General features: G+C 33.8%; 4 protein-coding genes and 1 long non-coding RNA gene across 11 annotated transcripts in view; 1 reads left to right on the top strand and 4 right to left on the bottom strand.

Moving 5' to 3' along the window:
- The window catches only part of LOC134681043 (DNA replication ATP-dependent helicase/nuclease DNA2-like), a 194,399-nt gene extending 184,780 nt beyond the window's left edge, over nucleotides 1-9,619 (bottom strand). For 2 of the 7 annotated variants that reach the window (XM_063540433.1, XM_063540427.1), the window contains exons 1-2: nucleotides 9,529-9,613; nucleotides 2,013-2,146 (exon numbers count right to left, since the gene is read on the bottom strand). In XM_063540433.1, coding sequence (XP_063396503.1) covers nucleotides 2,013-2,081 — 69 coding nt within the window. In that variant the 5' untranslated portion in view covers nucleotides 2,082-2,146; nucleotides 9,529-9,613. Of the gene's footprint in view, nucleotides 1-2,012; nucleotides 2,150-9,343; nucleotides 9,491-9,528 lie in introns of those variants that run through there. The other 5 variants (XM_063540428.1, XM_063540430.1, XM_063540429.1 and 2 more) reach the window with 5 other exon arrangements.
- Nucleotides 9,620-12,315: 2,696 nt separating this feature from the next.
- LOC134727719 (uncharacterized) lies at nucleotides 12,316-14,877 on the bottom strand. The gene has a single exon (XM_063592102.1). It carries the CDS (start codon nucleotides 14,875-14,877, stop codon nucleotides 12,316-12,318), a length of 2,562 nt encoding a protein of 853 aa, XP_063448172.1.
- Nucleotides 14,878-16,087: 1,210 nt separating this feature from the next.
- Nucleotides 16,088-18,622, bottom strand: LOC134727717 (uncharacterized). Its single transcript, XM_063592101.1, has one exon. It carries the CDS (start codon nucleotides 18,620-18,622, stop codon nucleotides 16,088-16,090), a length of 2,535 nt encoding a protein of 844 aa, XP_063448171.1.
- A 22,477-nt stretch (nucleotides 18,623-41,099) lies between these two features.
- On the bottom strand, nucleotides 41,100-43,054 carry LOC134681949 (uncharacterized). The gene is made up of 3 exons (XR_010100728.1): nucleotides 42,976-43,054; nucleotides 41,647-41,809; nucleotides 41,100-41,296 (listed from the first exon to the last, which is right to left on the bottom strand). It is a non-coding gene; the product is annotated as an uncharacterized LOC134681949 (long non-coding RNA).
- Nucleotides 43,055-55,565: 12,511 nt separating this feature from the next.
- LOC134727716 (myosin-11-like) lies at nucleotides 55,566-71,218 on the top strand. The gene is made up of 11 exons (XM_063592100.1): nucleotides 55,566-55,595; nucleotides 57,154-57,212; nucleotides 62,262-62,349; nucleotides 67,617-67,712; nucleotides 67,987-68,070; nucleotides 68,653-68,844; nucleotides 69,211-69,306; nucleotides 69,780-69,924; nucleotides 70,265-70,425; nucleotides 70,746-70,862; nucleotides 71,120-71,218. The coding sequence occupies exons 1-11, from the start codon at nucleotides 55,566-55,568 to the stop codon at nucleotides 71,216-71,218; spliced, it is 1,167 nt and encodes a 388-aa protein (XP_063448170.1).
- Nucleotides 71,219-72,089: the final 871 nt, after the last annotated feature.

Below are 72,089 nucleotides of genomic sequence, written 5' to 3'. Positions count from 1 at the left end.
AACTACCAAATATCCGAAAAAATGTCACTGTTCAGATGGTTTCTGTCAAAAACGAAAGTGGCCACATCCATGTTCATCCTCAATCTTTACATATGTTATGTTTTATCATCAAATACAACTTACATTTCAATATTTTGGATGAACACGAATGCGGCCACTTTCGTTTTACCCAGAAACGGTCTAAAATTTAACTAAAATGCTGGACTTGTGAAGATTTTAGTAATTAAGCACGACTTCATGGTGCTAGTACCCAATATATGTGCATTGTATTGTCAAAAACAGCCCATATTTATGTAGCAGAACCATTCTACTATCTAATTACTAAGTAAAAGTTTACATTTAAACAATTTTGTAAAACCGCTATATTTTGGGGCCAAAAAGAGGTCTTACTGGACCTACTCCTTTTAATAACACTTTTGGCTTATTGTCCAAAACTTGAAAATCCACCTTTGAAATATTTAATGAATAAAACACTATAACTCAGAAACGTAAAATCTAAAATTAAAAAAATTCTAAAAGGAGATCAAATCAATAGATATAAATATTTCACAACAGTTTCATGAAAACTGTTCATAGCTTTTATGAGTTATTGTTCGTAAACTGGAATATATGTTTTTAATAAACAAGAATGCACATGATGAAATGTCTTGTCTTCTTTACTTACCATTGCTATTTTGTTGATAGTCCTAAACTGTATGCTTTGCTATCACATACATTTAACATGACCCAAGAAAATAAGTTCAACAAGTTATAAGAGGCACCAGGCTCATAGTTTGATACGCCAGACATGTTTTGCGTCTACATAAGACTCATCAGTGACGCTCAGATTAAAATAGTTGAAATCCAAACAATTATTAAGTTGAAAAAACAAAAATTCCTAAAGTTGCGCCAAATGCAGCTAAGGTAATCACTATTTATGCTTGGTATTCAAGGTCAGATAAACCAAACTGAAAATACATGTACAATAATTAATGTACACATACACCAAATATAGTTGATCTATTGCTAATAGTATTAGAAAAAGACCCTAAAAAAATAAACATTGAGCAATATCCCATTAAGATGAGGTTAAGGTCAAATAAAACATACCAAACTGATATGTACATTGTACATCAGAAAACATTTGTATACACCAAATAAAGTTGCAACAGTATTAAAACAACAGACCAAAACACAAAAACTTGAACCATTGAACCATGAAGATGAAGTCAAGGTCAGATGACAGCTGCCAAATAGACATGTACACCTTACAATAATTCAATACACCAAATACAGTAAACCTAATGCATACAGTTTTGGAAAAACAAACCAAAGTTCAAAAACTTATCTATAACCACTGAACCATGAAAATGAGGTCAAGGCCAGAGGCATCTGCCAGTTGGATATGTACCGGTACACCTTTCAATCAATACATCAAATATTGCTTATATTATCTGAGATATGAACTTAACCTTGTTCACTGATCCATGAAATGAGATCAAGGTCAAGTGGTTGAAAACTGTCTAGACAAGCATGAGGACCTTGAAAGGTATGCACCTTGCTAGGTACGCACATACCAAATATAGTTATCCTATTACTTATAATTATATATAAGAGAGATATTATGAAAACTGTGTTATACATGCAGATACCTGATATTTTGTTTCATTATTTATCAAGAAAATTGCATTAGAAACTTGTGAAACTAAAATTTAAAAACAAAACGTGTTGACTAATGCAGCATTATTGATAAAAAAAATCCTGAAATGTCTCTCCTATAAATTTATATATTTATCATGATTGGTCTAGAATACACTTTTAAACAATATCATTGAACCATGAAAATGAGGTCAAGGTCACATGAACTCTGCCAGACAGACTACCTCCAGGAGCAGTAGTTTCTCGCTGTATTAATTAGTGGACTTCAGCTGTTGTGTGCTCTATGGTCAGGTTGTTGTCTCTTTGACACATTCCCCATATCCATCTCAAATTTAATTTTTAGAAATACATGAATAACTCTACATGTACTGTACCTCAGAGGTTAATGATTTCTTTTTGCAGGACAAAGGCCCATTCCTGGACTTCTTTTCACTTGCTGGCATATCTAGATCTATTCCAGGCTTTCACTAAAGTCGATTGGTTATTACTAAATCATCCTCTTCTTTCTCTGCTTTAAAATTAATAAAAGTTCAATAACTTGACTCAGTAAATAAGATTCATAACTGATTGGATTTGGATTATAAATGTTCAACTTCTCCACTATCTTTATGTGCCTGTCACAAAGTCAGGAGCTAGCTGTAATTCAGTAATATCATTTGTTGCTGTATATTATATTTGTATTTTGTTTCATTGTTTTTTTACATTTGTACATAAATCAGGGTATTACTATTAGTTTATATAATTCTCATTTGATTTTTTTACATTTCATTGATTCTTTAATTAGGGGCCTTTTAAAGCTAACTATATGTGGTATGATTTTTACTCATTGTTGAAGGCATAATCTCTGCATCTGACCAGGAGAGTTTTCACATTAGCAAACATACCACATCTTCTTATTTTTATGTAAAACATCTTCTTATAAGTGTGTGTTTTAATCATGTGATAAGATGATATATCTTTCTATATATGTACATGTACCAAGCTACAATTGTACTTGTATGATGCTGCATCATTTGAAATACTATAAAAAGTATCTTCTGGCTAAAACAAATTTTGAATTTAGTCAGCAACTTTGGAGGAAGTTACATAAAAATGTACCAGTCAGGGGCATTTTCCCCGAATAGTAACTAGTTTCAATTAGAGCCTAGCTTCAAACATGCTGAAAAAGCTAATTTAAGTTACATTTTTTTCAGTTGCCAGATAAAAAAAATATAGACTTGATTTTTTGTATGAATATTTTACATTTGAAAGTTTGGAGAACCTGTAAGCAGAAGAATGATCAGTTCCTTTATAAGTGTTAACTGTTTAAACAAATAATTAACTGATGAAAACTTGTTTTAAGCAGATGGGTTTTTGTACCTTATTAGGTCTTACCATGCCTACCTTTCCTTGTGGAAAGACCTATTGAATTTGTTCTGATTATTTATTTTTTTTCTTCAGCCTAATTTTTTTCTTGTGGTGTAAAAATGTATCAAAAGATGTCGCTTAGTATTTTTGTATATGATATCATACATTGTCATACAGTCTATACGCTTTTGAACTGACCCTGTTTAACCGAACACTTTTCTTTGTAAGAGATATCTCCCCAAACACTGTTTTTCTTGTTATCAGATCTCCTCCGCAACCGTAAAAGAAAGCGACAAATTTATTTTTCCAAATTGCTCGTTTATATCCTCAGGATGTTACGTTTTATTTAGACCGAAGCTTTACGAAGACTCCATATGAGAGTTATTTCCCCTTTTGTATTAAAATAAATGAAATAAATTTGTAAATGGAAAACAATAAGTGATCAAGGCCTAGGGTCTTTTGATTTGAGGTCCTTGGTCCAAAAAAAAGGAAAATGAGGTCAAGGTCAAAGGTTAAGGTCATGTTCAAAATTTTGATTTTGTCCTGTTTACTCTTATTTTCAGAAATCATATAAGATATCGACAAAATATTTTCACACAATGTGTGTTGGGACATATCATAACACTTGAATTTTAGATTGAAGGGTACGTAAACATTTGGTGCAAGTTTTCCCCCTTTTATATCTTATATTTATAGTTGTATGGTAATATAACTCATTAACAATATAAAGTAGAGGCCTGGGGTCTTTTGAATAGAGGTCCTTGGATGTTGACCTTGAAATTGAGCTCAAGGTCATAGACAAAATTAATGTTATAGATTTTCACCTTTGCTTTTACATGTACCTCATATGTATACATGATAAAGACATGGGACTTTTTGCAAAAGGTTACAAGCAATGTGATCTTGTAAAAGCCAACCAGAAGTGACCTTTTGTTTACCGGAAGTAGCTATTTTTTGTTCTAAATTAATGTAAAAGTATATAGAACCATATATTTTTGGAATCAGTGTCAATTAAACAATCAAACTATACCGGAAATAACATTGTTTGAGCCCGAAGTAAATAATTATCTCTCTTATCTATATTGTTTTCCATAGAAACCATACATTTTTGGAATCAGCGTTCCATTTAACGCTACAACTGACATTTAAAACCAAATTTTAATATAAAAAAAATCCTAACTGGTGGAAAGACCATACATGGCTCTCAGAACAATTGGTTTTTAATTTCTCTTTGCATTTGCTTTACCACTCTCTTTTGTTTGTGACTAAGGTTGAAAACATCTTACTAACTCAGAGCTTTAAAACAATGACATAAGCCTGAATAGTATGAGTGCTTGCCCATCATTTGATTTCTTTCACATGAGAAAGTGAGTACGGTGACCTATAATTGTTAATGTTTGTGTCATTTTGGTCTTTCATGTCTTTTGTGGATAGTTGTCTCATTGGCAATCATATCACATCTTCTTTTTTATAGTAATTATTCATGCTTGTTTTTAAGTATAAAACAAGAATTAGTAAGAGATTACTCTGACATCCAACAGCTATTTTGACAGACAAGTTCACTCAGGGGCCCAGCTTGTCCGGCAAAACAGCCATTTGAAGTCAGAGTAACCTTGGACTAAACAAGAATATGTGTCCTAAATACACAGATGCCTCATCAGCAATATTATTTTCTATGTTCAGTGGAGTGTGAAAATAGGGTAAAATCTCTAATTTGGCATTATTATTAGAAATATCATAAGGAACATGTGTACTAAGTTTCAATTTGATTGGACTTCAACTTCATCAAAAACTACCTACATGTAGACGAAAAACTTTAACTTGAAGCGGGACAGATGGATGAACCAACGAACAAAAGAACGAATGGACGAACAAACGAACAGACAGACACATAGACCAGAAAACATAATGCCCATAATAGGGGCATAAAAATAGGTGTTCTGATTGATTGATATCATATATAAAAGAAGCCAGTCTGCACCAAAAACTTTTTCAACTGCTAGTCCGAAGACCAATATTCTGACATTTTTCTTATTGGGCCAAACAAAATTTTGCAAAAACTTACTAGTCCGAATGAAATTTTACTAGTCTGGGGCATCGGACTAGTGGCTAACCGTGCAGACTGACTGAAGCTATATACATTTTGTATATTCATACAAATGAATTTCCTAAAAAATAAAATGAGAGGTTGGAGTTTTTGATATTTTATAGCTGGGAACAACACAAATATTTTTTGGGAATGATTTTTGTACCATATGATAGAGTAACAACTACTAAAGGTAATTAATAAAATTTGTTATGAAAAATAAATGTTTAATTTTTTTCTGAAAATCTTATACCCGCAAGCCTCCTTAAGTTGGGCCTCCCTTACAATTTCTCTAAAGGTTTTAGCTGGTTCTTCTACTGTCTGAATTTGGTGAAAATATCCGTTTGAAGTCTGAGGAAATGTTGACTATGCATGTTCTTTGTTGTCCTTGATGTTTTTTTCAGTTGGTCAGTTGGTACAACACAGGATCAGTCAGCAGTCTTTTAATGATGGTAATTGTGACTGGTCTAAATTTGAAGTCATACTTCCTGGTTCGTAGTTATAATTAGACGTTATAAACCTAGCCGCTCTTTTCTGTACATTTTCCAGTTGGTCCTGAAGATATATTTGATGTTTGTCCCAGGCGGTGCTTGCATAGACAGGTCGTATCAGTCCTTTATATGCCTGGAGTTCAACTTCGAGTGGATATGCTGATAACTTTCTTTTTATTAAACCTAATGTCCTATAAGATTTGTTGCATATATATCATAGGTGGATCCAGGGCTTTAATGTGTATTTAAATAGTGTTATTTTCTTCTTTCTAAATCAATGAGGGGGGATAGGACCTTTATCAGGACCCCAGGATTAGATGTTTTTTTAAAGCTCTGGATTTCGGAATTGACCCATTCGGGATCTGGGAATTCTTTTTTTTCAAATATCGGGATGTTGGGCATACCCGCCAACTGTCACTATTTGCGGGGGATTTCCACCATGGAGGCTCACAAATGGAAATTTTGTAAGATCAACTTTGTCCACTATTTTAAAGAAAACAATTAATTTAACAATGGCTATGAGCTTGTTAAAGCAGGAAGAAGCCAAAAAAACACATTAGAATATATTTGAAAGCCCCTTGAAGGTTTTGTAGGACTATATAAACCATTTTTCACGTAAAACCCCCATGCCATGGGAATTTTGAAAAGTTGGCAGGTATGGCTGGGATTTAAGTTATTTAGATTCGGGACCTCTGGATTTCGTGTTTTAAGCCCGGGATTTCGGGATCAGGACCCCTCCTATCCTCCCTCATCAATGTCATCATGTTGCATCTGGTTCGAATCTCATACCCTAATCACTGTGTCACCCAGTTACCAAGTTCTTTCATGTCTTTACAGTCATCTTCATTTTCTATTTCTCTATACCATACAGTCTTCTGCTATCAGACTTATTTCTGATTTTACATCTTCTGCTATGTCATTGATATGGTCGGACTAGAAATAGGATGGGACCAAGAACTGTCCATAGTGGTCTCAGATAGTGGTAGGAGGACTAGAAGGACTGTCGATGTCCACGTCTATATATCAGGGGGGGTCCGCTCGACAGTCCGACGGTTCCATAGTCCGACGGTTCAATAGTCCAACGGTTCGATAATCCAACAGTTCGATAGTCCAACGGTTCGATAGTCCGACATATCACACCGGATATGATTTAAATAGGTTACACTACAGACTACTTAACGAAAAGAAAAAGAAAATGGCGAAATCTAGAAGCACGAATGATGAGATTGAAAGAGGAATATAATAATGGAACGAGAAAGTTAGACCAATACTGGAACGCAGTGTGCTATGGAGTGGTTCAGTTTTAACACGTTATTGTATTTTCTTTAAACATTGTGTAATTTTAAAAGTGAACTTTTTGATAAAACTATTTAGTTATGAAAACTACTGAATTTTCGCTGACAATTTGTGATATTTTTCAAGATACTAGTAAATAATTCCAAATTTGATTATAGTGTTTTGCATGAAAATATTTGATTAATTAATGAAATTCATCACCAACAAATGCAAAAATAAAGCACAAACGGATAAGTAACACATTCTTCTTCTAATGCAAATACAAGAACTAAATGCCGTTACCCCTCCCCCCCAAAAAAAAATGCAAAGAACAAAAGAAATGTTAGCGATAACGCTATACCACTTACACCAGGAAACGGACTCATGGTACTGTATGTTTTTATTGTGTATTTTTTATCAAATTATTTGATATAATTAAAATTGTTAAATGTTTTTTTGGCCTATATCAATTTGATGATTTTTGGTCGTTTTTAACTGATTTTTGGTCGTTTTCAACTGATTTTTATCGTGCTGTATACCACCACTGTCTAAGGGAATCTTGGATCCAGAAAAATGTTTAACCCGGCTGTGGTTTTTGTTTGTTGCTGTATATTCACGCTTGTTTTTCTTTTATTGGTTTTCTCATCTGAATTGTTTTATACTGGTCATACTGGTAATTTAGGGGCCCTTTATGAAGCCCCCAACTGCTTTATAGTGTTATCCCATTCTCCAAGTTGCAGATCATACAGTAACCTAGCTATAATTGCTTACTTTAACGACATGTGGTCTTGGATGGAGAGTTGTGTCGTTGGGAATCACAAACACATTGTCTTATTTTAATATGAAGCGTAAACCTTGATAATTAGCAAGCAATATTAATGAATAACAACTGAGTAAGTAAGGAATCACAAGAATATATACAAAGAAATTATTTTTTAGTCCGACAAATTGTGTAATTTAACTTAGGTGTCGTATCATACAGGTACCACTGTATCGAATATTGCATGCGCACCCATATCGTGTTTGCAGTAATAAATCACTTGGAGAGATGTCTTGAACATCTAAGAAAAAACAATCATAAAAATGAAATAGCAATTCATAAAAGAGAGGCGAAGCAGGGGCAGATTTAGGGGGGGCCAGGGGGTAAAAAATTGGTTGCTTATATATATAGGGAATCACTGAAGAGTGACTGGAGCAGGCCCCCTCTTAGGTCAGTCAGTGGGCCCCCACTTATGAAAATTCCTGGATCCGCCACTGCGAAGGATACCAGAGGGACATTCAAACTAATAAGTCAAAAATAAACTGACAACGCCATGGCTACAAAAAAAAACAGACAAATAGACAAACAATAGTACACAAAGCACAACATAGAAAACTGTAAACTGAAGACTTGAGAAACACGAACGCCGCCAAAAACGGGAGTGATCCTATGTGCTCCGGAAGGGTAAGCACCTGCATATACATCAATCAACTTTAACCAAATAGAATGATCATAATCAATACGTCTCGCACAGGTTTATACTGAAACATTTATAGCTAAGCTAAATTTGGATGGTACTAATAATATTGATTAATAAACAATGAATTTCCCTCAAATGTAGGAGCTTTTATAAGCTCCCGCAGGAAGCTATTTTGGTAGAATTGTCGATTTGTGCCATTGTGCTTATAGTAAGATGATTTCTTCAATTAGAAGTAGAAATCTAACTTCGGGTTTTGTGTTAAGACACAGAAGGCTTAAAATAAGTTTGTTCGTTCGTCCTAAGGTCCGTCTTCTCGTCACTGGATCCCTTCACAGCTGTCTTATCGGAATTTTATTTTTTAACAATCAAAAGTCTCGTGGTTCAGAATGGGGCCCGTTCAGAATTGATAGTAAAAAAGACACGATTAAAAACGTCGAATGAAGACGATATATATCTACCAAGGTTTATTTAATAGGACTAGAGGATTCAGAACGTCGAATATACCTATAGCTGTAAATGTTTTTGAAATATAAAATGTACCCTGTGTTTAATAAGCATCTTTCTTTATTTAACGCTTCAACTAATTGGCGAATGTGGTGTAATTAAGCGACTTTCTCTTCCAAAACAAGTCGATCTTTATTGTATACGGTCTTTCTTAGGGGCTAAGAAGTCCATATCGGGATACACCAACGACCTGAAAGTGGACATGAAATGACCTGGGCCCGTATATGTGTCGATATATTAAAACTAAAATAACTTTTTAATTCTTCAATGGATTTCCTAAAAATTTTAGTTTAATGAAGAGACCATTTTCAGGTCTGTAGTGTAACCTATTTATATCATATCCGGTGTGATATGTCGGACTATCGAACCGTCGACTATAGAACCGTCGGACTATCGAACCGTCGGACCATCGAACCGTACGACTATTGAGCTGTCGGACTATCACTACGGCCCCATAGGGCCATATCAGGGAGTCCAGTGTTTTTATTAAATTATTATAATCCCCATGAATCGAAAAAAGTGTTTGTGGGTGTTGACCAAACCTGTTAAAGTTTATTGATGTAAATTATGAAAACCATCGAGTTTGTATTCATTGGATTGCCATTTTGCAGGTCCGTGGATTCGTCCAAGTGGTGTCCAACCCATGTAAAACTACTGATTTTTCACAATTAATGAACAAAAAACACGAACATCATGTAGACTTCATCAATAATACAAATATTTTTACCTTTTGCAACTTTTTAAATCATTACCAGTGAAGACAGTGAACTTTTCATTTTTTAATTTTATTACCTGTCGTATTTGGCGGTCGGTCTCACTAATTAGCGACAACAAAAATTTTAGCGACAACAAGCGTCAACAAGCGACAAGAAGCGACAACAAGAATTATTTTAGCGACAACAAGCGACAAGAACTATTTAGCGACAAGAAAACATATTTTTTTTAATTAGAATTAATTATTGCAATAAATATTAAAAGAATATGCAAAAGAAAATAATTTTAGCGACAAGAAAGTTAAAATTGATAGAAAAAAATGAAACATTATTTACATATTTATTTTATCATCTATTATGTATAACAGCCAGTATTACGTTTAATTATTGTATTATGAGATTACTTTTCCTTGTGTTTTAGAACATATTATTTATCTTATAATTTGTTTTTTAAAACTCTTTTCGTGCAATAGTGAATACAAATGTATATATTAAGCTCGCAAAGTGAATTATTTGTGCATCATTGTCCTGAAAATATTGACACAAATTGTGAAATACAAAGAACTGAAATCAAACAAGAGGGAAAAATTTTTTAAATGTGAATGTTTTCATCTTTTTATTTGTTTATTGTCTCATTAAACGATATTTATCATGTTTATGCATATTGATTGAAGATGAAAGGAAATCAATGACAATCTTGAGTTTTCAACAGGTGTTCACTATTTACAATGATTGTATATTCTGGCGCGTGTAATTGTATAGTCTGACGCTTGTACAAAGTTGAAGGTGTTAATTGGATGCTATTGTAGCAATAAAACAGGGGACACGCGCGTCGTTAATCTCATTTGATGTTCCACATTGTGTGTAGTATCCTTCAAAGGAAAGTTGACCTTTTTTTGTTTTTGTTTCAGTTTTATAGAGTGTGCATTTCCTTTGCTCTACCAAGCTGACTGAAGCCTTTCAACTTTTATGTTTAAATTGTCAGCATTTCAGTATTATTCTTGCAAAAGTACGTGCTCTGTTGCAAGAAAGTCTTGTCAATGGCGCACTTTATGGACATGGAGACTTTTAGCTAAGCTCCTCAGTAAGCCATTTTCAATGCACAAAAGCTCTATGGCAGATTAAATCGGAGAAAGAAAAGGCTTTTGCATTGCAAAAATTCTTGACTCATGGGAGAATGTTAAACGCAATCCCAGAGTCCACCACTTCAACAGATGGTGGGCTGACAATCCCCAAAACAAGTGCATGTGCACGTAAACCTTGCCAACGGAAACGTATTAAAATTGCTAAAACTACAACTTCAAAAAGGGCAAAAATACAGTGAACCTTAGTGGTCAAAATCTACGGCTTATCAAAATTGGACCACAATGTACAAAATGTATAAATATTATGTTTTAGATAGGAATGTACATATTACTATATAATGACTAAAAATAATTAAAAAAATATATATATATGGACCCCAAGGTAGAACCACGTCCTCGTCTTGGGGTCTGGAAACACGCTTAAATAATAAAGATGGCAAAGCGTGGCTGAGAGTTCTACAAATAAAGCATCGAATTGACATAACAAGAGTACACTTAGAGCATAGTATTAAGCAAATGAATCAAAATATTATATTCCATTATGCCCGCTCCATATATATCTCCATTCGTTTATTCATACTTTGACTTTGATGAAAACAGATACATATTCTTCATATTTAGAAATTAAAAAAAAGAAGCTCAATCTCTTTCTTCTTCACAAATGTTTAATTTCTTAATCTACCAATATACTAATATAAACTTCATTACCTTAATACATCCTGTTGGAAAGATGCGTGGTTCCGTCTTCAGGTGAATCCTCCTTCCTCGGCTGTTTCGGCGCTGTCCACTACAACCTCCAGAGGTGCGCCGACTGGGGTGATCAAGTCCCAGCCCGAAACCACGTCTTGGCTATCCATCCCTGCCTCTACACTTTACTGCTTCCACTGTTCTGACCTTTTCCTCCATAACCACATCGATGCTGTCTCTGCCTCTTTACACAAGTTCCCTATCAGTTTACTTCTTTCCCCTCCAACAATACCAAGTGCTCTCAATGCTCGCCACATAGACTGTCCAACAAACCCTCTGCTTCCCACTTCCACTGGAAATAACCAAACCCGCCATCCATTGTCTCTACATTCTGCAAGTAGATCTTGGTACTTCAGTCTCTTTCTCTCGTAGGCATCTTCTATTCTTTCTTCCCATGGTACAGTTAGTTCCAGCAGGATTGCCTGTTTTGTTGCGGCGGACCAAATGACGATGTCAGGTCTCTGGTTTGTTACTGCAATCTGTGGAGGGAATTGTAACTTCTGTTTAAGATCTACCAACATTTGCCAATCAGTTGCTGTTACCAATAAACCACTTCCTTCCACCTTCTTCTTCTGACCTTTCTCTCCTTCCTTAACAAAATTGACAAAAGTAAGTCCCTCCTTGTTTTTCCTTGGCTTCCTGATGTTTCTCTCTAGGGTGTCTGCTAGTGTCCCTAATACCTTGTCGTGTCGCCATGTATACCTCCCGTCTTTCAAAGCACTCGAGCATGATGATAAGATGTGCTCCAAGTTTGCTGGCTTACCACAAAGAACACACTTTGGGTCATCTATCAATCCCCATGTTGCTAGATTTGTTGGGCTTGGCAATACATCATATACTGACTTTAGCTTAAATTGCAACCTATGTGGCTCCATCTTCCAGATCTCATTCCATCCTAACTTCTGCTGTCTTGCTCCATCCCAGTTTAACCAGCTTCCCTGCTTCTTCATACTCACTGCCTTTACCATTCTACTTTCTTCTTCCATTGATCGTACCTCTTTCTGTACCAGATGTCTTTTTTTCCACTGTTGCTGTTCTCCATTTTGCTGTAGGTGTAACATCCAGCCCCTGTCTTCCAACTGCAACTCTGCCCACTATCTCACTGTGTTTTAATCGTGACTCAGCATCTTCTATCGTCTTCTTTGTTGACCACTTCCTTCCAGTTCTTATTTCTACTTTTGCTGATCGTACTTTCTCATCCCTGCTGTTTTTTAACGTCAGATGTTGTCTAACCTTGGTCACCTTGAATTCCTCAGTGATTGACTTGAGTGGTAGCTGTAACTTGGTTCCTAAACTGTATAGGCCCACACTGCTGAAACTGCGTGGTACTCCAAGCCATCTACGTGAATAACTGTTTGATATTCTTTCCATTCCCTCTACCGTTGTCATTGGTACATCATACACAAGAAGTGGCCACAGCAGCCGAGGCAATATCCCATGCTGGTAGATCCATGCCTTGTACTTTCCTGGTAGTCCACTCTTATCTACTGCCTTTAACCAGTCGTCCAACTGCTTATATGTATCTTCCACATTCAACTTATCTGACAAGGTGTTGTTGAACCATTTTCCGAGACACTTAACTGGCTTCTCTGAGACTGTTGGTATTATTTCGTCTCCTATTTTAAACCTTTCCTCCTTGACTTTACCATTCTTCACTACCAAACTTCTGGATTTGCTAGGCTTCACTTTCATTCTTGCCCAGGTGATCATCTTATCAAGCTCTTGTAGTGTCCACCTGGCTTCGATAACTGTCTTTGTGCTTATTGTCATATCATCCATGAATGCTCTTCCTGGTGGTTGCCGTACTCCTGACTTCATCCATGGACCTCTGCTCTTCTTCTCTACTGACTTCACAATCATATTCATTGCTGCGGAGAAAAGGATGACAGATATCGTGCATCCTGTCACTATTCCCACTTCTAAACGTTGCCATGATGTTGTAAAATCCCCAACGGTAAATCTCAGCTGCAGATGGTTGAAGTACTCTCTTATCAGCTCTCTTACACCGTAAGGTACATGGTATCTCTCCAGCATCAACTCAACTAACTTGTGTGGTACTGTCCCATATGCATTCGCTAAATCCAGCCAGACAACTGCGAGCTCTCCCTTTGAATCTTTCGCTTCTCGGATTATCTGTGATAATACGCTTGTATGTTCAATGCAGCCTGATACACCTGGTACCCCTCCTTTCTGTACTGCAATGTCAATGTACTCGTTGCTCAGCATGTAGTTTGTCATCCTTTTAGCAAGAATAGCAAGAAATATCTTTCCTTCTACATTTAACAGTGAGATGGTTCTAAACTGTTTTAATGTCTCTGACTTCTCTTCCTTTGGTATAAAGCACCCTTCTGCCTTGTGCCAACTCTCTGCTAGTCGACCTCTTCTCCAGATGACTCTTATTAACTTCCATAGACGTCTTGTAATTCTCTGACAGTTCTTGTATACCTTATATGGTACTCCATTTGGACCTGGTGCTGATGCTGCCCTTCCTTTCTTGATAACATCTACTACCTCTTTCAACTTTGGTGGTGATTCATCAAAAACCTGCTCTGGATCCTCCGGGCGTATAAGTTGTTCTATATCTGGGAGTTCATCTTCCCTTTTTGGATCACTGTGCATTTCTCTTAAATATTCTTCTACTTCCTCTTTACTAGCTTTTAGTTGTCCTGATCCTTTCTTCCCCAACAATCTTGATGTAAATTGGAAAGGATCTGATGTAAATTGAGCTCTTGCTTTCTCTCTCTTTTTCCTCCTTTTCCTAGTTCTCTCTGCTCTCCTTGTGATCTTGAGTTTCTTCCTGATGGTGTCCCTCAGCTCAGATAATGCTGGTTTTTCATCCTCTGATGCCTGATTATATCTTTTCTTAAGTTGCCTTAGTTCTTTCCTCATCTTTGCTATTTTGGATTCTCTTCTGTTCTTTTGACCCTCTCGCCTCACCACCTCTTTCTCATCTGCACCAAATCTGTCCATACCTATGTTGTAAATAAATGATGTCATTGATTCTATCTTCCTGTCTATGTTACCTGCCAATGTTGTGTTCAAAATTGCATCCACATCCTCATCAAACTGTTGCCATTCACTTTTACTTTTATTGTTGGGCCATTTTACTTTCTTTCTTCTTATGTTCTCACTTGTGTCTGGTGTTCTTTTTGGCTCTTGTGGCTGTCTGTTGTTGTCTAAGCCCTCCTTTTCCTGTTGATTCCCCTCTACCATGCTGTCCTCCTCATTGTACAACACATGGAGGCTGTGGTCGCTGTGGTTTGTATCCTGAACCACCTCCTCCTCCGTCTCACCAGGTTGCCCTGTGCGTTGTGTTATGCTCCGATTTGGCTTGCATTTCATCTTTCCCATATGTATCTTCAGACCTCGTTGGTTCTTGCAAACTTTCCCACAGATGCATACATTTCCGTTGTTCAAATTCGTAGTCGTTGTTCGTTCCTGTGTTGTTTCCGGTGTTACCAATCCTGTAGGTTGCTCATCCTCCCCCGCTCTCGCACAACCTTGGGGGTGTCTTATTATATATTGTTCCATAGCTAGATGTAAGTGGGTTCTTCCTCACAGAAGATGTGCTTCGGCCTGCCAAGCCTCTGCACCCCTTGATCCCAGTCTCTCCTGAAAGTCTCCTGTCTCTCCAGGTTGTCACTGTTCTGTTCTCAGTTGTCATCCAGACTTTCCTGGCTGTCACTGGTTTCCCAGGTTAAATTACCTTAATACATCCTGTTGGAAAGATGCGTGGTTCCGTCTTCAGGTGAATCCTCCTTCCTCGGCTGTTTCGGCGCTGTCCACTACAACCTCCAGAGGTGCGCCGACTGGGGTGATCAAGTCCCAGCCCGAAACCACGTCTTGGCTATCCATCCCTGCCTCTACACTTTACTGCTTCCACTGTTCTGACCTTTTCCTCCATAACCACATCGATGCTGTCTCTGCCTCTTTACACAAGTTCCCTATCAGTTTACTTCTTTCCCCTCCAACAATACCAAGTGCTCTCAATGCTCGCCACATAGACTGTCCAACAAACCCTCTGCTTCCCACTTCCACTGGAAATAACCAAACCCGCCATCCATTGTCTCTACATTCTGCAAGTAGATCTTGGTACTTCAGTCTCTTTCTCTCGTAGGCATCTTCTATTCTTTCTTCCCATGGTACAGTTAGTTCCAGCAGGATTGCCTGTTTTGTTGCGGCGGACCAAATGACGATGTCAGGTCTCTGGTTTGTTACTGCAATCTGTGGAGGGAATTGTAACTTCTGTTTAAGATCTACCAACATTTGCCAATCAGTTGCTGTTACCAATAAACCACTTCCTTCCACCTTCTTCTTCTGACCTTTCTCTCCTTCCTTAACAAAATTGACAAAAGTAAGTCCCTCCTTGTTTTTCCTTGGCTTCCTGATGTTTCTCTCTAGGGTGTCTGCTAGTGTCCCTAATACCTTGTCGTGTCGCCATGTATACCTCCCGTCTTTCAAAGCACTCGAGCATGATGATAAGATGTGCTCCAAGTTTGCTGGCTTACCACAAAGAACACACTTTGGGTCATCTATCAATCCCCATGTTGCTAGATTTGTTGGGCTTGGCAATACATCATATACTGACTTTAGCTTAAATTGCAACCTATGTGGCTCCATCTTCCAGATCTCATTCCATCCTAACTTCTGCTGTCTTGCTCCATCCCAGTTTAACCAGCTTCCCTGCTTCTTCATACTCACTGCCTTTACCATTCTACTTTCTTCTTCCATTGATCGTACCTCATTCTGTACCAGATGTCTTTTTTTCCACTGTTGCTGTTCTCCATTTTGCTGTAGGTGTAACATCCAGCCCCTGTCTTCCAACTGCAACTCTGCCCACTATCTCACTGTGTTTTAATCGTGACTCAGCATCTTCTATCGTCTTCTTTGTTGACCACTTCCTTCCAGTTCTTATTTCTACTTTTGCTGATCGTACTTTCTCATCCCTGCTGTTTTTTAACGTCAGATGTTGTCTAACCTTGGTCACCTTGAATTCCTCAGTGATTGACTTGAGTGGTAGCTGTAACTTGGTTCCTAAACTGTATAGGCCCACACTGCTGAAACTGCGTGGTACTCCAAGCCATCTACGTGAATAACTGTTTGATATTCTTTCCATTCCCTCTACCGTTGTCATTGGTACATCATACACAAGAAGTGGCCACAGCAGCCGAGGCAATATCCCATGCTGGTAGATCCATGCCTTGTACTTTCCTGGTAGTCCACTCTTATCTACTGCCTTTAACCAGTCGTCCAACTGCTTATATGTATCTTCCACATTCAACTTATCTGACAAGGTGTTGTTGAACCATTTTCCGAGACACTTAACTGGCTTCTCTGAGACTGTTGGTATTATTTCGTCTCCTATTTTAAACCTTTCCTCCTTGACTTTACCATTCTTCACTACCAAACTTCTGGATTTGCTAGGCTTCACTTTCATTCTTGCCCAGGTGATCATCTTATCAAGCTCTTGTAGTGTCCACCTGGCTTCGATAACTGTCTTTGTGCTTATTGTCATATCATCCATGAATGCTCTTCCTGGTGGTTGCCGTACTCCTGACTTCATCCATGGACCTCTGCTCTTCTTCTCTACTGACTTCACAATCATATTCATTGCTGCGGAGAAAAGGATGACAGATATCGTGCATCCTGTCACTATTCCCACTTCTAAACGTTGCCATGATGTTGTAAAATCCCCAACGGTAAATCTCAGCTGCAGATGGTTGAAGTACTCTCTTATCAGCTCTCTTACACCGTAAGGTACATGGTATCTCTCCAGCATCAACTCAACTAACTTGTGTGGTACTGTCCCATATGCATTCGCTAAATCCAGCCAGACAACTGCGAGCTCTCCCTTTGAATCTTTCGCTTCTCGGATTATCTGTGATAATACGCTTGTATGTTCAATGCAGCCTGATACACCTGGTACCCCTCCTTTCTGTACTGCAATGTCAATGTACTCGTTGCTCAGCATGTAGTTTGTCATCCTTTTAGCAAGAATAGCAAGAAATATCTTTCCTTCTACATTTAACAGTGAGATGGTTCTAAACTGTTTTAATGTCTCTGACTTCTCTTCCTTTGGTATAAAGCACCCTTCTGCCTTGTGCCAACTCTCTGCTAGTCGACCTCTTCTCCAGATGACTCTTATTAACTTCCATAGACGTCTTGTAATTCTCTGACAGTTCTTGTATACCTTATATGGTACTCCATTTGGACCTGGTGCTGATGCTGCCCTTCCTTTCTTGATAACATCTACTACCTCTTTCAACTTTGGTGGTGATTCATCAAAAACCTGCTCTGGATCCTCCGGGCGTATAAGTTGTTCTATATCTGGGAGTTCATCTTCCCTTTTTGGATCACTGTGCATTTCTCTTAAATATTCTTCTACTTCCTCTTTACTAGCTTTTAGTTGTCCTGATCCTTTCTTCCCCAACAATCTTGATGTAAATTGGAAAGGATCTGATGTAAATTGAGCTCTTGCTTTCTCTCTCTTTTTCCTCCTTTTCCTAGTTCTCTCTGCTCTCCTTGTGATCTTGAGTTTCTTCCTGATGGTGTCCCTCAGCTCAGATAATGCTGGTTTTTCATCCTCTGATGCCTGATTATATCTTTTCTTAAGTTGCCTTAGTTCTTTCCTCATCTTTGCTATTTTGGATTCTCTTCTGTTCTTTTGACCCTCTCGCCTCACCACCTCTTTCTCATCTGCACCAAATCTGTCCATACCTATGTTGTAAATAAATGATGTCATTGATTCTATCTTCCTGTCTATGTTACCTGCCAATGTTGTGTTCAAAATTGCATCCACATCCTCATCAAACTGTTGCCATTCACTTTTACTTTTATTGTTGGGCCATTTTACTTTCTTTCTTCTTATGTTCTCACTTGTGTCTGGTGTTCTTTTTGGCTCTTGTGGCTGTCTGTTGTTGTCTAAGCCCTCCTTTTCCTGTTGATTCCCCTCTACCATGCTGTCCTCCTCATTGTACAACACATGGAGGCTGTGGTCGCTGTGGTTTGTATCCTGAACCACCTCCTCCTCCGTCTCACCAGGTTGCCCTGTGCGTTGTGTTATGCTCCGATTTGGCTTGCATTTCATCTTTCCCATATGTATCTTCAGACCTCGTTGGTTCTTGCAAACTTTCCCACAGATGCATACATTTCCGTTGTTCAAATTCGTAGTCGTTGTTCGTTCCTGTGTTGTTTCCGGTGTTACCAATCCTGTAGGTTGCTCATCCTCCCCCGCTCTCGCACAACCTTGGGGGTGTCTTATTATATATTGTTCCATAGCTAGATGTAAGTGGGTTCTTCCTCACAGAAGATGTGCTTCGGCCTGCCAAGCCTCTGCACCCCTTGATCCCAGTCTCTCCTGAAAGTCTCCTGTCTCTCCAGGTTGTCACTGTTCTGTTCTCAGTTGTCATCCAGACTTTCCTGGCTGTCACTGGTTTCCCAGGTTAAATTACCTTAATACATCCTGTTGGAAAGATGCGTGGTTCCGTCTTCAGGTGAATCCTCCTTCCTCGGCTGTTTCGGCGCTGTCCACTACAACCTCCAGAGGTGCGCCGACTGGGGTGATCAAGTCCCAGCCCGAAACCACGTCTTGGCTATCCATCCCTGCCTCTACACTTTACTGCTTCCACTGTTCTGACCTTTTCCTCCATAACCACATCGATGCTGTCTCTGCCTCTTTACACAAGTTCCCTATCAGTTTACTTCTTTCCCCTCCAACAATACCAAGTGCTCTCAATGCTCGCCACATAGACTGTCCAACAAACCCTCTGCTTCCCACTTCCACTGGAAATAACCAAACCCGCCATCCATTGTCTCTACATTCTGCAAGTAGATCTTGGTACTTCAGTCTCTTTCTCTCGTAGGCATCTTCTATTCTTTCTTCCCATGGTACAGTTAGTTCCAGCAGGATTGCCTGTTTTGTTGCGGCGGACCAAATGACGATGTCAGGTCTCTGGTTTGTTACTGCAATCTGTGGAGGGAATTGTAACTTCTGTTTAAGATCTACCAACATTTGCCAATCAGTTGCTGTTACCAATAAACCACTTCCTTCCACCTTCTTCTTCTGACCTTTCTCTCCTTCCTTAACAAAATTGACAAAAGTAAGTCCCTCCTTGTTTTTCCTTGGCTTCCTGATGTTTCTCTCTAGGGTGTCTGCTAGTGTCCCTAATACCTTGTCGTGTCGCCATGTATACCTCCCGTCTTTCAAAGCACTCGAGCATGATGATAAGATGTGCTCCAAGTTTGCTGGCTTACCACAAAGAACACACTTTGGGTCATCTATCAATCCCCATGTCACAATCTCTTTCTTCCTCACAAATGTTTCATTTCTTCGTCTATTTATATAATAAAACATTTTAATTAGACATATCTGCTCGTAAATTTAAAAAAAAACATTACATACAAATTTCTTTATATCTAATATCTAATATTTAATAAAAAAAAATATTTTCTTGTCGCTAAATAGTCTTCTTGTCGCTTGTTGTCGCTAAAATAATTCTTGTTGTCGCTTCTTGTCGCTTGTTGACGCTTGTTGTCGCTTCTTGACGCTTGTTGTCGCTAATTAGTGAATCCCTTGGCGGTCAATCTATCTCAGAACCAGCTACAAAGATAATGTCATATAACAGATAACGGACGATTTGTACAGTCGTTATCATTCTTAATAAATGATTTTGTGGATTCATTTTGAGCTCACCTGGACCGAAGAGCCAAGTGAGCTTTTCTCATCACTTGGCGTCCGTCGTACTTCGTTAGCTTTTTCTTATAAATACAAGTGGATAAACTATATCTGTACTAAAATCCCGGCGTTTTTCAATAAAAACGTACTTTCTTGTCCTAGCCACTGTAAACAAAAATGTGTTTGATCTTTGCAAGTAATTTTTTGTGCAATTTTTGTAAAATTAACAATGCTTACTGGTATCTTATCAAATTTAACTTAAAATAAAGGCAGTGTCTGCGCGTACCCGCATGCGGGTACGAATAGTCAAATTGCCGTTCTAGGCTGCGCGTACCCACATCCGGTTTTCTAATAAAATGCCATTGGATCGGGTATAAAACGTGAAATATCTACACCTCATCAAAAGACAGTAATTGTATAATATTGTTCTTATCATCTCTGTCAGATGTCAAAGGAGGGAATCATACTTAGTTGAACCATTTGATATTATTTATTTTTTTGTTTTCTAACTCAAATAATTTGGTTTCAGCGTTTGAGGCGAAGACAAATTTGAAAAAAGTGCATTGAATTAATGATTATAACATCTGGTGAAAAAATGTGACAGGTTTATTCAGAACGTTAAAATAATCGATATTTTACTTCCTTGTACAGCTTCTGATTTGATTGGTCAATTTTAAACTTACTTCTTGTTTTCTTTCACAACTTTTTGGTAACATCTTTATCTTTCAAATGAATTATGTTGATGATCATCTCAGAAGAAAACATTTATCACTAAAACGACAAATCAGACAATTATTTCATAAACAGTCCAGTTTTCAATACTACCGAATGTCACTGGTTCTCTCCACTAATGCAATTTGGCCGCCACGTTATATGCACAGTAGTATTGAAAGTGGCATTAACTATGAGAGCGTATTAGCACCACACATTTTTAAAAAATAAATTCTATTTGAATAATAAAATAAAGTTTTTTTTGGAAAGTTTGCTATAGCAATAAACTTTCTTAAGGCATCGGCCTAACCGGAAAAGCCGAGACAGACTAACTTACTTTAGGAAGTGTGTCCTACTTTTGTTTGAAAACTAATAATTATATCAGAAAAAAATAACGCTTGCTATTGTCTGCAATTGGACAAATATAATTTTATTAATTAATTGGAACTAAGAGGTGAGTGAATGAACTAACTAGTTATGTTTCTTCTTAAGAAATATGCATGGCATAATGTAAGTTGAATAATGAACATTTTAGTTAATGAAATATCAAACTTCAAGGAAAACTTGTATGATATATGCCTCGAGTTCATTTTCTAATGAAGAACTTTAGCAAGGTGCAACTTTATAGTCAGTACTCAGTTTTAAAAAGCATAATTACCTTTTAAATAAAATAGTCAGCTTTTCTATAACAACTAAGTGCCGGCTTACGCTAGCTTATATACGTCATGATAGAGTCATTATTGGCATAGATTTTCAAAATTTGGCATTTTTACATGAATAAGTATCTAACAGATATGGAAAATGCAGTTTAAAGCATTTCATTGTAGGTTTTTAACATATAGGTGAGTTAACTCATCAGATGGATACAAATATAAATACATCTAACAAAAAACAGAGTGAACGTGGCCGGGTACTTGTATATCCCAACAACAAAAAGACACTATAAGTACTGATCTGAGAGTACTCGCAGTTACTGACAGCTAGTTCAAATAACTAATAAAAAAATCATGCATCATTATTCCAAGTTTTGTATTTAGGTAAAGATTGAAACAAACTGTGTAAAAAGGAATGATTTACTACTATTTAATAGTAACGATTGTCCATGAAAAAAAAGTCAGCTTGACCTAAATTAATTCTGGTTAAGATACATTAAGATACAAACTCTAACCAACTACAAGTCATAGAAGAATCATATCTTTTAGATCGCACTTCTTTGATAACAATGGACCTTTAAAAAAGATTCAAATTTGTTTTAAGGTCCAGATGATAGTAACAACACATAAAAGAGGAATGCTTTTTGTTACTGAGCACTTCTTTGATTTTATTGAAGGTCCACACAAAATGTTTGTTATAGAAGTACAAAAATAAACTATACTCGTTATTATGTCATTTATAATTATATCAATGGAGAACTACTAGTCAAGTATAGTTTTACTATGAATTCTTCTCGTTGTTGTTAATGGCGTTCTAATTCTTCTCACAAACAAGCTTGTCTGGGGATTTCTGTTATTTTTGCTAACATTTTTTTTCCATATCCCATGTTAGGATCAATGTAAGAGGTTGAAAATATTTTTCGTTAACTGGAAAGTTGCTTTTGACGATGGATCTAAAAAAAAACAACATCTTGATTGTTTCTGTGGGGATTCTTTCTACTGTATATGGATCACTCACGGAGTAAAAATTGGAAAATTGTCGAAACTAATTTGACTTTTATGTATAGCATAGTCCGAATTATATACTAAAAAGGATTTAATTTCACAAACTAGTTATTTTGCACTAAATATTGCTGTGCCATGCCATTTTTAAAAATAAGATTGGAAAATGAATTGATATACAACAACCTTATCTTAAAAGATTTTTTTGGGGCACTCAATGACCCCACATAACGAGTTTTTGGGTGGACGTCAATTTGAATTTGACCTCAAACTGAAGGTCTTGAATTACCGGTCATCTTGGCATTATAGTAGGTTGGTATATTTTTATACGACCGCAAAATTTGTTTCGTCGTATATTGCTATCACGTTGGCGTCGTCGTCGTCGTCGTCCGAATACTTTTAGTTTTCGCACTCTAACTTTAGTAAAAGTTAATAGAAATCTATGAAATTTTAACACAAGGTTTATGACCACAAAAGAAAGGTTGGTATTGATTTTGGGAGTTTTGGTCCCAACATTTTAGGGATTAGGGGCCAAAAAGGGCCAAATAAGCATTTTCTTGGTTTTTGCACTATAACTGTAGTTTAAGTTAATAGAAATCTATGAAATTTTGACACAAGGTTTATGACGACAAAAGAAAGGTTGGGATTGATTTTGGGCGTTTAGGTTTCAATCTTTTAGGAATTAGGGGCCAAAAAAAGGGCCCAAATAAGTATTATTCTTTGTTTTCGCACAATAACTTTAGTTTAAGTAAATAGAAATCAATGAAATTTAAACACAATATTTATGACCACAAAAGGAAGGTTGGTATTGATTTTGGGAGTTTAGGTCCTAACAGTTAAGGAATTAGGGGCCAAAAAGGACCCCAAAAAGCATTTTTCTTGGTTTTCACACCATAACGTTAGTATAAGTAAATAGAAATCTATGAAATTTAAACACAAGGTTTATGACCATAAAAGGAAGGTTGGTATTGATTTTCGGAGTTTTGGTCCCAAAAGTTTCGGAAAAAGTGGCCCAAAGGGTCCAAAATTAAACTTTGTTTGATTTCATCAAAATTGAATAATTTGGGTTCTTTGATATGCCGAATCTAACTGTGTAATTTAGATTCTTCACTTTTGGTCCCCTTTTCAAATTGGTCTACATTAAGGTCCAAAGGGTCCAAAATTAAACTTAGTTTGATTTTGACAAAAAATGAATCGGTTGGGTTCTTTAATATGCTGAATCCAAACATGTACTTAGATTTTTGATTATTGGCCCAGTTTTCAAGTTGGTCCAAATCGGGGTCCAAAATTAAACTTTGTTTGATTTCATCAAAAATTGAATAAATGGGGTTATTTGATATGCCAAATCTAACTGTGTATGTAGATTCTTCATTTTTGGTATTGTTTTCAAATTGGTCTACATTTAAGTCCAAAGGGTTCAAAATTAAACTTAGTTTGATTTTAACAAAAATTGAAATCTTGGGGTTCTTTGATATGCTGAATCCAAACATGTAAATTATTAGATTTTTGATTATGGGCCCAGTTTTCAAGTTGGTCCAAATCAGGATCCAAAATTATTATATTAAGTATTGTGCAATAGCAAGTCTTTTCAATTGCACAGTATTGCGCAATAGCAAGAAATATCTAATTACACAATATTGTGAAATAGCAAGTTTTTTTTTTCAATTAGAGTTATTTTTCTTTGTCCAGAATAGTAAGCAAGAAATATCTAATTGCACATTCTAATATGACGTGATTCTTTAGCTTTGTAAAGAAACCATACTTTATTATCCAATAAAATTAGTTTGCGCATGCGTATATTGACTACGGCAGAAAAATTAATTTCGTCAAAATGGTATGCATTTAATGTATTTCCTTAAATTAAAACACTTTCAAACACTAAAATGATACACATTTGGTTACTAATACTTTAACAATGACAACAATGTGTTACAATATGTTCCGACGCTATCGCTCTGGCAAAAATAATCACGAATATAATGCCTACCCATGTTAAAACTACAATAAAGTATAGCTGGCATCAATTATTTCTTAACTATTGTGCAATAGCAAGATTTTTTTTTAATTGCAGTTATCTTTCTTTGTCCAGAATCAACTTAAATCTTTGTTATATACAATGTACAATGTATATTCACTTTTTACTACCAACTGATAAATTAAAATAATCTTTACCATTCAGTGAAAACAAGCAGTTTTTTTACATCTTAATATTTTATGATGTATTTAAATGAGAAGTTATTGTTGCAAACTCCATTAGAAATTTTAATTGAGATCAGTTTTGGAATAAGGGAAAGGGGGATGTGATTAAAAAAATTGGGTTCAATTTTCTCATTTGAAATTTCATAAATAAAAAGAAAATTTCTTCAAACATTTTTTTGAGAGGATTAATATTCAACAGCATAGTGAATTGCTGTAAGAGAAAACAAAAAAATTAAGTTCATTAGAACACATTCATTCTGTGTCAGAAACCTATGCTGTGTCAACTATTTAATCACAATTCAAATTTAGAGCTGAATCCAGCTTGAATGTTGTGTCCATACTTGCCCCAACCGTTCAGGGTTCAACCTCTGCGGTCGTATAAAGCTACGCCCTGCGGAGAATCTGGTTAAGAATTTGAGAGGAACGTTTAATACACAGTATGTATGCAGGAAACTCTTATCGTTTTCTTAATATGTAAGCTTGATTTTTTTTTGCACTTGGTGACCTTTGACCTTGGGTGGAAATTGAAGGTGATATGAACTTAAGATTATTGGTGTACGTCCCAAGTCTCTACGAATTCTGGTTCTCGAAATACATTTTTTTCAAAAATTGTGTCTATTTTTTTCAAGGGAAATAACTCCTTATAAGGGTTAACAACAAAACGATTTATAAATACGTTTACTTTTCTACATTGGCTAGAGGTATTAGGGGAGGGTTGATATCTCACAAACATGTTTCTCCCCGCCGCATTTTTGCGCCTGTCCTAAGTCAGGAGCCTCTGGCCTTTGTTAGTCTTGTATTTTAATTTTAGTTTCTTGTGTACAATTTGGAAATTTGTATGGCGTTCATTATCACTGAACTAGTATATAATTGTTTAGGGGCCAGCTGAAGGACGCCTCCGGGTGCGGGAATTTTTCGCTACATTGAAGACCTGTTGGTGACCTTCTGCTGTTGTTTTTTTTTTACGGTCGGGTTGTTGTCTCTTTCACGCATTCCCCATTTCCATTCTCAATGTTATTATTAACATTGCCATCTGTGCTTGTACACGTTGCCGTTTTCAAATCGATTCTAACTCTAATACTTTTTAAGAAAAATGCATTTAGGAAAGAAATTGCTTCAAGGGGATATGACTCTCATAGGGGATGATGAAACCCTATGAGCCCCATATGGTAAATTAATACATCATGATAAGATCTGCCTATCGTCCAATGATATCTTTAAAAACAATGAGGGCACCTATGTTGAAAAAAAAACAATAATAGGGAGATAACTTCTAAATGGGATGATAGTTCCTACAAAAGTTAATCTGGTAAAACTTCATGATGAGGTCTATCAATTTATGCTGTTGTTAGCGAGAGTCTCCTGTCCGCCGTCAAATATTTAAAACAAGTTGCTTTCTTTAAAAAAAAAAGAAAAGCAATACATGAACCTAGGACCGCTGACTGCCGGGTCCCCAAAAGATTGTTGCTGAACTTGTGTTTGCTTTTGAATTGAAATAATTAACTGTCAATAGAACAAGCCAGTTGAAAGTATATATTTCATCTTCTATTTGAATAGTTATTTTAAAGCTCGACTATTTTATTTATAACTTGGGAATGTACATCATTTTTTCCGATTATAACCCTTTGGCAAATCCTAATTTCTTCTAACCAGATGACTTATGCAAATTGCACAAACCTACTCAGTTTGCTTTGTAATGTGGAATTCTGGATGCATTTATTTTATCTATCATATTTTTATATTTTGTTTCCTACATGAATGCCTTTATATTCTCAACTCGTATTTGAAGCTGTCTTTACTCATGGTAGATGTTGTATACGGTGAAACCTGTGGCATGCAATTGATTGGGACCTCTTATGAAGAGACTTATTTTGGTCTCATAAAACATCTCAAATTTTAAGGATTTCCTGATTTTACTTAAATCAATTCAAAAATTCTACAGGGAAACTTAGTTTTGCCGAAGAATTTCTTTATTCAGAAATTTATGAATACCTGTAAACACTTTCAAAATAACCAATTTATATAAAAAGGTATATATATAATATCAATACACACGAACGTCAAGTATTAACATTCATTTATCGATATAATCTGCTTTTAAATTCTAACAATCCACTATGTGAATATCTTAGTATACAAAATATAAGCAAAGACTTCTATCCATACTAAAACGGTGTAAAATAATCAACATGATGGTTGTAATTAAATTTTGTTGTAATTGTTGTATAGTTATTAGTTGCAAGGATTTAAAATCATGCTGTTTGAATTGAAAACATACAAGTATTTTTTTTTCATGACTGTTTAAAATTTAAATATTTACTAAATTTATCTTACTTTCAGTTTTATGGATATATTACAATACAAAAAAAAATAATGATTACTCATAAAACCTAAATTCTAAAATGGTATGAAATAATTAACGTAGAAGCATAATGATTAGTTGTTTATAAACATTTTTTTGTAGGATTCAAGAATTTATTTAGATTTAATTTTTATGTTTCCTTTACAAATGAATATTCAAAAATACCAAAGCAGAGTATCTTGTAATATATAAAATACTTATTTCTTAATTGCAACTCTGAAAATATTCGGATTTTAATCATTGTTAGTTTCTTCAGAAACATAAATACAATATATATTTTGTAAATATATTTCTTTGATTCCGATTGAATTAAATACTTTTGATAAGAATATTATCTTTCTTTTTTTCTATCAAATATCATTATTTTAACCAGATTCTTCTCTCCCGTAAGTCTATGATGAAATACACATTCAGTATCCCGTGGTTAAATCTTCAAACATAATTAATTCACATGTTATCGAGACAATATCATACAATACCACGTTATAATTGACCCAGATACACACAATTTACAGTGGTCGTTTTAAAACAAATATAATTGCGTCGACAAGGGTCATCAAGGGACCATACATGATACCAAAGACGTGTTAACAACCTGTTAAAACCTGTATAAATGATTGAAACTTTCGAGACGTTCCGAGAATTTTATTCTGACTTCCGACCGAGAGATGTCGAGTGGCCCATAGACACATTCAAAACTCACCAATATATCAATCTCCGGCGCAGAGATCACATATCCGTTCCGTTCAATACTTTGTAACACTACACTCATATTAAGTGTAGTATTGCGGAGCACGTAAGGAACGGATATGATCTCTGCGCCGGAGATTGCCAATATATAAGCATTAACCCATCAGGGGGTTCATGCAGACAAAACGAGTTTGATCATGTTCAAATAACTTTATATATATATTAAGTCCTCTATATAGATAAAGAAATTGGCCTTGAGGAAAAAGGGTGGTACAGGATTAAATCATATAAATGGTCAGGAATCTCTAAACTTGAACTTAGTGATGCTATATTGACCGAAAATGTAAAGAATGAGATAATAGAGTTTGAAATGGTTATTAATTACGAGGAAAATCAGGTTGGTGATGACGAGGCTTCAGAAAAATTGACAAAATTTTTAGATAATATTTCAAGCCTTTCTTGTAAAGCAACTCCAAAAACTAAGAGGAGGAAGAAGAAAAAGAAATTTAAAGTTTGGTCAGACAATGTTATATGAAACCAAGCGTCAAATAAATAAAATAGGGAACAAAATAAGGAATAATCCAAATAATAATAGTTTAAAGCAAACGTTTTTTTAGTTAAAAAAAAACTTGGAAGAAAATGGAAAAAGTATGAATATAAACCAAAATTTTATAATTGTTTAAGTGAATTTATCAATCAAAATCCAAAGGAATATTGGAAAATTTTAAAATCTTAAGGTTAAAACAGAAAAAGATGAAATACCAGAGGTATTTCAAAAAGATGAAGAAGTTTTAATAAACGTTTTCAAAATCAAGGTAAACCTTCATCTATAGATAATGCTTTTATGATAGACATTGAATCACAATTAAAGCTATTAGAAAATAATATAGACTTCAAAGATGAAACAGATGCTTCAATATCTTGTTCAGAAGTAAATAAGGTAATCAGAGGACTAACACTTCAAAAGTCTGCTGGACCAGATATAATTATAAATGAAATAATTAAAACCTCAAATCAAGTAATAATGAAGTCAATTGTTAAAATATTTAATTTAATTCTAAAAACGGGTATGTACCCAAAATCATGGAAGGACTCATATATAATCGCACTAAATAAGAAGGGAGACAAATCTGATCCCAATAATTACAGAGGTATATCTTAAATCATTAATCTTACTAAAATATTCAATACTGTACTCAATAATATACTAATCACAAGTGTGGATAAACAGCTGAATAACTGTCAATTTGGCTTCAGAGAAAATCACAGAACTGCTGACAATATTTTCATATTAAAATCTTTAATTGATAAATATATACACAAAAATAACATAAAATCTATGCATGCTTCATTGACTTAAGAAAGGCATTTGACTCTGTATGGAGGACAGCCCTTCTATATAAATTATGCAAAATGGGAGTAGGAAAGTCTTTTTACATGTAGAGTAATAAAACAACAATATTTAAATACAAAATCCTCTTTAAAATATAAAAATCACATTTCTGACTATTTTGACACTAGAGGTGCAAAACAAGGGGACTCATTAAGTCCTAATATGTTCAACATTTTTATAAATGGTATCACTTAAGGTTTGAAAGATGACAACTCAAGTCCAATTGAGCTTATAAATAGTAAACTAGGCTCCCTCTTGTTTGCTGATGATCTGCTTTTACTATCAGAATCTAAAAAGGGTCTCCAACATAGTCTTAATAAAGTTTCCACGTTTTGTGAAAACTGGCAGCTTTCTCTAAACATAAATAAAACAAAAAGTATGGACTATTCAACAACAAAACAAAAGCCTGAAAAATACATATATGTAAAAAGAAAAAAAATAGAGAATGTTTTGGAATATCCTTACTTGGGTCTGCTGATTAAATCAAATAGTAATCTCTGTCATAGTACAGCTGAATTAACAAAAAAGGCAAAAAAGGTTTTGTTTTCTATTAAAACATATATACTAATTCTCTTGGCAGCCTTCCTACAGTGAGACCTATATTGACTTATAATTCTGAAATAACATATTTAAACTCATACATAACGTATTTCAAAGCTAAAAAAAGACGGCTTTGGTTTCTGGAAAAAATGTGGACCCATTTAATTTTATTGACAAGACTCCAATAGAAAACTTGCATCTTGGTTATTGCAAGTTTACCCTTGGCACTAACAATAGTGTCTCAAATTTTTGTACAAGGAACGAATTTGGAAGACTGCCTATTGAATGTCATATAAAAACCCTAACTATAATTATATTTAGCAAGGCTGTTCACCTCAAATTTGAATCCCTTATTACATGAATCTTTTCAATTTACTAAAACTTTGGATTCTAGTGGCTCATGGTTCACTTTTGCAAAAGATATTCTTTCTGAATCTAACATTGATATAGATAGACTAAAATCCTGTGATCATTTAAAACAATTAAAAAATCATAAAAGCTATATTAAACCCCAAATAAACTCATACTACAACAACCTGTTGATGGCTAAGTTAAAATCTAATGATGGTAAAAGTAAATTAAGTTTTTTATAAAGGACTTGAGCCTAATCTATTGATCAAACCTTACCTCTCTAACCCAAACTTTGAATTTAGAAAATTAATTACAAAACTTAGAATCAGTGACCATTCATTATTAATTGAAAAGGGAAGGCATTTTAAAATTCCTCGCGAAGAGAGACTTTGCAAAAAATGCAAAGTACTAGATGATGAGAAACATTTCTTAATACATTGTTCTCATAATTCAAATATTAGATTAACATATTTTGATTGCATTAACAGAGAAAGTAATTCATTTGCTAATCTCACGGACAATGACAAAGTTATATATATACTTAACTCATCAACACCAACACAAGTGAATAGACAAGAATCCTTATTAAAAACAATCAATGGAACTGAGGACAGGGGACCCTTTAATATTTACCGGAATTTGTGTATATATATTGAGTTACTTAGTTATTGTCTTTATTTGTTTTGTTGTAATATATGTCACAAACTGTAAACTTTATATGGCAATACAACTTCAACGGAGTGAATGGAATTGAATTGAATAAATGTTGGTCAGCGATGTTATTCGAAATAGAATTTTACTAACACATTTACGATTTTCAGTGGCGGATCCAGAACTTTTCCTAAGGGGGCCCCGCTGACTGACCTAAAAAAAAAAAGGGGGGCTCCAGTCATGCTTCATTGATTCCATATATAATCAACCCAATTTTACCCACGAATCCCTGGATCCGCCTTTGCTGCTTGTGCTTGGACACGGACTAAAAAGTGTCAGTGTCAAAAATTGGAAGTTTGCCGAGCTTGATTTGAATGATTAGATACGTCGTTATAATTTTTGTAATTAGTTTATGCATAGAAAAAGGGGATAGAAAAAGGGAATAATATACTACATAATTCTTTTAAGTTACTTTTTATGCTCAGTATGCTCCCCCACGAAATTGACCGGTCATTATTTTCTAATTCATGACGTGGGCTTGACAGGGGGTAAGTTTCTCCCTGCTCCCGCCCTTCTTCTCCCTTCTCCAAGCCTCTTTTTCCCTTTAATCGGGAATAGTCCTGTCAAGGACGGCAGTAAAAATGGTGAATGTATGACCCCAGCTTAACTCTGATGCACACCGTTTCTCGATGATTTTTTTTAAAGTATAAATCCAAACTACAGTAACACAGGCAGGATAATGTGAGAAAATACGGGGAACTTTTGTGACACTATTAGTGCAGTTTCGTAAGAAACCAATTCGTTTTAATGGTTGCAGAAAAACGCTGCTTGCAAAATAGAAAAATAAAATTCTTTTGGAAAATAATACGAATATCAAAGATATATATATACATAGTTCAAGAATTAACAAATAAGAATTATAAAATTGTCCTTGAACTTGGTTATTTTGGCGCACAACTTTCCCTTTATGTTCCAAGTGTAAAATTGAAAATGAAAAAGAGGAATGTGTCAAAGAGACAACGATGCCGACCATAGAACAGACAACAGCAGAAGGTCACCTATATATAGGTCTTCAATGCAGCGAGAATTTCCCGCACCCGGAGGCGGCCTTCAGCTGGCCCCTGAACAAATATATACTAGTATTAGTTCAGTGATAATGGACGTCATAATAAACTCCATATTATAACCAAGAAACTTAAATTATACATCATATATACAAGACTATAACCAGTTTTGGAATATTTTTGGACTGAACAGAAAATATGGTTCAGGAATCTTGTAAACAGTTTTAAATGTGCACCCGTTGGGTTGAAATAAAAAAAAAATCCGACCACGTTACATATTTTTCTTTCAATTCCTTTTTTTCAAAAAGAGGGCAATGCTTTGAAAATTTTAGGGGGTGCACGCCAGTCACGCCCCGCCTTAATCCGCCCCTGTAATGCTTTGTAAAATAGAACAAAATGATCATAAAATTTAACGCTTATCATATATTTTGGTCACTCAACAAAATGCTGCGAGCATACTGTTTTACTCGTGTCAATTTTTCCGCTCGTCCCTCACTTAAGGAGACTCACGGGTATAAGATTTAAAAAAAAAAATAAACACTTATTTTTCCGTACAAATTGTTTAAATCACCTTTAGTAGTTCTTACTTTATCATATTATACAAAAATCATTTTGCACTTACATTTAGGGCTTTCCGTTTTTAGATTTCCTCTGAGTTTTTTTTTTTCTTTTTACTTTTTATTAGCACTTTCTTGAATCTTTTGACTCAGTTAACTCATTTAGATAATTATTTTCCTGCTAAAATAATTCAAATACATACATATTTGTCTCCTTTTTCCCCCCTTCTCTTCTCTGTCCCTTTTCCCGCCCCTCCTCTCCCTTATCCCCTCTCTCCCATGCTCCCAATACCCTGTCCAGGCCCTCATCCATATTTTTTTGCTGCTCGAACGGTTATCATTTTGCTCACTAAACCCCTGTTGGAAACATGTACATATAGTCTTCAAGTCAGTTCATGTCACAGAAATCCAATCCTGGCCTCATACCACAAGCTTTCTTCCCATTGGTTACAATGCATTTTTTTTTGTTAAAGGTCAAATTGAATTTAAAAATTTGCACCGCCTCAAACATGAAATAAATGTAACTGCTAATTAGACCATTGTTATTTGAACACAATATGCTTGTCACAGGACAACCCATAACTGCTTTTTCTTTAGAAAGCCGTATTAAAATGTCAAATGTAGGATTTGAATCTAGAATAAATTAAAGAGGCTAGTGTCTATCCTACTTTCATTTTGGCCACAATTTTCACTTCAGTCATTCAAGAATCATTCAACAATTAATTTTACACATATTTTGCTTAAATATTTTAATATATATGCAACTTATAGGACAACTTAAATAGTAAACATTTCAAATAAAACAGTAGTCAGAATACTTGGCAAGAAATACCCCAGGCCACATAATAATTGGGAACTATATAGACCAAGATTGCCGCTTCACATCGATTTGACATTGTCCGATAGAGGGCGTAGTTATTATTCGAGTGAACCCTCGATAATCTCCAGTCTTTTCTTGCGAGATATTTGAAGGTAATAACATGAATAACGTTGTCTTCATAATAAGAAAGTAAATTCCAATTGATTTCTAAACATTAACAAATAACAATGGATGTAGCAAATTTTGACAAAAAACCCATCACCCATTCCAGGGGAAATCATAGAGAGGGGAGCCTAACTCGCTTCAGATGATAATCAGACAATGGCGGCTTTATTTCGGAAATATCTAGATTTTACATAACAAATAAGAATACAGTCCGAACATACCGATAAATTATCCTGCTAGTTCGATTGGCTTAAAGTTTTTTTGTGTTTTTATTTTGATAAGTGTATGAACCCTTGACCGGTTATTTGGGGTCTTCTTCTACACTCCCAAAATATGATAACAAACACGTCTTAGCACACGAATGTACTCAATCAAAGTGTTTTCTACGTGTATTATAAAAACTATAGAAAGGGGGGGGGGGGGGGGGGGGGGGGGGGAATACGTTAAAAAATAAATTAAATTTGTTTTATTCGTTTAAATTAGTCTACTGATATACAAATTTTATTAATCGAGTAAAAGTATTAAAAATGAATTTATAATTCAGCAAGAAATTTACATAAAATGTTTTTTTTTAAACCAGTTTAATTCTGTAACAAATCCAGTACGCATTTTTCACCGGCGGAAAAACTATCGGTGCTTTCACTTGCATAATTTTGATTTTGGATATCAAGTATAACACTTGCGGTATCCTCGTGTATTTGTAAATAACAAAAACATCAATGACTTGCTTTAACTATTATAGATATCAAATTGATTATAATACTGCATTGGAAAGCCTCAGTTGAACTTGAAAAGGATCCCCCGCATCCACAAATAAAAACTGACCAAAGATCGAAATCAATGTGATTTGGTGTAAGTCATCCAAATATGTTGGATACTAAAAAGAGACTCCGTGAAGTGGTATTATAATATATAATTATATATAAGGCTCCTCTGCATGACAGTGTAATCAAATTATAGCCTCAGATAACAGGGCGGATCCAGGATTTCAGATTAGGGGGGGGGGGGGGGGCGCAATGTTTATATTCGCCGATCGGAGCGAGGCAAACATTTTTGAGGTTATTTTTTTTTTAAATATTCTTCTAAAGGGGTGCAATGTAGGTATTTCGAACTATTGTGAGGTACAGTCAGCAAGAAATTAAAGTTTCAAGTAGAAACCATCTAAATCCAACCTGACAACAATCTACAATCACTAGTATCATGGACGGACAGATGTAAAACAATATATGTTCCTGTTCCGCGAAAAAACTCTCAGTTATGATGACAAGGTCTCTTACAAACTTGAAAAATCTTCAACAAACTCCTAACACCAATAACTTACGCACTACATGTAAGAGATTCATTCTGCATATCTATGATAGAGTTTATAAAGCTGCAACCCAAAACAGAAGGTGAAGATCATGCGAACATTTTATTTTGATTCTGTGTTCCTATGCAAACTGAGTGTGCAGACCAATCTACACTGAAGACACCAGCACTTCTAAAATAATCAATATATAAATATCAGGTCATAAATATCCTTGAAAGACATTGGTGCTGGTAATTGTGATAAACAGAAACATCACAAAAATACGAAGCCCTTGTTTTCAGATCGTCAATGTGTCTTAGCCATTCAACATGGTTTAAATTATGTGAAATGAAACCGGTTCACTTAAGAATTACTTTAACACTCCATAACACCATCATCGACAAACTTGGTTAGGACGATGGAAATGTAAAGAGTTGACAGATAGACGGGTGGATCGACGGAAGCAAAGTGAGACAAGACAGATCACATCAGCTCACATGACCAATACTAGATACTAGTATTAGATTTCGCAAACGAAAATTTCCACTTTTCGCCGTGATTTCCAATTGTCCTTTCATTATATATTTTAATATTAAGTCGTGCTAGACTTTCTATATACATATACTGTGTTCGTCACAAACCACTAAAATCAGAATGAGATACATTTACGAAGTTATTTTTATTTTGTGGGGATACGGCCATGCATGTATTTACGGTATACATAATTCGGCACTTCGATTATCAAAGAAATTGATTATAAAAACGGCAAATACAATGTAACAATTGTTTGTACTTTAACTGCTAAAACATTTTTTTTCATTTTTCAGTCAGACACATTCCTTTGAAGTATATAATATTTATAGAACTTGAATAAATTGTAGGTCAGTTGATTCTGTTACTTAGTTACTTTAATAGTATAGAAAGTCCCTGGTTAAACTGACTGTTTTATATACTTTGAATGTTAAGAAGGAATGGTCTCTTCTGATACTGAAACAAGTTGAAGACAACCCATACTTTGCAAATTTTAGGGGGGGGGGGCGCACGCCCACCACGCCCCCGCCTAAATCCGCCCCTGGATAATAGCCAGCTCTATCTGCAATATTATTAAATCGAAACTTCTATTTTATTCTTACATTATTCACCTCTTTCTGTTCTTTTCAAATCAATATTATGTTAATAAAATAAAATCTAAATATAAATAATGCGAGTATACAGAAGTTGGATATAATAGAAATCAGTGGCAGATCCAGAAATATATATATATAGTCCATCAGCTGGTAGGGCAAAAATTCAGTTCTGTGTTACACCCCAGGGTACCGCAATTTTTTGGTATAAATATAAAGAGTAATATATGAAGAATATTTTAAGAGGTGTTAGACTTTTGAAAAAGTGTCCAAAAGGGGTTAAAAGGGGACTTATTTAAGGGTATATCAAAAATTTTGTTTTGCACATATTTACAGAAAAATGTAAAAATAACCAATAATTCAGTACTATTCTTTTTATTAAATGGAACAAATCATATCTTATTAAAACGCAGGCTTATTTTTAATTAATCTTTAAATCGTAGAGGACCAAGAAAAAAGGGGGAGGTTAATTTCCAAAATTCATGATTTTGAATGAAAAGAAGCAAGAGTACTAATTTTCTTGATAAAATGGTAAATTTTTTATGTTGAAACATAGAGCATAATGTAACTACAATGTAAAGGCTGTTGAAACAAACATTTGAAGGTAAGAAACAAAAACATAGAATCAACGACAAACACAAATATAGGCAACTAGAAATGCACGATTCTGTCACAAATTTGTACATCATATTCATGAAATAACTTACATATTAAAACACACAAAACTGTCAGGGTTTCTAGATCTCTATCTTTTTATTTTTTTTAACAACCGAATCACTACATTTTAAGGTCACGCAGAAGGTCAATCCATAGAATCATCATCAGTTTGGTCACCTGTGTCTACCGAACTATCATTATCATCATTTCCATCATATTCGTCGTCATCGTTAACAATATCAACGTTTTGATAATCCTTATATCTACAAGCTTTCGAGCATTTTCATACAGGTATCTGTTCAGGATAAACCTTATTTAATGCGTTTCGCTCGGTTTTGGTTTGTTACCCCGATTTTGTTTTTGTCCATGGATTTATGAGTTTTGAAAAGCGGTATACTACTGTTGCCTTTATTTGTTGAACACATGAACATCTGTTGTTGGCACAACCAGCTTTAAATGAACAGCACTTCAGAATTATTAAAGCATCTAACGCTGGTGGTTGGTCTAGCCAATTGATACGGATCAAATCGTTCTAAACAATCCAACTTTTATTAGTTGATTAGCAACAGACCAGTGTTGTGTTTAAGAGCAGATTTCGAAATCTTCGTCTGAAAGTTGGATGATTTAATGTGCTTTAACATTGCATCTTTTGTTTGGGGCAGTAGATGACAATAAATCGTTTTTTGGTTGCATTTCAAAACGTTCTGATCTTTATTCATCGATATTTTTAATTTCGTTGCCATATATAGAACACGAAAACCTCTCGAGTGTTTTGCCAACTCTTCGTCAACCTCTTCAAAGGTTTCACCACGATGTAATAGACCTTCCTAAAACTCATAACGTGTCAAAAAGCCGAATACTTTGCCTTTTTTCCTTTAACAGACAAAACACTTACTGAATCACAACCTGTAATGCCGTGAAGTCCTGGCAGTTTTCTACAAACATTCTCACCAATCTAACAATGTTAGAATTGATATGCAAATGTGAAAATAGTAAGCCAATACTTCCACATCAATGTCAGAAGGTTTTATAACAATGAAGTCGTAACTTTTGTCAGCTATATATGTTTGCATTAAGAAACATTTTGTAATCGGCTTCTTCCTGTTTGATTATAAGATAAAACCATTCTAAGCTTTTTCATTTCCAACATTTATTTTGTGGCACATACTTCCATGTGATAAAAATAAATCAATTCATTCAAGTGTAAATCTGTAGGATTATTTACTCTTTTCCGAACCAAAGAATTCAACAAGAGCAACTTTGTTTTCCCTAACTAACAAACATTTCTTCCATTCCCAAGAACACGATTGTGATGGTCTAGAACTTATCGTAATGATTTGCCCTCCCAAGGACCTGCTGTTTTAATTTTTTTATGGATATTGTGGGATACTAATCAGTGACAAAATCAATAAAAGGATGGTTTTTAAAATAACAATAGCCAAATAAAAAAGTGCTTGGTATCCTAGTAATGGATTGAATAACTGCCATGTCATCAAATATCCACATGCTTTCCTAAGGAATGACCATTTTCTAAAAGACCATCCAGGACAGATTTTAATTTTCATGACATGTGTACCATCAAAGTTTGCAAGATACATTGGGAGATGACCTAATTCAAACTGGAGAGCCTTTTGCGCAACCAACTATCTTGTCTGGGCTATGACAAGCAGGCGACATTTTTTTTCATCTGCTCTCAATGTTTTGTTGTTCTTATCAGCCATTAACTGCTTGTCTTTTATTTCCTTTTTTTAAATGTAAGCAATGATAATCTTTTAATTGTTTTGAAGATATCGGTTGACTTTTGTATAAGCCGTTCATTAATGAAAATTTTTGAAGCAAACTTTCCCTTTTCATACGCGTTTAGAAGGTTGCACATTAATTCCGAAGAAGCAACAGAACCCGAGAACACGCCATATAACTGCTCAGATGTTTCAAATGGATTTGGCCAGCTTTGCAGTTTCTGAAACAATTTCATAACATCGGTTTTGTCTCGCTTCATTCGAGTTTTTTAAAGTTCTTTTTGTGTGGATGTTTCAGGGTTACCCATTCCTACCAAATCGCGAATTTTAAGGATATTAAAGCTCTTTCCACTGCTGGTGCACGTTCCCGAGGGTATCACCAGCCCAGAAGTCAACAATCTGTGTTGACATGAATATCAATAATGTGGTCATTTATATAAATTTCCTGTTTATATAACTTTGATTTGTTCGAAAAACTAAGGATGTTCTTATCCCAGAGATAGACTACCGTAGCCGTATTTGGCACAACTTTTTAGAATTTTGGATTCTCAATGCTCTTCAACTTTGTACTTGTTTGGCTTTACAAATATTTTGATATGAGCGTCACTAATGAGTCTAATGTAGAAGAAACGCGCGTCTGGCATACTAAATTATAATTTTGGTACCTTTGACAACAATTTCATGTACATTTAACAACCAACGCTTAACAGAATCTTTATTTAAACTGAAAACAACAAAGCCATTTTTTTTTTGTATCTCTTAGAAGCCTAAAAACGTAAAAAGTATGGCCAATTCTCATAACTGACTATTTGACGTTCATTCAAAGCGATGTTTGTCGATTGAATGACTTAATAATCTTAAGTCAATCACTACATAGCTTAAACACAAAATGTAATCAAGCACACTTTTATTGAGTTCGATAGAGTGCACCTTTTCTGAACGCAAAAAAAACCACCTTTATTTGTACCTTTTCAGTAATATTTTGTTACACATTCACTTTATAAAATAATTTGTCACACCAAAACATCATAAATTGACATTTAAATGTGTGTTTTCAGTTGCAAATTGATAATGCTTATGTGTCAATTGTACATGTTGTATACTGAATCAAAGACGGATATTACATATCTTAGACGATATATAAATACTGCAAATGATTGAAACATTGTATAATGATTAATTCTAAAGTTTAATAAACGAAAACGGGTAAATATATAACGAATTTCTTTATGAAAGGGAAAAATATGCCTTAATTTTAACCCAAAAAATCGGATTGTTTCTAATGTAAAAAAAACTTCTTTTAAAACATAAAATCTTCAGAGTAACATTAAATATGATAGTTTTGTATCTGTTTTAGTTGTTTACACCTATACTTTATTTTTTTTTAGTCGCTTTATATCAAAAAAAATAATTAAAAATTACTTAGTCGTGATTGCTAAAAGAGGGGACCATTGAAAGGGACGTTTTTAAACCTCTTTTGGACACTTTTTTTAGTCTAACACCTTGTGTTTTATCAATTAGATATTGAAGTTGAATTCTCTCAAAAAAAATCGCGGTACCCTGGGGTGTAACACAAACTCCTTAACTAGAGCGCTTTTGAGAACTAGCTGATGGACTAATAGTTTTTATGCAAGTTGGCTTCTTTATCTGAAGTATTGTTCACTGAATCAGGATAGGCGGATCTAACCCAATTTATAGTGACAAATTTTGTTGATATATATTGTCTCCTTAATTCTATAATTTGCATATTTATAAATCTGGATTGCAGATCTTTGATGATTTTTTTTAACTATGACGATTTGAAGCTGTGACAAAAGAAACAGCTAGGTATGAACCGTAAGCTGTAGTCAGCAATGTATCCATAAATCGTATGTCCACAATATTTGGAATGCAGTTGTCAGAAGCTGGATAAAACTTGGTAGTTAGGGTGCTCGCACCCCTCTCATTAAGCTTCATTTAGGGTCAGTCAAGATTTTTGCAGGTTTCACACATAAATTCGTCTAGCTTTGGGACCAGCTTCATTTAGGGTTAGTCAAGATTTTTGCAGGTTTCACTCATAAATTCGTCTAGCTTTGGGACCCCTTCACAAACCACTTTTACAAATTCTATATATGCATCGGGTTGTATTAACTGAAGCACATCTTATACTAAAACTCATGGAGTTTTTTTAGACCAGCCCATGTTCAGGGTTTATTGACCAGAGACCTTTTGCATGCAGGGACACAATTTATGAGTCATTTTTCAGTAGATGCATTTGGTCTCTGGTTGAGAGTTGTCTTTTTCAATCATTAGCAATCTTACCACATATTTTCATTTTTATAAGGGTGACATTTCTGTGTGTCAACTGTTTGTTCTTCCATGTTAAGCTGTTACACCGTCACAAGTTACAGGAGAATTTGCATGTACAGTATGTGTAAGCCAACCACATTCTCATTCTGTATGACTTTGTTCTAAGTAAGTAGTTTGAAACTCTGTTTGCTTTTGGTCATATTGAGTTTTATTTGTTTGACACTGGCATTTTTATGCCCCACCTACGATAGTAGAGGGGCATTATGTTTTCTGGTATGTGCGTCCGTTCGTCTGTCCCGCTTCAGGTTAAAGTTTTTGGTCAAGGTAATATTTGATGAAGTTGAAGTCCAATCAACTTCAAAATTAATACACATGTTTCCTATGATATGATCTTTCTAATTTTAATGCCAAATTAGAGTTTTTATCCCAATGTCATGGTCCACTGAACATAGAAAATGATAGAACGAGTGGGGCATTCGTGTACTGAGGACACATTCTTGTTAGATGTGATGGGATCCTGATTATACACCAACAAACAACACTACCTTTAAAGACACCATAATGATCAATGTGACAGGGATATCTACATACATACGGTATCATCCTATAGCAAAGAGTCTAGGACCATGTATCTTAAAAGTCAAACAAAAAAACCAACAAGAACTGTCAGAACTAGATACATAGACCAATATCTCAGGACCACATAATTGAATAAGATTACCAAATATTTCAAATAATTTGGAAACAGGGTTAAATAAATATAGGTCTAATTGGAGGTTGGTAATATAGCTACTAAAAAAATTGAATAGAAAAAGAAAATTAAGACGTGTCTAGTACTCTTTATTTACATTTTTATCTCTCAATCAAACAATGAATATTTTTGTTGTTGTGGTAATAGTGGAACATCTTTCTAAAACACAGTTTTTTTTTTATTTCACTCTTAAGAACAAATTCTGCTTCAAATTAATCAATATGTAGATCACAATTACAACCTTCATCTTCACCAGTTCTGCATTCTAACCTGAAATTATAATGTTATACATGAAGCAAAAAGCAAATCTATTTTAAAGAAAAAAATAACAATATGCAATTTAAAAGAACAATTTAAATGTGAACTATATATAAATGTCTAAAGACAATAACACTTCTCATTTTATTGCAGATATAAAAAAAAAGAAGTTTAAAACAAAACCCTTACATTTTTCTAAGCTTTATCAAATTATCATAAATACATAAATTTTACAAAATCATTTTTAAATCTAAAAAATTAAATTGAGATAATCGATGATGTTCTTAAAAAGTGGCAGGGTGTCCTGTCGCCTTTGACCCAAAAAAATGAAGAACTATTTGAGTATAACTTTAATATCTTACCTTCTGTCTTTCATTTTGTACATGTAGTTTATGAAAAGTAATTGGTTACATCACAACAACATGTACAAGTTATCAAAGAATCAAAGAACTACAGCAGTGTTTTCATAGTCTGTAGGACAAATTGGAAAACCAGCTAGGATGTTGTGTCTAGTATTTCCACTGACTGAAATTATACGAAGACAAAATATGAATATGGACATGACTATAAAGTACTGGATCAATCAAAGAATAAATAAATATCAAAGTGTAGGGTAGCTAAAGGACCCATACTTGAGTGAAATAACTTCACCAATCTGACATGGATATATATTGTTTTGCAACATGATGAATACAGATATAGGTGAAAATGTAACCTTTTCCTATATTGTTTGGGTTTCCTGTCAATATTAATGCTCTGCAATAAAAAAGTGGAATACCAATGTGTAAAAAGAGATTGAAAAAACAGCTTGTAACACCAAGAAGGATGAGAGACGAAGAAATAATTTTAACTTTAATGATGTAATCATATATTTCTGATAGTTTTCCAGACCTATCCACATATATTTTTCAAGCTTGAAAAGATGACCTTCATGTATTCCAGCAGCATATTTCACCTTCTGTATAGGTAGTGCCCCCCCCTTTTGAGAGTAATTGTTCTAAATTGTGTCCTCCCTAGTCCAATGAAATGAAACTGAACAAAATCTGATACTTGTTTGAATTCAAATTATTCTACATATAATATAAATGTGTGTGTATTAAAAATATATACAGATAAATAAGAAGAAAAGGATGGCACATATGATTGATTGTCAATGAGACAACTCTCTGTCAAAGTACATGTAACAATTAATTAATGTATTGAATTGAGCAATTAAAGTTTAAATTACAGATATATTGAAATATTCATACCATACAATGCCTACACGTTTTCAATGATACATCATGTGTGTTAAAGTACACAAACAACCGGTTATAGTCGCTCATTTGCATAACAATGAAGCGGCATAACATGTGCGTCAAAATGCATAATTTGCATCCGATTTGCAATGTTGTTGCCATATAAACATTCAAAAAAATATTAAACTTTTATCGGACCTTTAATTTAAAGAAATTTCTTATCCAAAAACGAACAATTGTCAAAAATTCATAAAACCAAGACTTGGTTTTATCAGACATGTGTTTTCGCAACATTCTTGGCAATCCTGAACTTTTTCTCAATAACCATAATAATTTTGTTTATAAAAATATGATAACTTCAAAATTTTTAACTCACAGTACAATACACACTAATCCAATGCAAAATTGGTTTGCTCGATTTTCTTAATTCAACATTTCAAATTGACGACCTACCTCTCTGAGTATGTCCAGTTTTTTCCAATATGGCGCCTGTCCGGAAGTTAGGAAGGCCTGCCCATTCGACATCATTCTATACGTGGACGTCCATGATTTTTTTTTCAAATTTCGCTCTAGTCAAATTCGGGGGAGAAGTAAGAGAACCCTATACAGAGAGAACAATTCATCCCTCATCGCAACCAAAGATAATATTCCTTTTTACAATCAGAGGAGAAGCTAATAATCCTCAATCTTAAGGTTCATCATGAAAAACGGAAAAATATGGCTGTATTTACATGCCGAAAATTACTCTGAGACTAGTACAGACTTACCTGTGAACTTGGAAACGTTTTAATGCCTGGCATCCACTAGACATAATAAAGTTGAATGCATTTTGTGTTTCAGAAAGATATTATCTTTTTGGGGTTTTGATGGGCATTTTTTTTCCTTCATGCAAAAGGTGTGAAAATTAACTAAGTTGTGGTACAACTATGAGATGCTCCCTCAGTTAAAAAACCGGTTTGTTATTGTATTGTTTTTAATGTCATTAATTAACATGGACAATAGGTATCTTCACAACTATAGGTGAGTTGAAAGAGTTTATCTGAGTCAGATGTGAGTGGACAGTATCAAAGTAATTCAGGTGTTTGTTTATTTTTGCACCTTCTGCAGAAAGGAAAAAAAATGCCCATCAAAAACCAAGAAAGATTTTATCTTTCTTAAACACAAAATGCATTTAACTAATTTATATCTAGTGGATGCTAGGCATTAAAACTTTCCAAACAGCACAGGTAAGTCTACACAGGGTGGTTTTTAAGGTGAAAATAAGGCCATATTTGTCCATTTGTTATGATGAACCTTAAGGCCTGTTGGCACAAATTGTCCCAAAAGCGGCTTTTCTGTCTTGTGTGTTTTCCTCAACATATTTTCTTCTCTGTGCTGGTTAATATTGGGATTGTGGCAGTGACAGCAGTATTAAATATGCCGGTTTTGTCAATGTAATGTGCCACTGTTTGTAGTTTGGCTTTTGTCTCTTCTGTGTTCCTGCCGTCCAGTCTTGTTAGCATAGTACATTTGTAGCTAAATTAAAGTTTCAGAACCCAACCTCTTTGGATATTTGATGTATCAATTACATGTATCTTCTCGTTCGTTTTCATAGCAGAGACACTCCTGAACAAAATGTTGAGGTTTTTCACTGGTGCTCCACATTTGCAGGACTCTATGGAGTTGGTTTGGGCTACTTGGTTCTTGTAGTAATTGAGTTCAGTATAGCTAGTTCTTAGTTGGGCAAATACACTGAAATGTCTTTTAGTTTGGAAATCATACATAATTGAGTGTTTCGTAGTTGGTATTTTTTCATAACAGTTGCCTCTCTCTGCCTTTTCCATCTTCTCTGCCATTTAATTCCGGTACTTTTATTTGTTGCTTGTTTGACGTCCTGAAGTTTTAGGACTTTATTTTCCTCTGCCGCTGTTTTTGCAAGGATGTCCGCCTCATCATTGCCAGCTATGTTGGCATGTCCTCATGTCCATGATATATTTACATTTAGTCCTTTTTGTCTAAGTTGTTCAATGTTTTCTTTTATTTCTCTTATTACGGTGATGTACACATGTAGCTTCTTGGGGCCCAGTTCAGTGTAAGTAATTCCACGGCTGTTTGACCGTTAGAAAACTTGTGATTTTTATACGACCGCAAATTTTGAAAAAAATTTCGTCGTATATTGCTATCACGTTGGCGTCGTCGTCTGCGTCGTCGGCGTCCGAATACTTTTAGTTTTCGCACTCTAACTTTAGTAAAAGAGAATAGAAATCTATGAAATGTTAACACAAGGTATGTGACCATAAAAGGAAGGTTGGTATTGATTTTGGGAGTTTTGGTCCCAACATTTTAGGAATTAGGGGCCAAAAAGGGCCCAAATAAGCATTTTCTTGGTTTTCGCACTATAACTTTAGTTTAAGTCAATAGAAATCTATGAAATTTTGACACAAGGTTTATGACCACAAAAGAAAGTTTGGGATTGATTTTGGGAGTTTTGGTTTCAACAGTTTAGGAATTAGGGGCCAAAAAAAGGGCCCAAATAAGCATTATTCTTTGTTTTCGCACAATAACTTTGGTTTAAGTAAATAGAAATCAATGAAATTTAAACACAATGTTTATGACCACAAAAGGAAGGTTGGTATTGATTTTGGGAGTTTAGGTCCCAACAGTTTAGGAATTAGGGACCAAAAAGGGACCCAAATAAGCATTTTTCTTGGTTTTCGCACCATAACATTAGTATAAGTAAATAGAAATCTATGAAATTTAAACACAAGGTTTATGACCATAAAAGGAAGGTTGGTATTGATTTTAGGAGTTTTGGTCCCAACAGTTTAGGAAAAAGGGGCCCAAAGGGTCCAAAATTAAACTTTGTTTGATTTCATCAAAATTGAATAATTGGGGTTCTTTGATATGCCGAATCTAACTGTGTATGTAGATTCTTAACTTTTGTCATGTTTTCAAATTGGTCTACATTAAGGTCCAAAGGGTCCAAAATTAAACTTAGTTTGATTTCGACAAAAAATGAATCGGTGGGGTCCAAAATTAAACTTTATTTGATTTCATCAAAAATTGAATAAATGGGGTTCGTTGATATGCCAAACCTAACGGTGTATGTAGATTCTTCATTTTTGGTCCCGTTTTCAAATTGGCCTACATTAAGGTCCAAAGGGTCCATAATTAAACTAAGTTTGATTTTAACACAAATTAAATTCTTGGGCCTCTTTGATATGCTGAATCTAAACATGTACTTAGATTTTTGATTATGGGTCCAGTTTTCAAGTTGGTCCAAAATCAGGATCTAAAATTATTATATTAAGTATTGTGCAATAGCAAGTCTTTTCAATTGCACAGTATTGTGCAATGGCAAGAAATATCTAATTTCACAATATTGTGAAATAGCAATTTTTTTTTTAATTAGAGTTATCTTTCTTTGTCTAGAATAGTAAGCAAGAAATATCTTATTGCAAGAATTTTTTTTAATTGGAGTTATCTTTCTTTGTCCAGAATCAACTTAAATCTTTGTTATATACAATATACAATGTATATTCCCTTTTTACTACCAACTGATAAATTTAAATGATCTTTACCATTCAGTGATAACAAGCAGTTTTTTTACATCTTAATATTTTATGATGTATTTAAATGAGTAGTTATTGTTGCAAACTCCATTAGAATATTTTAATTGAGATTAGTTTTGGAATAAGGGAAAGGGGGATGTGATTAAAAAATTGGGTTCAATTTTTCTCATTGGAAGTTTCATAAATAAAAAGAAAATTTCTTCAAACATTTTTTTGAGAGGATTAATATTCAACAGCATAGTGAATTTCTCTAAGAGAAAACAAAAATTTTAAGTTCATTAGAACACATTCATTCTGTGTCAGAAACCTATGCTGTGTCAACTATTTAATCACAATCCAAATTTAGAGCTGAATCCAGCTTGAATGTTGTGTCCATACTTGCCCCAACCGTTCAGGGTTCAACCTCTGCGGTCGTATAAAGCTACGCCCTGCGGAGCATCTGGTTCACTTTTGTGCTGTATTTAGACCCTTCTACAATGAAATTTGTTTTACATGCAAACATATAAAAATTGGGTTTTTATCCAACACAATCATAGGTTTGAACGTAGTTTTCAATTCAGACTTTTATATATCTACAACTCGTCTAAACATCAACCCAACAATGTAAGATCTGTTAATTTGCTTTAGCAAATTTTTGGTTCTTCCCTCGCCTGGATTCGAACCCATGCTACTGTGATATCGTGACACCAAATCGCCTGCACTGCAGCTGTCCCGCTAGACCACACGACCACCTGGGCTCTACAAATAATAGAGCTTTCGCTGGCGGTGTGTTACCTTTCTTCGTCAGTTTTAATCTAGTGGCCTACTACAGTACATGATATATAAGGCATGGAGATGTTATTGTTACAAATCAGCTAAATTATCTATAGTAAAGGATTATACAAATTAATGTAAGATACAGTATATATCTATACTATTAAACGAGAAGACCTCATTTTGGGTGTCTCTGTGTCCTATTGGTACAGTACATAATCGCATTTGTCATCTATTCATATGATTATTCAGATTGAGTTATTTTGGGTGAAAAACGAGAAAAAAGATATACGGATATGTTTCCGTCATTGGGCAAAATTTTAAGTCAGATTAGACTTCCGGTTTGCGTTTTTCTGTATACTTTGAACATACATTAACACTACGAATACAGTGTCTTATATCCGTCATTGGACGTTTTTCTGTATACTTTGAACATGCATTAATACTACGAATACAGTGTATTTTCTGTCTCATATCTGTGGTTGGACGAAATTTAAGTCAGATTAGACCTCCGGTTTGCGTTTTTCTTTTTGAAACAATCTATACTATTAAACGAGAAGACCTCATTTTGGGTGTCGCTTCTCTTTCTTTCCACAATAAATTAATCATCATGCTTCTGTGTCCTATTGGTACAGTACATAATCGCATTTGTCATCCATTCATATGATTATTCAGATTGAGTTATTTTGGGTGAAAAACGAGAGAAAAAGACGTCCGGATATGTTTCCGTCATTGGGCGAAATTTTAAGTCAGATTAGACTTTCGGTTTGCGTTTTTCTGTATACTTTGAACATACATTAATACTACGAATACAGTGTATTTCCGCTTATATCCGTCATTGGACGTTTTTCTGTATACTTTGAACATACATTAATACTCTGAATACAGTGTATTTTCTGTCTTATATCCGTCATGTGACGAAATTTAAGTCAGATTAGACCTCCGGTTTGCGTTTTTCTTTTTACTTTGAAACAAATACATATACTACGAATAAAGTGTATTTTCTGTCTGATATCATTTTGAAGTTTACTATCCCCGGCAGTCACAGGGTTTATTTAATAGAGAGTATATATCAATGACCGCTGTGGATCAATTATTAAACTGAGAATTGACTGTAAAAAGAAAATACTCTTTTGGGACGTCTGGAACGGGTGTTTTTTAAGATCGAAATTTCAGGATTGACCATTTCGGGATCCGGGATTTCTTTTTTCGAATTTCGGGATGTCGAGATTTCAATAAATTCAGAACCTCGGGAATTTATGTTCTTAAGCCCGGGATTTTGGGATCAGGGCCCCTCCGCAGCGGCGGATCCAGAAATTTTCAAACGCAGGGGCCCGTTGACTGCATAAGAGGGGCCCGTTCCGGTCATGCTTCAGTGATTCCCTATATAAGCAACAAATTATTTTCCCGAAAGGGGGGCCTAAATCCGCCTCTGCCCCGACCCCCCTTTAATGAATGTTCATAATATACAGATAAGCGCTAAAATTATTCATGTGTCATTAAAATTAATAGAGAACAAACAAACAAAAAGAAGGATTTTCTTGTGGAAAAAGGAGGAGCCGGGCTAGAAAAACAATTATCCTGTCCCAAATTACCTATGACTTTGATACCTTTTCTGAAATTCTCAAGTCACTTAATGTTTTACAAAAAAAAAGAAGATGTGGTATAAATGCCAATGAGACAGCTCTCCACAAGAGACCAAAATGACACCGAAATTAACATTTAAAGGTCACCTTACGGTCTTCAACAATAATCAAAAGCCGATACTGATATAAAAGGCCACGAAATGACAATGTAAAACATTTCAAATGAGGAAACTAACAGCCTTATTTATGTACAAAAAATTAACGAAAACCAAATATCACTGAACCACTGAATTACAGGCTCCTGACTGGAATGTTCATAATACATGTACACTAAATGTATCTTCATAATGAAATTGATAGAAAACAAGAAATGGGAATTTTGGAAATAAAGGAGGAGGGTTAAAAAAACATTTTCCTGTCCCCAAGTACCTATGACTTTTGATACTTTTCCTGAAATTCTCAAGGCATTAAATCTTTTACAAAATTCTTCCTACAATACTTTACATCCTTTCAAATACGCTCTGAATGCCCGCGATTTCGCGGGTGTGTTCTAGTATATATATATATATATAAAACATCTGAATAATAGTCAAAAGATTTTCCCCACAAGGGCGCTGGATTGTTACGAGTAATAGTTTAATCTAAGAAGACTAAAAGGTGATTAATTTAACATCAGAATCTTACTAAGGAAGGATACCTATTATCCGAAATATTCATAAATAAATTACCTCCCTTACACTGCTTGAAAATTATGTATTAAGAAATGATGATTGTCTTGAGATGATTAGCAGTAATTTTTTTAGAAGTTACTATTAATTAATATTAATATTAATTTTAACCATGAGGCATGACTGTATAACATTTTATATTTTAATATTTTATGATGTATTAAAAAAATAGTTATTGTTATTAATTATCTCCATTTGAAATTTGAATTGAGATTATATTTGAAATACCGGAAAGGAGTAGGTGAAAAAAAATTGGTGTGGGGGGAGGTCAGGGGAATAAGAATGTGTGGGGAGGGGTACAATTTTTCTCATTTCAGATTTCAGAAATTAAAAAGAAAATTTCTTCAAATATTTGTTTTAGCTCACCTGGCCTAAAAGGCCAAGTGAACTTTTCTCATCACTTGGCGTCCGTCGTCCATCGTCTGTCATCGTCCGTCGTCGTTAACTTTTACAAAAATCTTCTCCTCTATAACTACTGGGCCAAATTAAACCAAACTTGGCCACAATCATCATTGATGTATCTAGTTTAAAATTTGTGTTTTTTGACCCGGCCAACAAACCAAGATGGCCGCCATGGCTTAAAATAGAACATAGGGGTAAAATGCAGTTTTTGGCTTATAACTCAAAAACCAAAGCATTTAGAGCAAATCTGATATGGGGTAAAATTGTTTATCAGGTCAAGATCTGTCTGTCCTGAAATTTTCAGATTTATGCTGCCCCTAAATTGGTAATTTTAAGGAAATTTTACTGTTTTTGGTTATTATCTTGAATATTATTATAGATGGAGATAAACTGTAAACAGCAATAATGTTCAGCAAAGTAAGATTTACAACTAAGTCAACATGACCAAAATGGTCAGTTGACCCCTTTAGGAGTAATTGCCCTTTATAGTCAATTTTTAACCATTTTTCGTAAATCTCCATGATCTTTTACAAAAATCTTCTCCTCTGAAACAACCAGGCCAAATTAAACCAAACTTGGCCACAATCATCATTGACGTATCTAGTTTAAAATTTGTGTTTTTTTACCCGGCCAACCAACCAAGATGGCCGCCATGGCTAAAAATAGAACATAGGGGTAAAATGCAGTTTTTGGCTTATAACTCAAAAAACCAAAGCATTTAGAGCAAATCTGACAAGGGGTAAATTTGTTTATCTGGTTTAGATCTATTTGCCCCGAAATTTTAAGATGAATTGGACAACCCGTTGTTGGGTTGCTACCCCTGAATTGGTAATTTTAAGGAAATTTTGCTGTTTTTGGATATTATCTTGAATATTATTATGGATAGAGATAAACTGTAAACAGCAAAAATGTTCAGCAATCGAAGATTTACAAATAAGCCAACAGGACCAAAATGGTCAGTTGACCCCTTTAGGAGTTATTGCCCTTGATAGTAAATTTTTAACCATTTTTCGTAAATCTTAGTTAACTTTCACAAAAATCTTCTCCTCTGAAACTACTGGGCCAAATTTTACCAAACATAGCCAGAATCATAAGGCTATCTAGTTTAAAAATTGTGTTTTGTGACCGGTCTAACCAACGAAGATGACCTCTTCAAAAAAAATAGAACATAGGGGTAAAATGCAGGTTTTGGCTTATAAATAAAAAACCAAAAGCATTTAGAGCAAATCAAACAAGGGGTTAAATTGTTTATCTGGTCAAGATCTATCTGCCCTGAAAGTTTTAGATGAATCGGACAACTTGTTGTTAGGTTGCTGCCCCTAAATTGGTAATTTTAAGGAAATTTTGCTGTTTTGGGTTATTATCTTGAATATTATTATAGATAGAGATAAACTGTAAACAGCAATAATGTACAGCAATTTAAGACTCAAAAATAAGTCAAAATGACCAAAATGGTCAATTGAACCCCTAAGAAGTTATTGTCCTTTTTATTCAATTTTTAACAATTTTCATAAAATTTGTAAATTTTTACTAACATTTTCCACTGAAACTACACGGACAAGTTCATTATAGATAGAGATAATTGTAAGCAGCAAGAATGTTCAGTAAAGTAAGATGTACAAACTTTACATTACAATCACCTAAACACAATTTTGTCATGAACTGTCTGCTTCCTTTGTTTAATTCACATATACCAAGGTGAGCGACACAGGCTTTTTAGAGCCTCTAGTTTTTCAGGGGATTAATATTCAACAATATAGTGAATTGCTAAAAAGCAAAAAAAAATTTCATTAGACACTTTTATTCTGTGTTAGAAACCTATGCTGTGTCAACTATTTACACAATCCAAATTCCAAGCTTTTATGCTGCTTGAATGTTGTGTCCATACTTGCCCTAACTGTTCAGGGTTTGACCTCTGTAGTCATATAAAGCAGCACCCTGCGGAGCATCTGATTAGATAAGAAGGACATACTATGTAGATGTGCATATCAACATGAAATTTTGTTCAATTGTTATTCCACTGCAAAAATGAAAAAATATTTGGTCGTATATTGGTATCACGTCGTCGTGGTCGTCAGCTTTGTCCAAAGACTGATGGTTTCTGGATAACAACTTTAGTATAAGTGAATAGAAAATCAATAAAATTTTAACATCAGGTTTACAACCACTAAAGGAAGGTTGGGATTGATTTTGGAAGTTTTTGTCCTAACAGTTTAGGAACAAGGGGCCCAAAAGGGGTCAAAATAAGTATTTTTCTTGTACGGAGACAATAACTTTAGTGTCAGTGTATGGATCTTTCTGAAATTGTACCTCAAGGTTCCATTTCAAAAAAGGAAGGTTGGGATTGATTTTAGAGGTGATGGCCCAAACTATTTAGGAATAAGGGGCCTAAAACAATACTTGTCTAATACTTTGTATAAATTGCTTATTTCTTGACCAATTTCAATGGGGTTTTATTCTTGAATTATTGGGGTTCTTAATTGAATATGCTGAATCTAACTGTATTAAGTTGTTGGAATTTGGTCCCCGTTTTTGAATTGGTCCACATGAGGTCCAAGGGGTCCATAATTAAACTTTGTTTGATTTCATAAAAAATTGAATAATTGAGGTTCTTTTATATGCTGAATCTAACTGTGTATTTAGATCTTTAATTTTGGGTCCCGTTTAAAATTGGTCTACATTATGGTCTAAAGGGTCCAAAATAAAACTTAGTTTGATTTTAACGAAAAACGATTTCTTGGGGTTCATTGATACGCTGAATCTAAACATGTATTTAGATTTTTGATTATGGGCCCAATTTTTAAGTTGGTCCAAATTGGGGTCCAAAATTTATTTACATTTTGGATATTGGACCATAATAGGTAAATTAGATATTTTTAAGTTCTAATATTAGACCACATTCATTCTGTGTCAGAAAACTATGCTGTGTCAACTATTTAATCACAATCCAAATTCAGAGTTGTATCAAGCTTGAATGTTGTGTCCATACTTGCCCCAACTGTTCAGGGTTCGACCTCTGCGGTCGTATAAAGCTGCGCCCTGCTGAGCATCGAGTAACACCCCTTTGAACTTATTTGCCTCAATATACTACTGCAACAGTTTGTCATCTCAACTCCTCTGATTACAAACAACAGAGTTTTATGAAACTTTGTAGATAATAATAACATACTATGTTGATGTGCATATTGACAGGAAATTACGACTGTGACCTCATTTTTATCAACATCTAGAATATGTGATACTCATATTATTACAAATATTTAACATCAACCAGGTGAAACTTTTCAGTGTGTGTAATTAATAACTTTTACAGTGAATATAAACCTTAGATTTTTCATTTGACTGATGAGTTGACCCTATGTTGAGAGTTTATTGCCATTTAATAATATAAAAAAAAAAAGGTTCCAATAATGCTGTGTTAAACAGCAAGCAGCTAGTTTGACATTTTAGTGGAATGTTTCCTATTTATTTTGAAGAATAAATTCATTACAGATGCTGTATCTTTATTTTTCAGCCATTCGTAAAGAAGAAGTTATTGGTATTAGATCAAAGTTTCCAACTAAAGTTCCTGTAAGTTTTATTATTGAACATTGTAGTAAAGTAACTTGTCATACAAGTGAGAGGTTTAGCTACATTATGTAGCTATAGAACCAGGTTTAAGCCATCAATTTCTACATCAGAAAATGCCTGTACCAAGTCAAGAATATGACAGTTGTAACTTGTATCCATTTGTTTGATGTGTCTGAACTTTTGATTTTGCCATTTGATTAGGGAATAACTTTCCTTTTGTATTTTCCTCAGAGTTCAGTATTTTTGTGATTTTACTTTTTTGTATATTGCACATACAACACCTTTTAATTTCATTTCCAGTTGTATATGATATATATAAACGAGTGAATGCATGTGGTATGAGTGACAACTTACCACCATAGAAAAAAGTAAGAGAATGTAAAACAACTTAGGCAGTGGCAGATTAAGGGGAGGGGTTACAGGATGATAACACTCCTTAGCTCTCTGGCTCAAAGGGTGCTTTTCTCATCACTTGGCGTCCATTATTGTTTGTCGTTGTCTGTTGTGTTCCTTGTCATCAACTTTTTATACGACCTCAAAATTTGAAAAAAATTTCGTCGTATGTTGCCATCACGTTGGCGTCCTCGTCGTCGTCCGAATACTTTTAGTTTTCGCACTCTAACTTTAGTAAAAGTGAATAGAAATCTAAATAAGCATTATTCTTGGTTTTTGCACAATAACTTTAAGTAAATAGAAATCAATGAAATTTAAACACAATGTTTATGACCACAAAAGGAAGGTTGGTATTGATTTTGGGAGTTTAGGTCCTAACAGTTTAGGAATTAGGGGCCAAAAAGTTGAACACAATTTTTTTCTTTCCATTTTAGCATTACAAATAGAATTAGGTAGATATCAGGGTATTCCCCGAATTAACAGAATATGTAATAAATGTTCTTCCAATACTGTCGAAGATGAGGCTCATTTTCTATTTGATTGTAACAAATTTGAGGATGATAGAAATTGTATGTTAGCTAGTATTGCACAATATAATTCTTATTTTAATCATATGAACAGTCAAAGCAAAATTGTCTGGTTATTTAGTGTAGAAAATGTTGAGTTACTTAAAATAATATGTAATTTTATATACAAACATCTTCCTTAGTGAAGATTAGTTGAAGGAAATCTATGTGTGTATATACATTTGATTGGACATAGAAAATTATATTCATCTGAATATCACAAACATACTAGCCGATTAAAAAAATAAATAATTGTTAAGATATATTATTTATTCAAATGTTCTCTTATATCCTTGAGGCATCGTCCCCTGGTATCAACTGCATTCAAGTTACCTATGATGCTTCCTTGTTTGCTTTTGATACAGGTAGGAAAGAGACATTTACACACATTTTACATGCCTATGGCCCATAAGGTATCGCCCCCTGGTGTCAGCTGCCTTTAGGAAACCATAATGCTTTCCTATTTGCTGCTGACACAGGATGAGTCATGGACATGTTTAATTTCTACTTTCTTCTTGGCTAATTATTATATATTTAATTGATCCAACTTTTTGTGTACTATACATATGTGGATATCTATTTTTCTTTTTTTCTTTTTGGGCTACTTGTTTGTTATCTATATCAACCACACTTGCAATAAAATGCATTAGTATTAAAAAAAAAAACATACTATAGATTCTTTATCTACGTATTCTTTAAGAACTTAAATAGTTCTCGTTTAACTTTTCTTTTTTTTTTTATCTCATTGTTTGTATTGTATTATGAAAAAAATATTGATGTTGTAATGTTTATGCCCATAATTGGAAAATAAAATATCTTATCTATCATATAGTGGCAGCTGAGGGTGAAACAAATTATTTTTTTCTCCACAAACTGGAAACAAACTTTTTTTCCATACCCCTCCTAGAAAATCAAATGGTTGCTGCCTTACAATCTTTCCATGAGTGATTTTAGATAAATGTGTTTAATGCAAAGACCCTAGCTATAAGTCAATCAATATTAAAGCCAAAATATGCAATTTTTAATGACCTTACAACAGTATCGTACTTTAAAAGACTGTTATAAATCAATATAAAATAAATAAAGGAACTAAAAGAGCAAAAAAAAACCAAATTTCAGGGGTTCAAATTAACATTTGGTATTGGAAGGTACTGTGACCTGTGACAGGCCAAACTGAAAGGTCCACAACTTAAATTCTTTTATTTCTTTTAATTGAAATATTTCATAACTCAGTAAGGCCACACCAATTTAATTTCTTGTACTACATACTTTTTTATGTTTGAAAATTGACTGTCTTTGAATTCAATGGAACCCCAAATGAAAAAAAAAATGATTTGGTTGAGTTTCTATTGTTAAGAATGCTTTCACGTCAAAAGTGATGTTTTAGTGTAGGCTTTTGAAAATATTACCCATAATGCATTAGATACTGAAACAACGTAGTGACAAATATTGTGTGTTGCTAAGATATTGATATATGACTATTTTTTCAGAAAGATGGCTGAAGATTTGTTTATACAACCAGATGTAAGTTGTTATTATTAGTATCAAGGTTTAAACAGCTTTGATATAAACAGTAGAATTAAGTTTTATATTAACTAAAGTGTTTGTCTTGTATCTTCATGACATTGCCAGATTTCCAAGTTTTTCTTGCTCATTATGACCATAGTAGAAAAATATATCTTTTTTTGACAAGTGGCTTTTAAGCTCACCTTTCCAAAGGCACTTGGCATCCTGCTGTTGTCCTCGTCAGTCTAGTGTAAACTATTTGAAATATTTTCCACTCTGAAACTACTGAACCAATTCCAACATAACTTCAGCTGAATGATCCTTAGGGTATCTAGAAAACACATGGCGGCAATGGCTAAAAAAGAATATAGAGGTAAAATGCAGGTTATGGCTTACATCTCAAAAATCAAAGCATTTAAAGCAAATGTGACATATGGGCTTAAAGTGTTCATTGGGTGAAGTTTTTTCATGCATGAAACTTTTAGTTGAATCTGATAACCTATTGTTGGATTGCTGACACTAAATTGGTAATTTTTAGGAAATTTTTCAGATTTTGGTTTCTTAAATATTATTAATGATAAATATAAATTGTAAACAGCAAAAATGTTCTACAAAGTGAGATCTACAAATAAGTTTATATGATCAAAATTGTCAATTGACCCTTCAAGGAATTTATTTTTAATTGGCCTTTAAAGATATTTTTCACAATTTGTTCATCCAGTTTGCTTATATTTTTTTTTACTTCGAAAAATGTTCTCCTTAAATGAATCTGCTGAATCAATTTCAGCGAAACTTAATTTAAATCTAAATTTTGTATTCTATTTCCTTGTACATTGTATGTCCGGAAAAAAATAGCCACTTTGGCTAAATAAAACTTAAGGGTAAAATGCATTTTTTTGCTTATGAAAAAAATATGACAAATATAAAGAGGATTGATCTGTAATTTTTACCTCAAAACCGATTATATACAAATTTGGGTAGTGTCACTTTAGCTGTTGTTAAGTTATGTTTCATAATAATCTTATATGCAGCATGAGGGGCATCATCTCATTTACTTTTTATGCCCCACCTACGATAGTAGATAGGCATTATGTTTTCTGGTCTGTGCGTCCCTTCGTCTGTCTGTTAGTTCGTCCGTCCGTCTGTCTGTCCCGCTTCAGGTTAAAGTTTTTGGTCAAGGTAGTTTTTGATGAAGTTGAAGCCCAATCAACTTGAAACTTAGTACACATGTTCCTTATGATATCTTTCTAATTTTAAAGCCAAATTAAACTTTTGAACCCAATTTCACGGTCCACTGAACATAGAAAATGAAAGTGCATGTTTCAGGTTTAAATTTTTGGTCAAGGTAGTTTTTGATGAAGTTGAACTCCAATCAACTTGAAACTAATAGAACACATGTTCCCTATGATATTATCTTTCTAATTTTAATGCCTAATTATATTTTTTATCCAATTTCATGGTCCGTTGAACATGGAAAATGATAGTGCCTGCCTAAGTGCCAGCGGGGCAACCGTGTACTTTGGACACATCCTTGTTTATATATATTATGTGAAACAATATTTTCTTTTTGATATAGGTAGAGAAGGAGGAAGATTTCAAAAGATTTTTGAACAGTATCGCTGATCTAGAAGAAGAGTAGGTTTATAAATAATGTTTTGTTTGATATTATTGTACAATATTGAAAAAATAGAAATAGAGGGAAACTAAAAGGTAAAAAAGCAAATTTAAAGGTGTAGGTTCATTAAGGCCCCTTTTTGTCGAGCCTTCGACTTTAGTCGAAAAAGCGAGACTAAGCGATCCTACATTCCGTCGTCGGCGTCGTCGTCGGCGGCGTCCACAAATATTCACTCTGTGGTTAAAGTTTTTGAAATTTTAATAACTTTCTTAAACTATACTGGATTTCTACCAAACTTGGACAGAAGCTTGTTTGTGATCATTAGATAGTATCCAGAAGTAAATTTTGTAAAAATAAAATTCCATTTTTTCTGTATTTTACTTATAAATGGACTTAGTTTTTTCTGCGGGGAAACATAACATTCACTCTGTGGTTAAAGTTTTTAGAATTTTAATAACTTTCTTAAACTATCCTGGGTCTGTACCAAACTTGGACAGAAGCTTGTTTATGATCATTAGATAGTATCCAAAAGTAAATTTTGTAAAATTGAAATTCCATTTTTTCCGTATTTTACTTTTAAATATGGACTTAGTTTTTTCTGCGGGGTAACATTACATTCACTCTGTGGTTAAAGTTTTTAGAATTTTAATGACTTTCTTAAACTATCCTGGGTTTGTACCAAACTTTGACAGAAGCTTATTTATGATCATAAGATAGTATCCAGAAGTAAATTTTGTAAAAAAATAAATCCATTTTTTCCGTATTTTACTTTTAAATGGACTTAGTTTTTCTGCAGGGAAACATTACACTCACTCTGTGGTTAAAGTTTTTAAAATTCTAACATCTTTCTTAAACTATCCTGGGTTTGTACCAAACTTGGACAGAAGCTTAGTTATGATCATAAAATAGTATCCAGAAGTAAATTTTTTCTGTATTTTACTTTTAAATGGACTTAGATTTTCTTCCAGTTAACATTACATACAGTCTGCAGTTAAAGTTTTCAAAACATTTATTAGATTCATTAACTATCCTAGATTTTTACCAAACTTGGACAGAAGCTTCTTTCAATCATAAGATAGTATCAAGAGGAATATTTTTATTGATTTTTTTCCTCACTTTTGTTGAGCCTGCGATTTACAGCAAAAGTAGGCGAGACACTGGGTTCCGCGGAACCCTTACAAATTTTTAGTCCCAAAATATAGTTTTAAAAAATTGTGAAAATGTTATCTTTTAGCTATTGACTGGAAAGTACAAAAACTAATTGAATCAATTGAAATAGACACTTAAGTGTTTAAAAAGTGTCCAATATCTTTCGTTAGATGAACCTCGGCCCTTACCAGACCTTCTACCTTACAGATTGCCTTTGTTTCACATAAACACACTGGAAAAGCTGTATTTCAAAACTAAATAATGATTTGGTTCCAGAAGAAAACAAAAGCACATTTATATATAAGACCATGCCAAATGAAAATCTTGTTTGGGATTCCCTGCTTGTTGAAAAAAGTAAAAAAAAAACAAACTTGCATCCAATGAGAGTCTAATGCATTCTGAACTTTTATTTTAATTTTTTTAAGTTAATTGTTTATTTACAGTAATATGAAAATGTATAGGATAGTCGTTATACATTAAGAGTTCTTTTTTACAGTAATATGTTTTATGGTCTGCTAAAATCAATGTAACAACTAACACATAATATTAACGATGCAGGCCACATATGTGACAGTTTATGTTTCAAAATCAATCTTATCAAAAGATACATGTATAAAATTTGCATACACTACAATTAAAGGTACCAATTATGAATTTAGATAATCATATACAGCAGTGTTCTCCCTAGAAATTTTGGATAGCATCACATTTTGTGTAAAAAAAAATAACGATTTCTTTTTAATGTCATTTGTCGCGTCGCGCTGATGCTCTATTTCCTTTATATGTTTTAGTTTATAATGTTCAATTCATAACTGAGAATACAATTAAACTATAACAACAAAAACAGTTGTTTCAGTTTATGTTTTATTTATTCCTTTATAGTTACAGAATTATTTTTTTCCTCTTGTGCCAAATAAAAATAAATATGTGCTTTCAGTTACCCAACAATAAGTTAAATGAATGAATGGTTCATTATAGTGCAACCTGTATATATATATATATAAAACTAAATATCTAATACACAAAATTAACTATTTTTTTTATATTACATTAAGTAAAGATAAAGTAGCAAAAGTAGCCAAAAAAATATCAATTTAAAAACTTTTTTTTATCATGTTTATGAAATTCATTGTTTCATGGTACTCAATGAATTAGTCCCTGTTGTTTCTTATCTTTACATCAAAATGAAATGTATTTTGTTATCTAAGTTATCTTACAAATAGTCTATTAATGTGTAGTTTTCTCTATTGGTATATTTTTAGCTCACTTGGCATAGCCATGTGAGCTTATGCCATCACTTGGCGTCCGTCGTCGTCTGTCGTCGTCGTCTGTCGTCGTCGTAAACTATTTCAAGAATCTTCTCCTCTGAAACTCTAACTGAATGTTCCTTAGGGTATCTAGTTTATAAATTGTATCCGAAGTTTTGATCTATCAACAAACATGGTCGCCATTGCTAAAAATAGAACATAGAGGTCAAATGCAGTTTTGGCTTATATCTCAAAAACGAAAGCATTTAGAGCAAATCTGGCATGGGGTAAAAATGTTCATTAGGTGAAGATCTATCAGCCCTGAATTTTCAGATGAATCAAACAACCCATTGATGGGTTGCTGCCACTTAATTGGTAATTTTAAGGAAATTATGCAGTTTTTGGTCATTATCTTGAATATTATGATAGATAAAGATAAACTGTAAACGGCAAAAATGATCAGCAAAGTAAGATCTACAAATAAGTTAATATGACCAAAATTGTCAATTGACCCCTTAAGGGGTTAATGTCCTTTAATGACAATTTTTCACAATTTGTTCATCCTATTTGCTAACTTTAAAAAATCTTCTCCTCTTAAACTACTCAACCAAATTCAACCAAACTTGAACTGAATGATCAGTAGGGTGTATAAAATAAAGTTTGTGTTTTATTTTCTATTTCGTCAAAAACATGACCGTCATGGCTAAAAATAGAACACAGGGTAAAATGCAGTTTTTGGCTTATATCTCAAAAACTCCAGCATTTAGAGCAAATAAGACAAGAAGTTAAAGTATTTATTAGGTCAAGGTCTACCTGTCCTGCAATTTTCAGCCGAATCTAGTAACTGGTTTTGCAGGTATAATGCCCCTGAATTGATGATTTTAAAGAAATTTTGCAGTTTTTGGTTATTATCTTGAATATTGTTATAGATACAGATAACTGTTAACAGCAAAAATGTTCAGCAAAGTAAGATCTACAAATAAGTCAATTTGACCAAATTTGTCAGTTGACCCCTTTGGGAGTTATTGGCCTTTATAGTAAATTTTTAACCATTTTTTGTAAATCTTTATCTTTAACAAAAATCTTCTCCTCTGAAACTACTGGGTCAAATTTTACCAAACATAGCCATAATCATTGTTAGGCTATCTAGTGTAAAAATTGTGTTTTGTGACCGGGCAAACCAACGAAGATGGCTGCTATGGCTAAAAATAGAACATAGGGGTAAAATGCAGTTTTTGGCTTATAACTCAAAAACCAAAGCATTTAGAGCAAATCTGACAAGGGGTAAATTTGTTTATCTGGTCAAGATCTATCGGCCCTGAAATTTTTAGATGAATCTGACAACTCTTTGCTAGGTTGCTGCCCCTAAATTGGTAATTTTAAGGAAATTTTGCTGTTATGGGTTATTATCTTGAATATTATTATAGATAGAGATAAACTGTAAACAGCAATAATGTACAGCAATTTAAGACTCAAAAATAAGTCAAAATGACCAAAATGGTCAATTTGTCACGGAATAGAAGTTCCTTCATAATGTAAGTTCCAAATGGAAAAAATATTTTGGAATATAACTTCCACAGGAATAAATATTACAGTAGATGTTCCTTAAGGAATAAATAGTATAGAATATTTATTCCATCAGGTACAGGTATTATGCCATTGTTTATAATAAAGTTTCCGCTGGAACTTCTGTTAGGTGGAACAAATATACGTTGACAAATTGACCCCCTAAGAAGTTATTGTCCTTTATGATCAATTTTTAACAATTTTCATGAAATTTGTAAATTTTTACTAACATTTTCCACTGAAACTACACGGACAAGTTCATTATAGATAGAGATAATTGTAAGCAGCAAGAATGTTCAGTAAAGTAAGATGTACAAACACATCACAATCACCTGAACACAATTTTGTCATGAACTGTCTGCTTCCTTTGTTTGATTCACATATACCAAGGTGAGCGACACAGGCTCTTTAGAGCCTCTAGTTTCATTTACATCTAATACATCTAAATCAACATTGTCTGTTGTGTAATCCCTTGTCAGTAAGTGCCGAAATTATTTTGGTGTCAACTTCCTTTTACCTCTTTAATGCGAACACCTGTAAAAACCAAACAAAACGCAAAGTCTTGTGGATGTTCAGTTTGGGCAGGTGTCACTGTATATATAAAAAAAAAAGAAGATGTAGTATGATTACCAATGAGACAACTCTCCACAAGAGACCAAAATGACACAAAGATTAACAATTATAGGTAACTGTACAGCCTTCAACAATGAGCAAAGCCCATACTGCATAATCAGCTATAAAAGGCCCCGAAATGAAAATTTGAAGCAATTCAAACCAGAAAACTAACGGCCTTATCTATATAAAAGAAATCAATGAAAAGCAAATAATTATGTAACACATAAACAAACGACAACCACCGAGTAAATGGCTCCTGACTTGGGACAAGCACATTCATACATAATGTGGCAGGGTTATAAACATGTAAGTGGGATCCCAACCTCCGTAATCTGAGACAGTGGTATAACAGTACAACATAAGAACGAACTATAAAAATCAGTTGAAAAAGGCTTTACTCATCAGATGGACAAAAATACAAGCAAGTTCTTTATTTCAGTAATATGTTTTAATGTCAATATGAATTACAATGTATGCTGATTTCATATTCAGAATAGAAGAAATAGATAATCAGGATGATTTGAAAAATAGATATAAACAAACTATAAAAGAATTAGAAGAAAAACTTAGGAAAGAACAGGTATACTTCTTATTCTATATCCTTACTAGTAAAAGATCATTGTATACTTATGTTGTATTAATAACCTTACTTTTAACTTGAAATTATAACATCCATAATATATCATTGTTTTGTGTTTTCCTGCACATGCTTGTTTTTAGCATTTAGAGTACATAGTTAGGCTATTGAGGATCAATACTTAGTCACATTCAAAAAGAAGACAATGAATAAAGTCAACAACTTTGTTATGAAAAAGTTTCTTTTTAGCTCACCTTGCCCTTTAAAGTGAGCTTTTCTCGTTTCTCAGCGTTCTTATCTTATACAAAAATCTTCTCTTAAACTATTATGGGCCAAATTTACCAAACTTTGTCACAATCATCATTGGGGTATATAGTTTAAATAAAATAGTTTTTGTCTGGTGACCTGGCAAACCAACCAAGATGGCCACCATGACTAAAAATAGAACACAAGGGTACAATGTATATTTTGGCTTGAATCTCTGAAACCAAAGCATTTAGAGCAATCTGACATGGAGTAAAGTTGTTTATCAAGTCAAGATCGATCTATACTGAAATTTTCAGAACAATCAGATACTTCAGGCATCCCATTTTGGGGTTGCTGCCCCTGAATTGGTAATTTTATGAAAATTTTGCAGCTTTTGGTTACTATCTTGAATATTATTATATGGCCGTCTTAGACGGGAGGTTACTTTTTATCATATTATGGTATTCCGTCTGTCTGTCCTTCTGTCATCCACAATTACAAAAAAAACGCTTTCAATAAATTTTATGAGACTTTGTTGAATTGTTTATAATCTATTGACATAAGCTCCCTTTCGATTTTTCATAAATATCAGATTTTTAGTTCCATGTTATGAAGTTTTATCCTTAAAAAAAGAGGATTTTTTCCCGTTTTTGGACAATAACTAAAAAATGCTTCCATCAATTTGAATGAAACTTTGGTGAATTTATGACTGCGTTGGATAAAAACCGCAATTTTTATACGTGTGCATGTCAAACAAATTTCGTTGTAGAAGGGTCTAAAAACAGCACAAACAACATTTTCCAAAAGACCAAAAGAGTGAAAAAGTATATTTAAACAAAACGCATTTGACTAACAGGTCGAACAACTGATGTTCTTTAACCCTGCTGACTGCCATTGGCGATTGCCAAATAAAATTGATCACAAGATGTAACAAAATGGATCTTAATATAGATTTAATACGTCACAGAAAAAAAAAAATATTTGTTAACTTGTGGACAGGATGTTGTGCCACAAACATTCGGTGTCAATATTTCTTTAGTACACCATATCCGGATTTAGACAATAAATGTCTCTTCAGTGATGTTAGGGATCGAAACGGTATTTGGAATGCCATAGAAAAAGTACCCTCATTTTTAGAGAAAGTACCCTCATTTTTAGATTAACTCTTGAATTTTAAGAGTCAATATATAGGATGAACGGATCATATAAACCGGAGGGAAAATATGATACATGCCCAAACAAAAAATATAAACGAGTCTAAATTGAATACTACGTTCAAACCTATGACTGCGTTGGATAAAAACCGCAATTTTTATACGTGTGCATGTCAAACAAATTTCGTTGTAGAAGGGTCTAAAAACAGCACAAACAACATTTTCCAAAAGACCAAAAGAGTGAAAAAGTATATTTAAACAAAACGCATTTGACTAACAGGTCGAACAACTGATGTTCTTTAACCCTGCTGACTGCCATTGGCGATTGCCAAATAAAATTGATCATAAGATGTAACAAAATGGATCTTAATATAAATTTAATACGTCACAGAAAAAAAAATATTTGTTAACTTGTGGACAGGATGTTGTGCCACAAACATTCGGTGTCAATATTTCTTTAGTACACCATATCCGGATTTAGACAATAAATGTCTCTTCAGTGATGTTAGGGATCGAAACGGTATTTGGAAGGCCATATAAAAAGTACCCTCCTATACTCTTAACTAATAATATAAAATGTATTTGTCTTATTTTATTTGTACCTGGATTTACTTGTCCTTTATTAGTACATTTGGTTTCCGATGCTGACTTCATATAAGTGATTCGGCCTTTTATATTCCATTTGATTTTATTCTGCAAGTTCTAACCCTGTTCTTGTTCTTGTTTAGGATTGCAAACAGTCGCCATTGAACGACCCCATGCTATCATCATAAATCCTCAGCTCTCAAAAAGAAGCTAAAACATGCTTCTTTTTGATAGTTTTACAAGAAATTTACTTTCTTTTAATTCATTGCTAAGTGTAAATAATGTTAAATCCCGAGTAGTACAAAAAGAATTATGACGACATGGCTAATGCAAATTTGATATAGACACATAAGATCAAAGTGTTTTCATCACCACATGAACCTTTAAGCAACGGAAAATTTCAACAGGGATCCTTTCAATGCTCTATTTTTAGAGCAAAATGGTGGGTTGAACCTGGTTTTGTGGCATGCCAAACCTCACACTTTTATGGCCATGTGAAATATAACATCAAAATGACAACACAACACCACAGGACTGCAATATAAATAAATTGGAGAACACAATTGACAAAGAATCACCCGAACAACAGCCAACAAAAGGCAACAAGTTCAAAATTTTAATACACCAGAAGTGCAAGAATGATTCTATTCATCAAACACGTACTAAGCTGTACACTGATATTTTTTTTCATAATTTTAAAACCGGATACTGAAGGAGATTTGAACCGTTTCGTAGTTGACATTAACAAAAATACGGTATCACTCTGGCCCATATGATGTGCTCTTTTTTTTCCATCATTTAAACTGCCGTTATAAAAGCATAAAATCTTTTGTAAGACCCTTATGTTTGTATCTCTTGCAAACATTGAGAATGAATGTTGAATAGGGTGTTTAGGGACATGCTATTTTTGGTTATTTTGAAATGGTGTTAAACAAAAACTAAACCAGAACATTTTACCAGGTTTTGGACGTTGACCTGTGTATGTAGATTCTTAATTTTTGGTCCCGTTTTCAAATTGGTTTTCATTGAGGTCCAAAGGGTCCAAAATTAAATTAAGTTTGATTTTAACCAAAATTGAATTCATGGGCTTCTTTGATATGCTGAATCTGAACATGTATTTATATTTTTAAATGGATTTTTGTGACAAAAATGTCGGTTATTGAATTGGGGATGTACGGCAGGCGGGCGGCAATCAAATGTTGTCTGTGCATTAACTCATGAACCGTTCAACCAAAGCTCTTCAAATTTTAAAATGTTGTTACTGACAACTAAATGAAGGTCAAGCACAATAATGGCGATTTTGATTTAACCGTTCAGGAGTTATGGTTCTTGAAAGATTGAAAAATGGAGTTTCCAGTCATGTCCCTGCATTTATGCATGAACTGTTCTACCAAAGCTTCCCAAATTTTAATATGTTGTTACTGATGACAAAATGGAGGTCAAGTTCAATAATGACAATTTGGACTTTTACTGTTCAGGAGTTATGGTTCTTGAAAGATTGAAAAATGGAGTTTCCAGTCTTGTCCGTGCATTTACACATGAACTGTTCTACCAAAGCTTTTAAAAATTTTAAATGTTGTTACTGATGACAAAAAAGAGGTCAAGTTCAATAATGACGATTTTGACCTTTACCGTTCAGGAGTTATGGTTCTTGAAAGATTGTAAAATGGCATTTCCATTCACGTTGTTGCATTTACTCATGAACCATTCAATCTAAGCTTTTCAAATTTTAATATGTTGATACTGATGACAAAATAGAGGTCAAATTTGATATTGACGATTTTCACTTTCACCATTCATCAGTAATGGTTCTTGTGATATTGCCAGGACACAAATAAATGTTAATAAATCCGGTTTGCTGTCGTTGTGACAGCCTCTTGTTGATTTTGGGCTCAGTTTTCAAGTTGGTCCAAATCAGGATCCAAAATTATAATATTAAGTATTGTGCAATAGCAAGAAATTTTCAATTGCACAGTATTCAGGTAGCAGGTACCAGTTTTGGTGTACCAGAACATGTGTCCCACGCAGAAATTTTGTTATAGTAAAGCATTGAGGTATATAATTGCATCATGTGGACTAAAAAAATAATTGAATGTAAATTCTAGGCTAGTATACTACACAAGTAAGTAGTTGCATACACAGGTTGGGGATTTCCTTCACACATGGGTCCAATCAGATGTCAAAATTGTGGTCTCCTCACTTGACGGCATCCAATCAAAGTAGTGAAAATATTCATTTTTTTGTAAACAAAAATATCTTGAGATTTTGATGGTAAGGATAGGTTCGGACAATGCTCTAATTCACTAAATATCCTTTATCTCTTGAATTTTGCCTAAAATTCTTGTCGGCTTTTAGCAGGATTCTGCAGGTGAGCAATAGATTGGTATCAGAGCATCACATTTTTTGCCTTATTTACAATGCATTTATAAATTTTTAAATCTCCATGCTGGACAGACACCCACATTTAAAGGTTTTCTATATATTTACATAAGCACGCACACATCTTGGTTCCTTGAAACCATACATTTTATTTGTATATAAGCTTGAATGAATTTTCAAGAAAATAAAATCATAAATCCATGAAATTCTAAAGATTTATTGTAAAATAACTGGTTTCTGCCACCTCAGCAATAGCAAGAAATCTTCGATTGCACAGTATTGTGCAAGAGCAAGTCTTTTCAATTGCACAGTATTGCGCAATAGCAAGAAATATATAATTGCACAATATTGTGAAATAGCAAAAGTTTTTTTAATTGGAGTTATCTTTCTTTGTCCAGAATAGTAGTTGAATCAACTTAAATCATTGTTTTATACAATATACTGTGGATTCACTTTTATTCGTGGTACACCAATTTTCGTGGGTTTCGTGGGTCACAGCAAACCACGAATTTAAGAATTCAACGAAGAATAATCCCGATAAATGTGTATGGAGTCTGCTGTTTATTTCAGGTTATGTTATGCAGTTCTAGTAAAGTGTTGACTGGCAATAAATATTGTAACATAAAACATGTGACTTTCTCTAAAACGAATCAAATTTGTTAAAATATACAAATCAATAATGTATTCCAATATTTGAGCAAAAATGTGAATAGTGGTACATTTCTATATTTGAGCAAAATGTGAATACTGTTACATTTCAATATTTGAGCAAAATTTGAATACTGTTACATTTCAATATTTGAGGAAAATGTGAATACTGTTGTGTCACAATATTTGAGCAAAATGTGAATCCTGATGGATTTCATATTTGAACAAAAATGTGAATTAATATTGTTTCATATGCAGGATGCCTTAGACAACCATGTCAGAGTTCTGAGGGAGAAAGACAGCATGATTAAAAGACTTCAAACTAGTTTGGCAGAGAAAGAGAGAAATCTTGAGGTAATTGTTTATATGCAATGCCATGAATAGTAAGAAAAAATGATTTGGCTAAAAACAAGTTCAAAATTGATTTAATATTCCCTGTAAGTTTTTTTGTTTCGTATAATCAAATTCACTCATTTAAGTTAACTATTAATTTTAATATTATGTTTACCAAGTATTTCATCATTTATAAACAATCATGTCTGTAATTTATTGTTATTCAATTTATTACAAATCTTGCAGACCATTGAATAAAATATTAACATACACAGTGTAACTTTTTTTTATCTAGACTTCACAGTGGAGTGGCAATTCCAGTAATGAAGAGTTAGATAGATTAAAGAAACAGTTGAAGGAGAAAGATGATTTATTGCAGGTACAGTAGTTATACTCAAATTATTGCCATTATGGTGTAAAGTTGTTAGATCAATCAGATTGGACTATATTTATTTTTTGCAAGAAATTATTTATTTCATTCTATTTCCTCCATTGTACTAGTTCTACTTGCTATTTATTTCATTCTTTTTCCTACAAGATCTACTCCCTGAGTCTTAATATTAAAGCTGACTATTTTGACTTCAAGTTGACTACAGTCTTTAATCTTCCTCATTAATTTTGCATTCTTAAAGGTAAATTATCTAATACCGAATAGATAAAGCTCTTCAATGATATTTGCCCAACAGCAGTCATGCTCTTGAGTGCATGTTACCTCAGGACTACCAAAAGCTTTATTTTTCAGTAGAAATTTAACCACACAATTCAACTGTCAAGATGGCCACAATAAAATTAATTTTTAACTAAAAAAATCTTAGGGTATGAGAACAAGCAGATAAAGTTTTCCAAAATTGTGTTATTAAATATATTTCTTCCTGGATAGAATATTGTGGTGAATGTTTTGTAAGTTAACTGAGGTGTTACCCAGAGAGTTAGTTAAAAGGGTCCTTATTTTCACCTACAGGATGTGATGTCTGAGCAGTCTAAGGCAACAGCAGCCAATGCAGAGGCTCTGAATAATCTACTGAAGAAACTGAAGTCTAAGGACGAGGACATACGAGAGTTGATGGAGAGATCTAATAAAGAAATGTCAGATCTCCATAACAAACTTCAACAATTACAAGCAGAACTTAATAGAAAACAACTAAGTTCAAAGGTAGGTCAAGTTTTCATGAATTATTAATAAGTTTTTTCAACTGTTTGTCAATATATAACAGTCCAAAGGCATTTCATAGTTTTGTTTAGGTCTGAGAATTTTCTTTTTTTCAAGAATTTAGTATCGGCAAATGGCAGAATTGTCAAAATCTTCTAAATTTATTCACATATTGTTGAGTCTGGTTGATTTTGAGCCAGGCATATGATATAGATACTTTTAAAGGATGACTGAATTATAAAAAAAAAGAAACTATTATAGCAACTCAGATTTATATCTAATGATTATATAGAAATATTAGCTAATAAGTCTTGTACTAATAAAATATCAAATTTATCGAAAACTTTAAACTGATTTTGTTTTATTTAGAGTTCAGAAGACCAACTTATTGATATTGAACAGGATCACAGACAGGGCATAGACAAACTTGCTGGAGCACTTAAGGATAAGGACAAAACTATTGAGGTAAGAGGGAGAATGTAACCAAGCTTTTTAAAATTGTTTGTGTGTGAAGTTCATAAGTCGTTTTCATTTCTGTTATTTGTTGATGCCCATAGTTGTCTCATTTTGATCTGAGTCACAAACAAGTTTTCTCAAACACTGATTTGAACTGAATTGGATTGATGATTAAAAGTTTCAAAATGCATCTATAGTGTACCATACCAGTTCATTTTTTTTGAAAATTGTTGAAAATATAGGGGTTGTGTATTTCAATGATGGCTTATATCAAATTTTCTTGAACATGTCCTGGATATATTAATATTTTAGTGTTGGCTTAAGAAAAAAAAATCTGTGTTACTATTAACATAGAGTGTATATGATTTTAATATGTGTTGCTTGTCAATTTATGCCAGAAAAGATCAGGAAAGATAATAGCAATTTCACAGGCAGTCGTATAAAATGACAACAAATAACTATAGATCTTATTATTTATGTAGACCTTGGTAGAAAGTGGACAGGAAAAAGACAAACTAATCCAAAGATTACAGCAGGTAAATGCAGCTTCACGTGGAACTATAATGGATAATAACAGGCTTAGAGATGAGGCTAATGAACTTAGGAATCAGTTAGCTAAGAAAAAAGGTATTCACAATATAGTTTTAGTCTTAGTGGGGTTTTTAAAAGAAAAACTAAATTAAAAATGTCCTATTATAGGACTTTCATAACTGCCTATAAGGTATGGGTTTTCCTCATTGTTGAAGGTTGAACAGGTTGAACTTATAATTTTTTTGATCTTCATCATTTTGATTGCTGTCTCATTGTTATATATATATAATCATATCACATTTTAAAGTTAGATTTATTTTATGGAGATCATTGATAATTTTTACCATAAAAATGAAATAGAATGTTTAACAGTTGAAAGACTTGCCATTAAATGTTATCATTGAAAGAAACTTAATCAAATACTATCATTTCACAGATGAAATTAGCGAATTAAAGCTTCAGTTAGACAGAGATGGATCAAGGAGTCCCAAAGCAGGATTTCATGTAGCCTTAGAGGAACTGAAACTTCAATTGGCAGTTAAAACAGAGGCTCTTAAAGCTGCTAAACAAACAGAAGAAGACTTCAGGGAACAAATTGTAAGTTGGAGTGAAAAACTTATGTGAAGCTTTAATTTTTGTCAGATGGGGCATTTAGTGTAACCATTGTCTGTTGTATGTATGTCAGGACGTCCCAAAATAAGTTTGTGTTCACTTACTTAATTTTGCCTTTACCAAATGTTATGAAATTATACACAATGTTAATTCCCATAAATTTTATAAAACACAGTTCAAATTTGGATGGAGTCACTTTTACAGTTCTCAAGTCACAAATGTATGTCTTTATAACAGTATCAGGATCACTTTTAATTTTATTAGCAAAAAGTATGTTATCTTTCATTTTGTTTCCAATTTTATAGAATTCTTTACGAAAGCAACTTGAATCGGCTCACCAGAGTATGAAAGAAGTACACACAACAGAAAAACAAGTGTACTACATGAGAGACAACTCTGATGGAAATGGACATCCTGACCAGGTTAGAATTATCTCCCTTGGAATATGTATTTATTTATTCACTGAATAGATCTTTATAATAAACATTTATGTATTAAGTTTAAATTTGGTAGAAGATTTTAAAGAAATTATCCAGGATGTCAAAATATTTAATGTGTTTTTTATATAAAAAAATAATGAAATTCTTGATCAACTTTCCTTGAAATATTAAGTATGGTTGAACTAAATCATAAAACAAAATTAGGTTGTTCAAGGATGATATGTGTTTTCTTTTCACAGAACCAGGACTTCATACAAAGAGAATTGAATGAGTTGCACAGGATTCAGGAAGCTGAGAAACAAATTCTGTTGGATCTAAAGGAAAAACCAATGTTGTGAGTACTTTATTATTTTTATTGCTTTCAGACCCCTCTATAATGTAATTGTTACATATAGAGCCCATGTAAGTCAAAACATATTCTTTTTGAAGGAGACAATTTTGAATTCCATATTCCCAAGACACACAACTGATAAAAAACTGATTTTATTCCTAAAAGTTTATTAACTTTCAAAATAGAATATAATATGTTTTTGACAATATTTAATATTATAATTCTTAATTCTCAATGTCAATAGAAAAGTAAAACAAGATTACTGTTTGTCTAAAGGAACAAATATTCCACACACAGTACATTTAAAGGGGATTAATTATGTTGATATTTAATGGAATATTTTCATTTAAATCATAATTTGAATTAGAATATAAAATATTTTGATTAAAAATGAATTCAGCTTTGTAGTAGTCAATTCACTAGTGTGAGAAATTAATTAACTGGTTTAATTAAATTTTACAATCAAAATAAAAACTGTATCACAATAATTTAACTGTTATAGAGGGGGTAGACCTGACAAACTTAAAGGGAAAGATAATTTGTCTATTTAGGAAAATAAATTATTATACTAAAATAGTTTTTAAATGCATCAATACAGGAAAATTATTCATTAAAAAGAATCAAATATTAAAACTTATGTAGATTTTAAAAGCAGCAATTTTATATTCTATAGTGAATAATTCTTAGTACCCTTCTGAAACTCCTAATGATTTATAAATGAGGGGGAAATCTAAATATGCTATTAAGCCAAATATGTGGTGAAGTTGAACTGTCCATAGATTTATTCCAATTTTTCTAATGCATGTCCACCTGATTGTGTGAGGTTATGGATAAAATCTTGAAAACTAGGAAATAAATATTTTGATAATCCAAACATT

Source organism: Mytilus trossulus, chromosome 8 (assembly GCF_036588685.1).
Source record: "Mytilus trossulus isolate FHL-02 chromosome 8, PNRI_Mtr1.1.1.hap1, whole genome shotgun sequence".
NCBI lineage: Eukaryota > Metazoa > Mollusca > Bivalvia > Mytilida > Mytilidae > Mytilus > Mytilus trossulus.
This window is presented reverse-complemented; position numbering and strand designations above follow the sequence as displayed.

What these genes read in the sequence shown, in the direction of transcription:
- LOC134727716 (XM_063592100.1), top strand. Translation starts at nt 55,566, where the DNA reads ATGGCTGAAGATTTGTTTATACAACCAGAT. An exon ending in AAAAACTTAGGAAAGAACAG is followed by an intron (nt 62,350 to 67,616) that starts GTATACTTCTTA and finishes TTTCATATGCAG; the next exon opens with GATGCCTTAGACAACCATGT. An exon ending in ATAAGGACAAAACTATTGAG is followed by an intron (nt 69,307 to 69,779) that starts GTAAGAGGGAGA and finishes TTATTTATGTAG; the next exon opens with ACCTTGGTAGAAAGTGGACA.
- LOC134727719 (XM_063592102.1), bottom strand. Translation starts at nt 14,877, where the DNA reads ATGGAACAATATATAATAAGACACCCCCAAGGTTGTGCGAGAGCGGGG.
- LOC134727717 (XM_063592101.1), bottom strand. Translation starts at nt 18,622, where the DNA reads ATGGAACAATATATAATAAGACACCCCCAAGGTTGTGCGAGAGCGGGG.